This window comes from Dama dama, chromosome 11 (assembly GCF_033118175.1).
Source record: "Dama dama isolate Ldn47 chromosome 11, ASM3311817v1, whole genome shotgun sequence".
Classification (NCBI taxonomy): Eukaryota; Metazoa; Chordata; class Mammalia; order Artiodactyla; family Cervidae; genus Dama; species Dama dama.
In genome coordinates, this window is record NC_083691.1 from 90100212 (window position 1) to 90172300 (window position 72089).

The window sequence follows — 72089 nt, forward strand, 5'->3', positions numbered from 1 at the left end:
AAGACTCTTGAGAGTCCCCTGGACTGAAAGGAGATCAAATCAGTCAATCTTAAAGGAAATCAGCCCTGAATATTCATTGGAAGGACTGATGCTGAAGCTGAAACTCCAATACTTTGGACACCTGTTGTGAAGAACTGACTCAATGGAAAAGACCCTGATGCTGGGAAAGATTGAAGGCGGGAGGAGAAGGGGACAACAGAGGATGAGATGGTTGGATGGCATTACTGACTCGATGGACATGAGTTTGAGAAAGCTCTGGGAGTTGGTGATGGACAGTGAGGCCTGGTGTGCTGCGATTCATGGGGTCTCAAGGAGTCGGACACGATCAAGCGACTGAACTGAACTAATACATTTAAATATATATATGCACTCTGGTGGCTCAGACATCTGGTAAAGAATCTGCCTGCAATGTGGGAGACTCACGTTTTATCCCTGGGTCGGGAAGATCCCCTGGAGAAGGCAATGGCTACCCACTTCTTGGAGAATTCCATGGACAGAGGAGAGACTAGCAGGCTTACAGTCCATGGCATGGCAAAGAGTCGGACATAACTGAATGACTAACACTTTTCACTTTCTCACACACACACACATATATATTTGTATCCACACTAAAGCAGGTGAGGAGCAGAACTGACACTATGGAAAACTGTAATAGTGATGTGGAAAACAAGCTTGAGTATTTCTCCCCAAAAGTATGAATGTATGTAGAGATGAAAATGATGAGTGAGAAGAGAGAGGATAGGCAAACAAGGCCCTAGTGGAACTTCCTTTCTCTGCTTGTGAAATTTCTCATGTTAGGTGTCTTTACTGTCTGACACATAGAATCAGAAAAGGCCAGAATACCATTTTCTCAGACTGCTTGCTAGGGTACCAACATGTGACCTGTGCCAGCCAGTCACACACATGCAGATGGAACTCTGAAAAGGGGGCTTGTAGCACAATGATGAAAGGATTGAAGAGATGTCATTCTGAGGGTGGCAGTACTGGTCCAGGACGGTGGAAGCCACGGCACAAACTGCAGTGTCTGGGGTCCAGTGCTAGAGCAGTAATGCTGTAAGCAGCTCCTAGGGTTCAGTGGTAGCATCGCTGGAGTCCTCACTGGTTGATATTTTGGTTAGATTCTCAATATCTGTTTAATAAATTATTTCATGACTAAAGCAGCAAGAGTTAGTATGGGTTGCTTGCAATTAAGATCTTTGACTTGCACAGGATATGAACAAAGAGCAATAGGTGTTGCGGTGGGAGGTAAACCAGAATAACTGTAGGAGGCAATGATCAGTCAAAATAAAAAAAAAAGTTTTTTTGATTTCTTAGAAGCCAAAAGGGAAACCAAGTATGTGTCCATATTTTACTATATTTTAGGCATGATAGTAAAAAGAAATCTCATCTAGACATATCATGGAAGTAATTATATTTAATAAGAAAAAGATATTATTCAAGAATCAAAAACTTAAAAAAAAACATTATCCACAAGTTAGGATGACTTCAGACTTCCCATCTGCAACATTGACTGCCAAAAGAAAGCATGGAAATGTTTCCATTTTTCAGTTTTGTGGGTAAGAGTGTATGATCCACATTCTTCCTTTAAAAAGAATTATTTGAAGATGTTTAGCCCAGAACAGAGTGAGTGATTCTCACACTTCTTTCTTCTTTCTCAAGGTTGTTTTAGCTGTTCTAGGGTCTATGTCTTCCACACAAACTTTAGAATAAGCTTGTTTATGTCTACAGAAAATCTTGTTGGGATTTCAGTAGGAATTGCATTAAATCTAAAAATCAGCTTGAATAGAGCTGACATCTTTATTGGGTTGAATCATTTAATTCTTGAATATAGTATGTCTTTAAATTGATTCAGATTTTCTTTTTTTAAATTTCATTTTAATTTTTTAACACCAAAAACATTTTGTATTGCTGTATAGCTGTTTAACAATGTTGTGATAGTTTCAGGGGAACAGTGAAGGGATTCAGCCATACCTAAACATGTATCCATTCTCCCTCAAAACTTCATCCCACCCAGGCTGGCACATAATATTGAGCAGAGTTCCATGTGTTATATAATACATTTTGTTGGTTATCCGTTTTAAATACAGAAGTGTGCACATGACCTTCTAAAAGTCCTTAACTATCCCTCCCCACATCTGCCCCCGCCAGCAACCTTGGGTTTGTCTTCTAAGTCTGTGAGTCTCTTTCTGTTTTGTAAGTTCATTTGTATCATTTCTTTTTAGATTCCACATATAAGGGATGTCATATGATATTTCTCCTTCTCTGTCTGACTTACTTCGCTCAGTATGACACTGTCTAGGTCCATCCATATTGCTGCAAAGGGCCTGATTTCATTCTTTTTAATGGCTGAGTATTATTCCATTGTATATATACCACATCTTCTTTATCCTTCTCTGCTGATGGACATGTAGGTTGTTTCCATGTCTTGGCTATTGGAAACAGGGCTGCACTGAACTTTCAGGGGCATGGATCTTTTGTGGCCATGTTTTTCTCGGATTCTTAACCACTGAGCCAGCGGGTAAGCCCCTGGTAAATGCACACCTAAGTATTTAACTTTATTTGGAATCATTGTAAATGCTACTATGCTTTTAATTTCATTTCCCATAGGTTCATTATTAGTACATAGATAAGCAATCGGTTTTTTTGTGTGTGTGTGTTGAATTTGTATCCAACAAAAACAGAGAGAAAAACAGAGAGAAAGTAAGAACGGGAAGAAAAAATATATCTTACTCCTGAATATATGCCCAGGAGTAAGACTGCAGAATCACATGGTAGCTCTATTTTTAGTTTTTTTAAGGAACCTCCTTACCGTTCTCCATAGTGGGTGTAACAATTTACATTCCCACCAACATTCTCTGTACACCGTCTCCAGCACTTTTTCTTTGTGGATTTTTTGATATCCACTCTGGTTGGTGTGAGGCTATTTTCTTTGATTTAGTTCAATAGCATTTTTTAATATTTAGCATACAGATCCTGTACATGTTTTGGTAAATGTATGCATGTGGGCTCAGTCACTCAGTTACGTCTGACTTTTTGAGACTCCTGTAGCCCACCAAACTCCTCTGTCCATTGGATTTTTCAGGCAAGAATATTAGAATGGGTTTCCATTTCCTACTCCAGAGGATCTCCCTGACCCAGGATTTGAACCTGCGTCTCTTGTACCTCCTGAATTGACAGGAGGATTCTTTACCACTTTACCACCTGGGAAGCCCTGGTAAATGTATGTGCTATGCTGTACTCAGTTGCTTCTGTCGTTTCTGACTCTTTGTGACCCTATGGACTGTAGTTGGCCAGGCTCCTCTGTCCATGGGGTTCTCCAGGCAAGAATACTGGAGTGGGTGCCAGGCCCTCCTCCAGGGGATCTTCCCACCCAAGGATCGAACCTGTGTCTCTTGCATTGCAGGTGGATTCTTTACCACTGAGCCAGCGGGTAAGCCCCTGGTAAATGCATATCTAAGTATTTAGCTTTATTTGGAATCATTGTAAATGCTACTATGCTTTTAATTTCATTTCCCATAGGTTCATTATTAGTACATAGATAAACAATTGATTTTTTGTGTCTTGAATTTGTATCCAGAAACATTACTTAACTCATATATTATCAGTTTTTTGGTAGATTCCATGTAATTTTCTATATAGACAATCATATCATCTTCAAATAAAGACAATTTTATTTCTAAACTATATGCCTTATATTCATTTATTTTGCCTTATTGCAGGGGCCAGGACTTCTAGCACCACACTGAACAAAAGCAGTGAGTGCAGACATACTTGCCTTGTTTCTGATCCTAGGCAAAAATCATTCAGTCTTTCACCATTAAGTACATTAGCTGTAGTTTTCTTTCTTTTTTTTTTTTTTTTGTAGATGCTCTTTATCAATCTGAGGTAATTCCCTCTGTTCCTAATTTACTGATTTTAATAATGAATGAGTGTTGGGCTTTGACAAATACTTTATCATGGACTTAAGTATAAAACAAACTATAAAATGTTTAGAAAAAATAGAAGATCTTGGGATTTGGGTCTAGATGAAGGGTTCTTAAATTTGACATGAGGCCATTATCTATACCAGAAAGCCATAATAAATTGGACCTCATCAAAATTAAAAGCTTTTTATCCATGGGAGCTATTTGAAGGGAATAAGAAGAGCCACAAAGAGAAAATATTTGCAAATCATGTCTTTGACAATGACTAGCACCAAGAATATATAAAAGTCACTCAAAACTCAATAGTAAAAAAATCCAATTAGAAAAAGACATGTACAGGTATTTCGTAATAAACAGAACATACAGATAGCAAATAAGTTCATGAAAAGATGTTCAACATATATATTCATAATACCCCGAGCTGGAAACAATACAGATGTCCTTCAGTGAGTGAATGGTGAAACCAATTGTGGTACATCCTTACTGTGGAATACACTCAGCAAAACGAAAACAAAAACAACTATTGATGCACACAATGACTTGGATGAGTTGCCAGGGGATTATGGTGAAACTGTTAAAGCCAATCTCAAAAGATTACATACTGTATATAACTTTATTTCAAGAAAGTATAGAGAATGGTGAACAAATGAAGAAATGAGAAAAGTAGAGGAATGGAGAACAAATAAGTGATTTTCAGGAGTCAGGGATGGGGTGTGGGGGTTGGTAAGGGGGCAGAGGCTATTGCGGCTCTCAAGGAGCAATACAAGGGATCCTTGTGACGGCCGAGCTGTCCTGTGTCTTGACTGTGCTAGTGGTCACAAGGACATGATAAAATTCCTCAGAGTTAAAACACATACACATGCACACACAGAAATACAAGCAGAACTGGGAAAATCTGAATAAGATGGGTAAATTGAATTAATATTAATATCCTGGTTGTGATTATACTTTTGCAAGCTATAACTTTATGGGAAGCTGGGTAAAGGATACATGAGGTCTCTTTGTGACTTACGACTGCATGTGAATCTATAATTATCTCAAAACAAATAGTGTACTGAAAAAATGAAACATTTTCTTTAAAGTCAGAATCAGCACAAATATGCTAACAATTATCATTATTAGTTGACATTGTTCTCGAAGTTTGAGCTAATGCAATTGTTCAAGAAACTGAAAGAAGAAACTAAGAAGTAGAAAATGAAATTATCTTAATTTCATATAATAATTTTTTTTCTTCCTTGAAAATCCTAGGGAAGCTATAGAAGAGAATTTACAGGGGAACCAGCTACAATTAAGTTAACAAAGTCAAGAGCTTTCTAATAAAATAGCAATAGCTAATTATGAAGGAAAAAAATTTCCCTGGCATGAGCTATTGAAAGCTGTGCAGAACCCATAGGAATAAAACTCTGGAACAGTACTGAAATTCACAAAAGAAGACTTGAATAAATGGAAGGACATGCTTCTTGTTTAGAAGATTCAATATGTAAAAATGTTGTTTCACCACATATTAATTTATACCTTTAATAAAATTCTGATAAACATTCTCATAGTAGTTTTTCAGAACTTTAAGAGAATGCAAAGTTCAGTTGGAAAAATGAATAGGCAAGAATGCTTCATTATTAAATAAAAACATTAACATTCAGCTCATGAAACTCAAAAAAGAACAAAATATACCAAAGGAAATAGGGGGGAAAGTTATAAAGAAACGATGAATTACAAAAAGAAAAATAGAATTGATAAATATATTCAATAACACTTTCTATGAAAAATGTAATACAATAAACAAGTTCTCCCTTATACTGTTTATCATAATAAATCATGTAAGAAATAAAGTGAAACAAAAAATAAATCTGTAATTATTTTCTTATGTTAGGAATAAGATAGGTATATGTATTTCTTCCTATTAATTTGTTCAATTGAGCCCTCTTTCTGTACCAGGTTGTTTAAATTACTCTAAGCTTTGTAAGATATTTAGTCAGTATAGTAGTTAAACTTTTAAGCTCTGAAGTAATGAGTTTTGGGTTCAAATAAAACTCCTGACATTTATAATAGTGCCTCTGTGTTACTGGCAAACTTTTTAAACATCTCTAAGTTGCAGGTAATTGTACTTCGAGTTTCGAGGAGGAGAAAATAGAATCCATAATGCATGTGACACTTAATTCAGTACAATGTAAGCACTCAATAGATGTAAAGGTTTTAGTATGTGGTACACACACACACACACACACACACACACACACACACACACAGAGGCAATATCCCAAGATTTTCCTGGCTTTTATTAAGCATTCCACCTCAATTTTAGAATTGTATTGTTAAATTCTGAAAACAACACCATTGGGATTGAACTGAATTTATAGATTTATTTAAGGCAGTTGGACATTTTTACAACATGCATCTTCTTACCCATGAACATGCCTCTACTTTTACCAAATTTCCTTTTTATATCCTCACATAAAATATTTTACATTTCTTCAATATTTGTACATAACTAGCATCACCCTTCTAGGTTTGTTATGGTTTTTTGTTGATATTGTTGTTGTTTAGTCACTCAGTCATGTCTGACTCTTTGTAACCCCATGGACTGCAGCACACCAGGCTTCCCTGTCCTTCTCTATCTCCTGGAGTTTGCTCAAACTCATGTCCATTGAATCGGTGATGCCATCCAACCATCTCATCCAATATCGAGCCCTTCTCCTACTACATTCAGTGTTTCCCAGCATCAGGGTCTTTTCAATGAGTCGGCTCTTCTTATCAGGTGGCCAAAGTATCAGAGCTTCAACTTCAGCATCAGTCCTTCCAATGAATATTCAGGGTTGCTTTCCTTTAGGATTGACTGGTCTGATGCTGTCCAAGGAACTCTGAAGAGTCTTCTCCAGCACCACAGTTCAAAAGCATCAATTTTTTGGCACTCAGCTTTTTTTTATGGTCCAACTCTCACATCCATATAAGACTACTGGAAAAACCATAGCTTTGACTATGTGGACCTTTGTCAGCAAAGTGATGTCTCTGCTTTTTAATATGCTGTCTAGGTTTGTCATAGCTCTTCTTCCAAGGAGCAAGCTTCTTTTAATTTCATGGCTGCAGTCACCATTGGCAGTCACTTTGGGGCCCAAGAAAATAAAGTCACTGTTTCTATTTTCCTCCCATCTATCTGCCATGAAGTGATGGGACCAGGTGCCATGATCTTAGTTTTTTTGAATGTTGAGCTTTAAGCCAGCTTTTTCACTCTCCTCTTTCACTTTCAGCAGGAGGCTCTTTAGTTCTTCACTTTCTGCCATAACAGTGGTGTCACCTGCATATCTGAGGTTATTGATATTTCTCCTGGCAATCTTGATTCCAGCTTGTGCTTCATCCAGCCCAGCATTTCACATGATGTACTCTGCATGTAAGTTAACAGGGTGACAATATACAGCCTTGATGTACTCCTTTCCCAATTTGGAACCAGTCCATTGTTCCAAGTCTGGTTCTAACTGTTGCTTCTTGTCCTGCATATAGGTTTCTCAGGAGGTAGGTAAGGTGGTCTGGTATTCCCATCTCTTGAAGAATTTTCCGCAGTTTGTTGTGATCCACACAGTCAAAGGCTTTAGCTTAGTCAATGAAGCAGAAGTAGACACTTTTTTGGAATTCTCTTGCTTTTTCTATGATCCAATGGATGTTGGCAATTTGATCTCTGGTTCTGGAATTTTTCCCCATTGGTTTTTTGAGCTAGCTGTTATTGATTTATAAGAAAATTATTGATTCTAGAATATTTATTCTTAATGGACAGATATAAAAGACAACTTTTGCCTTTTACTCTCCAGCAATCATTCTTTTCGGTTCTGATTTGTTGCCTTTCATGAGATAGATCTATGTGTGCAAACGTGACTTGGATTCTGTTACCTGCAACCAAATTGACTTGACTTTCTAGAAAAGAATCTTAATTAAAGAAAAATTAATTCATTTATTTAACTGTGTCCAGGTCTTTGCTGTGGCATGTGGGTTCTTTGTAGTGGCTCATGGACTTCTCTCTAGCCGTGGCTCATGGGCTCAGCAGTTGCCATGTGTGGGCTTAGCTGCCCTGTGGCATGTGGAATCTTAGTTCCACGACTAGAGATTGAACCCATGTCCCCTGAATTTCAAGGCAGATTCTTTTTTTTTAATTCAGCAGTAAATTTATTTCTCTTTTCCAAATGAGAACAGTCTTTTCATGTGGATCATGTTTAAAAAATGCTTCATAATTTATATATTAAGAGCTTAAGTACATTTTAGTTTGGTCTTTAGTATGTCATTCCAACTAATGATTGCTTTCTTGGGTTAGAGAGATTTTTTAAAAAAATTAATTTATGCAGCACCAGCCCCTCCCCGCAGCGCGACAGAACTAGCTACCTGAATAAGAGTCTACCTCCGCCCGCCTGTGTCAGGGCGGAAATGAGGCTCTGAAGAGACCAGCAAACAGAAGCCAAATAAACAAAGGGAACCGCTTCAGAAGGGACCGGTGCAACAGATTAAAATCCCTGTAGAAAACACCGACTATACCGGAAGGGGCCTGTAGATATCGAGAAGCGTAAGCTGGAACGAGGAGATATCTGAAACTGAGCCGAACCCACACTGACCGCAACAGCTCCAGAGAAATTCCTAGACATATTTTTACTTTTTTTTTTTTTAAGTAAGAAGAAAAAAAAATTTTTTTTATTTTTTATTTTTTCTCTTTTATTTTCCTTTAAAATTCCCTATTACTCCCCCATTACTCCTTAACTTCTATTTTCATAGATTTTTACGATTTTTTTAATTAGGGAAAATTTTTTTTTCTTTCTTTTTTTTCCTTTTTCTCTTCTATTTTCTATTTTTCTTTTTCTCTTATTTCTTTTAAAGTCCTCTAGTACTCCTCTACTACTCCTTAATTTTCATTTTCAATACACTATAACCTTACCAAAAAAAAAAAAAAAAAAAAAAAGAAGAGAAGCCCTATTTTTAAACTGAACTTCATATATATTTCTAAAATTTTTTTTGTGTTTTGGTTTTTGTTTTTAATATAGTATTTTTAAGAGTCTAACCTCTACTCTAGATTTTTAATCTTTGTTTTTCAGTATATGATATAAATTGTGGACATTTAAGAATCCAATATTCAGTTCCCATTTTTATTCAGGAGTGTGTTGATTATTCTCTCCCAATCTTGACTCTCTGTTTTCTACCTCAGAACACCTCTATTTCCTCCTTTCCCCTTCTCTTCCCAATCCAATTCTGTGAATCTTGGTGGGTGTCTGGGCTACGGAGAACACTCTGGGAACAGACAACTGCGTAGATCTGTCTCTCTCCTCTTGAGTCCCCTTTTTTCTCCTCCTGCTCATCTCTATCTCCCTCCTCCCTCTCCTCTTCTTCATGTAACTCTGTGAACCTCTCTGAGTGTCCCTAACGGGGGAGAATCTTTTCGCCATTAACCTAGAAGTTTTATTATCAGTGCTGTATAGTTGGAGAAGTCCTGAGACTACAGGAAGAATAAAACTGAAATCCAGAGGCAGGAGACTTAAGCCCAAAACCTGAGAACACCAGAAAACTCCTGACTACATGGAACTTTAAGTAATAAGTGACTGTCCAAAAGCCTCCATACCTACACTGAAACCAATCACCACCCAAGAGCCAATAAGTTTTAGAGCAAGACATACCACGCAAATTCTTCAACAACGCAGGAACATAGCCCTAAACTTCAACATACAGGCTGCCCAAGGTCACACCTAACACATAGACCCATCTCAAAACTCATTACTGGGCACTCCATTGCTCTCCAAAGAGAAGAAATCAAGTTCCACGCACCAGAACACCGATGCAAACTCCCCTAACCAGGAAACCTTGACAAGCCAATCGTCTAACCCCACCCACTGGGTAAAACCTCCAAAATAAAAAGGAACCACAGACCTCCAGAATACAGAAAGACCACTGCAGACACAGCAATCTAAACAAGATGAAAAGGCACAGAAATACCCAACAGGTAAAGGAACATGAAAAATGCCCACCAAGTCAAAAGAGGAGGAGATAGGGAATCTACCTGAAAAAGAATTTAGAAAAATGATAATAAAAATGATCCAAAATCTTGAAAACAAAATGGAGTTACAGATAAATAGCCTGGAGACAAAGATTGAAAAGATGCAAGAAATGTTTAATAAAGACCTAGAAGAAATAAAAAGGAGTCAATTAAAAATGAATAATGCAATAAATGGGATCAAAAACACTGTGGAGGGAATCAAGAGTAGAATAATGGAGACAGAATATAGGATAAGTGAGGTAGAAGATAAAATGGGGGAAATAAATGAAGCAGAGAGGAAAAAAGAAAAAAGAATCAAAAGAAATGAGGACAACCTCAGGGACCTCTGGGACAATGTGAAATGCCCCAACATTCGAATCATAGGAGTCCCAGAAGAAGAAGACAAAAAGAAAGTCCATGAGAAAATACTCGAGGAGATAATAGCTGAAAACTTCCCTAAAATGGGGAAGGAAATAGCCACCCAAGTCCAAGAAACCCAGAGTCCCAAACAGGATAAACCCAAGGCGAAACACCCCAAGACACATATTAATCAAATTAACAAAGATCAAACACAAAGAACAAATACTAAAAGCAGCAAGGGAGAAACAACAAATAACACACAAAGGGATTCCCATAAGGATAACAGCTGATCTATCAATAGAAACCCTCCAGGCCAGAAGGGAATGGCAGGACGTACTGAAAGTAATGAAAGAGAATAACCTACAACCTAGATTACTGTATCCAGCAAGGATCTCATTCAGATATGAAGGAGAATTCAAAAGCTTTACAGACAAGCAAAAGCTGAGAGAATTCAGCACCACCAAACCAGCTCTTCAATAAATGCTAAAGGATCTTCTCTAGACAGGAAATGCAGAAAGGTTGTGTAAACGTGAACCCAAAACAACAAAGTAAATGGCAACGGGACCACACCTATCAATAATTACCTTAAATGTAAATGGGTTGAATGCCCCAACCAAAAGACAAAGATTGGCTGAATGGATACAAAAACAAGACCCCTATATATGCTGTCTACAAGAGACCCACCTCAAAACAAGAGACACAAACAGACTAAAAGTGAAGGGCTGGAAAAAAATATTTCACGCAAACGGAGACCAAAAGAAAGCAGGAGTCGCAATACTCATATCAGATAAAATAGACTTTCAAATAAAGGATGTGAAAAGAGACAAAGAAGGACACTACATAATGATCAAAGGATTAATCCAAGAAGAAGATATAACAATTATAAATATATATGCACCCAACATAGGAGCACCGCAATATGTACGGCAAACGCTAACGAGTATGAAAGAGGAAATTAATAGTAACACAATAATAGTGGGAGACTTTAATACCCCACTCACAACTATGGATAGATCAACTAAACAGAAAATTAACAAGGAAACACAAACCTTAAATGACACAATGGACCAGCTAGACCTAATTGATATCTATAGGACATTTCACCCCAAAACAATCAACTTCACCTTTTTCTCAAGTGCACATGGACCCTTCTCCAGAATAGATCACATCCTGGGCCATAAATCTGGTCTTGGAAAATTCAAAAAAATTGAAATCATTCCAGTCATCTTTTCTGACCACAGTGCAGTAAGATTAGATCTCAATTACAGGAAAAAAATTGTTAAAAATTCAAACATATGGAGGTTAAATAACATGCTTCTGAATAACCAACAAATCATAGAAGAAATCAAAAAAGAAATCAAAATATGTATAGAAATGAATGAAAATGAAAACACAACAACCCAAAACCTATGGGACACTGTAAAAGCAGTGCTAAGGGGAAGGTTCATAGCATTACAGGCTTACATCAAGAAACAAGAAAAAAGCCAAATAAATAACCTAACTCTACACCTAAAGCAATTAGAGAAGGAAGAAATGAAGAACCCCAGAGTTAGCAGAAGGAAAGAAATCTTAAAAATTAGGGCAGAAATAAATGCAAAAGAAACTAAAGAGACCATAGCAAAAATCAACAAAGCTAAAAGCTGGTTTTTTGAAAAAATAAACAAAATTGACAAACCATTAGCAAGACTCATTAAGAAACAAAGAGAGAAGAACCAAATTAACAAAATTAGAAATGAAAATGGAGAGATCACAACAGACAACACTGAAATACAAAGGATCATAAGAGACTACTACCAGCAGCTCTATGCCAATAAAATGGACAACTTGGATGAAATGGACAAATTCTTAGAAAAGTATAACTTTCCAAAACTGAACCAGGAAGAAATAGAAGATCTTAACAGACCCATCACAAGCAAGGAAATCGAAACTGTAATCAAAAATCTTCCAGCAAACAAAAGCCCAGGACCAGATGGCTTCACACCTGAATTCTACCAAAAATTTAGAGAAGAGCTAACACCTATCTTACTCAAACTCTTCCAGAAAATTGCAGAGGAAGGTAAACTTCCAAACTCATTCTATGAGGCCACCATCACCCTAATTCCAAAACCAGACAAAGATGCCACAAAAAAAGAAAACTACAGGCCAATATCACTGATGAACATAGATGCAAAAATCCTTAACAAAATTCTAGCAAACAGAATCCAACAACATATTAAAAAAATCATACATCATGAGCAAGTGGGCTTTATCCCAGGAATGCAAGGATTCTTTAATATCTGCAAATCAATCAATGTAATACACCACATTAACAAATTGAAAAATAAAAACCACATGATTATCTCAATAGATGCAGAGAAAGCCTTTGACAAAATTCAACACCCATTTATGATTAAAACTCTCCAGAAAGCAGGAATAGAAGGAACACACCTCAACATAATAAAAGTTATATATGACAAACCCACAGCAAGCATCACCCTCAATGGTGAAAAATTGAAAGCATTTCCCCTGAAATCAGGAACAGGACAAGGGTGCCGACTCTCACCACTACTATTCAACATAGTGTTGGAAGTTTTGGCCACAGCAATCAGAGCAGAAAAAGAAGTAAAAGGAATCCAGATAGGAAAAGAAGAAGTGAAACTCTCGCTGTTTGCAGATGACATGATCCTCTACATAGAAAACCCTAAAGACTCTTCCAGAAAATTACTAGAGCTAATCAATGAATATAGTAAAGTTGCAGGGTATAGAATTAACACACAGAAATCCCTTGCATTCCTATATACTAACAATGAGAAAACAGAAAGAGAAATTAAGGAAACAATACCATTCACCATTGCAACAAAAAGAATAAGATACTTAGGAGTATATCTACCTAAAGAAACGAAAGACCTATACATAGAAAACTATAAAACACTGATGAAAGAAATCAAAAAGAGGACACAAACAGATGGAGAAACATACCGTGTTCATGGATTGGAAGAATCAATATTGTCAAAATGGCTATTCTACCCAAAGCAATCTATAGACTCAATGCAATCCCTATCAAGCTACCAACGGTATTTTTCACAGAACTATAACAAATAATTTCACAATTTGTATGGAAATACAAAAAACCTCGAAGAGTCAAAGTAATCTTGAGAAAGAAGAATGGAACTGGAGGAATCAATCTGCCTGACTTCAGACTATACTACAAAGCCACAGTCATCAAGACAGTATGGTACTGGCACAAAGACAGAAATATAGATCAATGGAACAGAATAGAAAGCCCAGAGATAAATCCATGAACCTATGGACACCTTATCTTTGACAAAGGAGGCAAGGATATACAATGGAAAAAAGACAACCTCTTTAACAAGTGGTGCTGGGAAAACTAGTCAACCACTTGTAAAAGAATGAAACTAGAACACTTTCTAACACCATACACAAAAATAAACTCAAAATGGATTAAAGATTTAAATGTAAGACCAGAAACTATAAAACTCCTAGAGGAGAACATAGGCAAAACACTCTCCGACATAAACCACAGCAAGATCCTCTATGACCCACCTCCCAGAATATTGGAAATAAAAGCAAAACTAAATAAATGGGACCTAATGAAACTTAAAAGCTTTTGCACAACAAAGGAAACTATAAGTAAGGTGAAAAGACAGCCCTCAGATTGGGAGAAAATAATAGCAAATGAAGAAACAGACAAAGGATTAATCTCAAAAATATACAAGCAACTCTTGAAGCTCAATTCCAGAAAAATAAATGACCCAATCAAAAAATGGGCCAAAGAACTAAACAGACATTTCTCCAAAGAAGACATACAAATGGCTAACAAACACATGAAAAGATGCTCAACATCACTCATTATCAGGGAAATGCAAATCAAAACCACAATGAGGTACCCTTACACGCCAGTCAGGATGGCTGCTATCCAAAAGTCTACAAGCAATAAATGCTGGAGAGGGTGTGGAGAAAAGGGAACCCTCTTACACTGTTGGTGGGAATGCAAACTAGTACAGCCGCTATGGAAAACAGTGTGGAGATTTCTTAAAAAACTGGACATAGAACTGCCATATGACCCAGCAATCCCACCTCTGGGCATACACACTGAGGAAACCAGATCTGAAAGAGACACGTGCACCCCAATGTTCATCGCAGCACTGTTTATAATAGCCAGGACATGGAAGCAACCTAGATGCCCATCAGCAGATGAATGGATAAGGAAGCTGTGGTACATATACACCATAGAATATTACTCAGCCGTTAAAAAGAATTCATTTGAACCAGTTCTAATGAGATGGATGAAACTGGAGCCCATTATACAGAGTGAAGTAAGCCAGAAAGATAAAGAACATTACAGCATACTAACACATATATATGGAATTTAGAAAGATGGTAATGACAACCCTATATGCAAAACAGAAAAAGAGACACAGAAATACAGAACAGACTTTTGAACTCTGTGGGAGAAGGTGAGGGTGGGATGTTTCAAAAGAACAGCATGTATACTATCTATGGTGAAACAGATCACCAGCCCAGGTGGGATGCATGAGACAAGTGCTCGGGCCTGGTGCACTGGGAAGACCCAGAGGGATGGGATGGAGAGGGAGATGGGAGGGGGGATCGGGATGGGGAATATGTGTAAATCTATGGCTGATTCATATCAATGTATGACAAAACCCACTGAAAAAATAAATAAATAAAGGGAAAAAAAATTAATTTATTTTTTTATTATTTTTTCTGTCAAACCTCAACATGAATCAGTCATAGGTATACATATGTCCCTCCCTTTTGAAACTCGCTCCCATCTCCCTCCTCATCCCCCTCCTCTAGGTTGATACAGAACCCCTGTTTGAGTTTCCTGAGCCACACAGCACATTCCCGTTGGCTGTCTAGTTTACATGTGGTAGTGCAAGTTTCCATGTTACTCTTTCCATACATCTCACCCTCCCCTCTTCTCTCCCCATGTCTATAACCACTGGACCACCAGGGAAGTCCCAGTAATCTGAATCTTTAAAAAATCCACTTGATGTCAACTGGTATCTCCATATAGTTCCTTTTTCCTATTAGAGTGAAGAGATTTCCTAGCATTGACCCATCCCTGGATTTCTGGAGTTAAATCTAGATGCTTATACACTACTTTAAAAATGTATTGCTGAATTCAGTCTATTATTATTTATGTGATGTTTTAATTTATTTAATCAGATTTGATATCAGAGTTTTACTGGGTTAGTAAAGTGATTTGAGACACTACCTAATTTTTTCTCTGGTCTTGGAACAGTTTCTATAGCACAGGAATGATCTACTCCTTGAGAGCTGGAAATAGTAACACTTCTGGGCCTAACATCTTTAGGTGGGTAAGGCCTTAATAGTTTTTCAGGTTTTTTGAAGCTTATTTCTCTATTAAAAAAATATATATATTTTTTGATATTCTATATTGCTTGCTTTCTAGTCTGTCTCTTTCCCTTTCTCCTTTCTTGAACAAATCTTTCAGACGTCATTGGGGGACGGCTGGACAAGGTTGGGATCCAAACAAAGAAGGTGGTGTCCATAACTCTAAGTTGGGATGTTGGGGTCTGAGTGGGTAGAAAAAGCCTACACTGGGTGGCAAGGGCAGTGAGAGGAAATTGGTTATAAACGGAGGGTGGGGAATTGACCTAACAAATAAATATATATTAAAGAATACTGTGAGTCAGTTTCTCACTGTCTGAGAAGGAAGTCACATTTATGGGAAGGAAGAAAACTAGAATTAATCCCATGGTGTTGAATTGGAATTTGAAGTGTGGTGTGAATTCATGGTTTTCAATATATAGACTAGATACAGAAATAAGTGTATGTATGTAGTTTTCTTTTGTTGTGTAATAAATTATCCCAAGCCTTAGTGACTTAAAACAATAGGTCATATTTATTATCTCATAATTTCTGTGCATAAGGAATCCAGGAGTGACTTAGCTGAGTGCTTCTGCCTCAAGTTTGCACAAGGCTACCAGGATTGTAGTCTCATCTGAAGTTTCTGTCAGCAGAAGATCTGCTTCCACGTTCAGTCACGTGGTTGTTGGAAGGGTTCTCTTCCTCATTGGCAGATGGCCAGAAACACCCTCAGTACCTTGTCCTGTGGGCCTCTCAATTAGGGAAGCCCATAGCATGGCAACTGGCTTCCTCCAGAAAGAGTGAATGAGAGAGAATGCCCAAGATACAAGTCACAGTCTTTTTGTAATGTCAAGTTGAACTTCTGCCATATTCTGTTGGTTATAAATGAGTTGCTAGGTCCAGTCTATGTTTGAAAGGAGGGGATTTCATAAGGACTTGAATACCTGGGGACAATCTTGGAACTACTGACCACAGAGAGATAGATGGCAGATAGATAGACATAGAGATAGGTAGAGATGTCAGAGGATTTCTCAACTCTATTATCATTGTGCCCTAATAGTAATGAACACACCTCATACCTAGATCTTTGTTCTTAAGTACCTTTTTGCACAAAAGGAAACAAGGATTTTGGAAGAAATGGCGGATTCCTGGACTGGGGCAGGAAAATTACAAGATGAGCCTGGAACATCCTGTTGTGCCAGAAAAGAAGTACTCAGAGAATGATGAATACAGGTCAAAAGGACATAGAAAGTAGTCTGAAGGGACTCCCACTAGATCTGGAATAATTTGAAAAAAATATAAGGGAATAGTAACAGAATTTTAGATTTCCCAGGTGGCACTGCTGATCAAGAACCCATCTGCCAGTGCAGGAAAAGTAAGAGACACGAGTTCGATCCCTGGGTCTGGAAAAACCCCTGGAGGAGGGCATGGCGACCCACTCCACTATTCTTGCCTAGAGAAACCTATGGACAGAGGAGCCTGGTGGGCTACAGTCCATAGGGTCACACAGTGTCAGTCACGACTGAAGCAACTCAGCACACACAACAGATGTTTACCATTGAATAAAATAGGAATCCAAAAGTCCACACTGATATAAATAACTAAATGAATATGTAAGAAAAGAAAAAAACCTTTCCTTAAGAGTAGAATGTCAACTAATTTATAGTAGAAGGAATGGTGGGGGTTCAAAATTACCATTTGATAAAACTAATGTCCTACTGTATAGAACAATGAACCACAATCAGTATCCTGTGATAAGCCATAAGAGGAAAAATATGAAAAAGTGTATATAAATATATGTACATGCATATATATATATATAATTGAATCACTTTGCTATATAGCAGAAATTAACACATTATAAATCAACTGTTGAACAACAACAAAATCAACTATACTCCAATAAAATTTTTAAAAACACAAAAATTACAATTTGAAAATCATCAAGGTAATGATTGATTCATCCAAGAAACATCACTGTATATTTGGATGTGGATGAGGAACTTGTTAGTTATATAATCTCAAAGTACTTCCCCAGAAAGTACCTATTGATTACAAAGGGTAGAAGGGTCCCTTGACCGTGGAAGATATTTCCTTAATTCAGTGATCGAGGTCAAACTGAAATCATGTGACTCCTGAAAGGATGCAATGGGGAGTCAGCATGTGATGTTCCTATTCAAAACATGAAACACGAGGAAACATCACACAAGTCCAAATTGAGAGACTTTCAACAAAACAGCTGGCCTTTATCTTCAAAAGTGTTAAGGTCAAGAGAGTCAAGAAAAAAATTGAAGAATTGTTTCAGACTGAAGGAAACTAAAGAGAAATGACAAGTAAAATGCAACACATGATCCTGAATTGAATCTACTTGCCTATGGACATTAAGACAGTTGGCAAAGCTTGAAAGATGTCTGTGGATTAGGTGGTAATAAGATAGTGATATTATTCTCCTGGTTCCAATGGGAATATCTATACTTTCTACCTCATGGTTGATTGTGAGATGAATGTGTGGGGTGTTTAAAGTGCTCAGTGTGATACTTGGCCATTAGCTGAACATCCAGTAAAGATTCACTATTCTTCTTGTTGTTGTTCAGTTGCTAAGTCGCATCTGACTCTTTGCAGCCCCACACACTGCAGCACACCAGGATTCCTTGTCTTTCACTATCTTCTGGAGTTTGCTCTAACTCATGTCCATTGAGTCAGTGATGCCATCCAACCATCTCATCCTCTGTTGCCCCCTTCTCCTCCTGCCCTCATTTCTTTCCCAGCATCAGTCTTTTCCAATGAGTTGGCTCTTCCCATCAGGTAGCCAAAGTGTTGGAACTTTAGCATCAGTCCTTCCAATGAATATTCAGGGTTGATTTCCTTTAGGATTGACAGGTTTGATCTCCTTGCTGTCCAAGGAACTCTCAAGAGTCTTCTCCAGCACTATAATTCAAAAACATCAACTCTTTGGCTCTCAGCCTTCTTTATGGTCCAACTCTCATTTTTCTGGAATTCCCTTGCTTTTTCTATGATCCAACAGATGTTGGCAATTTGATCTCTGGTCACTCTACTTCTTCTAAATCCAGCTTGTACATCTGGAAGTTCTCGGTTCACATACTGTTGAAGGCTAGCTTGAAGGATTTTGAGCATTATCTTGCTCGCATGTGAAACGAGTGCAATTGTATGTTAGTTTGAACATTCTTTGGCATTGCCTTTCTTTTGGATTGTAGTGAAAACTGACCTTTTCCAGTCCTGTGGCCTTTGCTGGGTTTTCCAAATTTGCTGCCATATTGAATGCAGCACTTTCACAGCATCATTGTTTAGGATTTGAAATAGCTCACCTAGAATTCCATCACCTCCACTAGCTTTGCTCACACTGATGCTTCCTAAGGCCCACTTGACTCCACACTCTGGGATGTCTGGCTCAGTGAGTGACAACACCATTGTGGTTATCTGGGTCATTAGGACCTTTTCTGTATAGTTCTTCTGTGTATTCTTGCCACCTCTTCTTAATCTCTTCTGCTTCTGTTAGGTTTTTGCTGTTTCTATCTTTAATTGTTCCCATCTTTGCATGAAATGTTCCCTTGTCTGTTTAGTTGCTCAGTTGTGTCTGACTCTTTGCGACCCTGTGGACTGTAGCCTGCCAGGCTCTTCTGTCCATGGGCTTCTCCAGGCAAGAATATTGGAGTGGGTTGCCATTTCCTTCTCCAGGGGACCTTCCTGACTGAGGGGTTGAACTCATGTCTTCTGCATTGTAGGCGGACTGTTTTTTTTTTTCCTTCTTACCACTGAACCATCAGGGAAGTCCAAACATTCCCTTGATATCTCCAGTTTTCTTGAAGAGATCTTTTCTTGAAGGGTCTTTCCCATTCTATTGTTTTCCTCTTTTGCATTGTTCAGTTAGGAACATTTTCTTATCTCTCCATGCTATTCTTTGGAACTCTGCATTCAGTTGGGTATATTTTCCCCATTCTCTTTTGTCTTTCACTTCTCTTCTTTTCTCAGGTATTTGTAAGGGCTTCTCAGACGATCATTTTGCCTTCTTGCATTTCTTTTTCTTTATGGTGATTTTGGTCACTGCCTCCTGTACAATGTTACAAACCTCTGTCCATAGTTCTTCAGGCACTCTGTCTACCAGATCTAATTCATTATCTTTAAATTTTTCTCTAGCATTTCATAGGTTTGCTTTCTTGCTCTTTCGCTTGCATTTTGAGTTGAATACATTGTTCAGTAAATTTCTTTCTTCTGTTTAATGAGAAAAATATAAAACTATATGCATTCTGTTCTTTGGAGTTTTGTGTTTCTTCTTTGCTCCATTGTTTCTGAAACAAACATTAATTGTAATTTTGATTTCTTCTTTGACTTTAGGGCTCTTAACAAGTTTTACCCCCTCCAGAGGAACTTCATATTTCTTTGTTTTTTTCTGTTGCTATTAACTTCTAGTTTTGTTACATTGTGGTTCGAGTTTATGTATTGTACTATTTCTGCTCTTGAGACTTTAATGAGATTTTCCTTGTGGCCTAAGTTACGATCAAATTTGTAACTATTCCTTAGCCATTTGAAATGAATGTGTGTTTTCTGTTTCTAGGAACATCAGTTCAGTTCAGTTCAGTTCAGTTGCTCAGTCGTGTCCAACTCTTTGTGACCCCATGAATTGCAGCACGCCAGGCGTCCCTGTCCATCACCAACTCCCGGAGTTTACTCAAACTCACGTCCATTGAGTCGGTGATGCCATCCAGCCATCTCATCCTCTGTCGCCCCAATTCTCCTCCTGCCCCCAGTCCCTCCCAGGATCAGAGTCTTTTTCAATGTGTCAGCTCTTCACATGAGGTGGCCAAAGTATTGGAGTTTCAGCTTCAGCATCAGTCCTTCCAATGAACACCCAGGACTGATCTCCTTTAGGATGGACTGGTTGGATCTCCTTGCAGTCCAGGGGACTCTCAAGAGTCTTCTCCAACACCACAGTTCAAAAGCATCAATTTTTTGGTGCTCAGCTTTCTTTATAGTCCAACTCTCACATCCACACATGACCACTGGAAAAACCATAGCCTTGACTAGATGGACCTTTGTTGACAAAGTAATGTCTCTGCTTTTTAATATGCTATCTAGGTTGGTCATAACTTTGCTTCCAATGAGTAAGCATCTTTTAATTTCATGACTGCAATCACCATCTGCAGTGATTTGGGGGCCCCAAAAATAAAGTCTGACACTGTTTCCACTGTTTCCCCATCCATTTCTCATGAAGTGATGGGACCAGATGCCATGATCGTAGTTTTCTGAATGTTGAGCTTTAAGCCAACTTTTTCAGTCTCCTCTTTCACTTTCATCAAGAGGTTTTTTAGTTCCTCTTCACCTTCTGCCATAAGGGTGGTATCATCTGCATATCTGAGGTTATTGACATTTCTCCCAGCAATCTTAATTTCAGCTTGTGCTTCTTTCAGCCCAGCGTTTCTCATGATGTACTCTGCATATAAGTTAAATAAGCAGGGTGACAATATACAGCCTTGAAGTACTCCTTTTGCTATTTGGAACCAGTTTGTTGTTCCATGTCCAGTTCTAACTGTTGCTTCCTGACCTGCATACAGGTGTCTCAAGAGGCAGGTGAGGTGGCCTGGTATTCCCATCTCTTTCAAAATTTTCCACAGTTTGTTGTGATCCACACAGTCAAAGACTTTGGCATAGTCAATAAAGCAGAAATAGATGTTTTTCTGGAACTCTCTTGCCTTTTCGATGATATAGCAGATGTTGGCAATTTTGATATAAATCTATTAAATTAAATTTTTAATAATGTTTAACTCTTCTATTAATATATTCTTGTTAATTTCTGTCTACTTGATCTCACAGAAATGGTGAAGAATATTAAGCCTTCTAACTATGACTGTGATTTTTTTCAATTTCTCCTTAATTTCTAAACTTTTTGACTATGTATATTTGATACTATATTCAGTACACACAGATTCCTGGTTCTTATATTCTCATTTTGTTGTTCAGTGGCCAAGTCATGTTTGGCTCTTTGCAACTCCACGGACCACAGCTCTCCAGGCTTCCTGTCTTTCACTATCTCCCAGAGTTTTCTCACACTCATGTCTGTTTGAGTCAGTGATTCCATCCAACCATCTCATCCTCTGTTGCCCCCTTCTCCTCCTGCCCTCATTCTTTCCCAGCATCAGGGTCTTTTCCAATGAATCAGTTCCTTGCATCAGGTGGCCAAAGTATTGGAGCTTCAGCTTCAGCGTCAGTCCTTCCAAAGATTATTCAGGGTTGATTTCCTTTAGGATTGACTGGTTTGATCTCCTTGCTGTCCAAGGGATTCTCAAGAGTCTTTTATAGAACCACAGTTCAAAAGCATCAATTCTTTGGCACTCAGCCTTCTTTATGATCCAACTCACATCCATACACAACTACTGGAAAAACCATAGCTTTGACTATATAGACCTTTGTTGGCAAAGACATGTCTCTGCCTTTTAATATGCTGTCTAGGTTTGTCATAGCTCTTCTTCCAAGAAGCAATCCTCTTTTAATTTCGTAGCTGCAGTCACCATCTGCAGTGATTTTGGAGCCCAAGGAAATAAAATCTGTCACTGGTTCCATTTGACCCCTATCTCTTCACCATGAAGTGAGGGGACCAGAAGCCATGATCTTAGTTGTCTGAATGTTGAGTTTTAAGCCAGCTTTTTCACTCTATTTCACCTTCATCAAGAGGTTCTTTTTTTTTTTTTTTTTTTTTTGGGTTTTGTCATACATTGATTTGAATCAGCCATGGATTTACATGTATTCCCCATCCCGATCCCCGTTCCCACCTCCCTCTCCACCCGATTCCCCCGGGTCCTCCCAGTGCACATCAAGAGGTTCTTTAGTTCCTCTTTACTCTCTGCCATTAGGGTGGCATCATCTGCATATCTGAGGTTGTTGATATTTCTCCTGATAATCTTGATTTTAGTTTTTGCTCCATCCAGCCCAGCATTTTGCATGATGTGCTCTGCATATAAGTTAAATAAGCATGGTGACAATATATAGCCTTGATGTACTCCTTTCCCAATTTTGAAACAGTCCATTGCTCCATGTCCCTTTCTAACTGTTGCTTCTTAACATGCATACAGGTTTCTCAGGAGGTAGGTGGGGTAGGTGGTCTGGTATTCCCATTTCTTTAAGAATTTCCCAGAGTTTGTTATTAGCACATAATCATAGGCTTTAGCTTAGTCCATGAAGCAGAAGTAGATGCTTTTTTTTTTTTTTTTCCTGGAATTCCCTTGCTTTTTGTGTGATCCAACGAATATTGGCCATTTGATCTCTGGTTCCTCTGTGTTTTCTAAATCCATCTTGTACATTTGGAAGTTCTCGGTTCACGTACTATTGAAGCCTAGATTGTAGGATTTTGAACATCACCTTGCTAGTATGTGAAATAGTGCAATGTTACTGTTTGAATGTTCCTTGTCATTGGCCTTCTTTGGGATATTCTCATTTAGTTTGTATAATTTACCAATATAGGATAACATTTTCCTCTACTTTAGTGTTTTTTGTTTTTGTTTTTCTGTTAGTTCTACATTTTCTAATATGAATATTGCTATCTTTTTGTTTGTCCTTGAGTAGTGTACACCCAGCAGATTTTCTACCATTCTCCTGGAAGGTGGTCCACTTTGCGTGGGGCTCTATAAGACCCTGTCTCTGGCTACACTTGTTTGCTTGCTCTAAGTGGGCATCTGATCTGTGCTGGGCCAAGAGTATTCACTCAGCTTTGCCACTGTGAAGATCAAAGGGGACATATACACTGGACTTGCTGTCCTTGCAACAGCTATCTTCCTACAGGTACTCTGAGAAACAGAAGGCATGGATTATTGCAAATGGGGAAATTAAAGTAGACCTAGACTCTCCCCAGTATGAAGTTCCCAGTGTCAATTTAGTCCTGAGTCATTGGAGACAGGATATTTGACCATTTATCTTGCATGATTTAATACTTTCTACTTTTCATGCTTCCTTATATATATATGTATTTTTTCTTTTTCCCATTTACTTAAGCCTGCTTTGCAAGGGTCTTTATATTTAGAGATTAGAAAGTCATGTTTTCCATTTTGAGTCCATCTCTAGCTCCTTTAACAGGGAGGGACAGGGAAGCCTGGAGTGCTGTAGTCCATGGGGTCACAAAGAGTCACACGACGTAGTGACTGAACTGACTGAACTGCACTCCTTTAATCTCACACACACACACACACACACACTATATATATATATAAACTGTTTTCCAACCTCAAAAAGAACATAGTATATGTTTATTTGTGTAAGATGATTTCATGCTTTTCAAGCTTCTGCCTCCTATTTTTCTTGATACAATGACATTTTAGATTAATGTCATTATTATTATGACTTTATTTCTTATACTTATGTACCTTCTTTTTCAGTGATTATTTTGAACATTTATTATTTTAAAAATTATGTTAATATTGATTTTAACTTAACCCTAAATTTTACTAATTGTCCTTTTTGTTTCTTCCTTAGCTGAACCATTATTTTGAACAAATTTTTCTTGATGATTGAGTGTGTGGTATACATTTGAATGCTTACATGTTTGAAAAATATTCTTTTAATTGATCTCACAAATGAGTTATAACTTTCTTGTCTTAGATTGCAGGTTTTTCCCCCCTTGGAACTTTGTAGATATTATTATATTTATAATATTTCTTTTTATTTTTAGATTTATAGAGGAGAAGTCTGATTCCAGTTCAGTCCTCTCCACACTTACATGTAAACTTATTTCCCTCAAATACTTCAAGGATTTTGAACTTTCTCCCTGACATCTAAAATATCACCAGGAGATATTTAAGTGTGATTCCTCTTTTATTAATAATGCTTGGTCCTCCATGAAGCCTTTTGTTTCTAAGGTTAGAGAGATTGTTCACATCTTACATTTCCCACTTTATCTATTTCCTTCTCTTTCTCCTTCTGGATTAGTGGTGAGGAAATTGGTTTACAGTGTAAGTTTTATTGTTATGCAGGTTAGTAAAGTCCAGATATGGAGATGATTGTCACTGAAAAGGTAGTTTGGTCCTCACAGTTCCCAAGAGGAGGGAAAATGCTGCACCATCAGGCCCACATGGGGAACACCAGGGTCAGTCAGGAGGCAGTATGGGTAAGGGGGAAATATGAGCAAGAGACTTTTTTGTGGTGACGGAATGGATAAGAATGGATTAAGATTTGCTAGTTTGAGTAACTTCAGCAGGCTCTGGGACATACCTAGCTGTCTGGTACCTGCCCTGAGATGATTAGGGCAGGGGGCAGGTGGATAAAAGAAGAAGATGGAGTATGGGCACTGGATTGGTTGGTTTGCATATGAAGGGTGCCTGCAGGTGAGTCCTTCACTGTATCTAGGAATTCTGAGGGGGTCACCATGGCTTCAGATATTAAAGCATCAGGAAATATTAAAAAAAAGAAATTATTATTATACAGAGTAGCTACTGGAAGCCCCCCAAATAACTCTACTGCATCTATAACTATGTTTGCTTGATTGTAAGAATATTGCAATATTGAGATAATATTATTACTATTTTAACATATTATATTTTTAAAACTTACTAGAGGTTTTCTTTTTTCTCAAACAACCACATTTTATTTCATTGATTCTATTTTTTACTTTTATTTTATTATTTTAGCTTTCATCTTTACTATTCTCTTTTTTCTGCCTTTTGGTTTGCCCCATTATCCTAGTTTCAACCTCTTGATGTCACTCCTCAATCTATTTATTTTAAATCTTTCCTGATTTCTGATAAATACAGATTGATCTAGACATCTCTCTCTAGGGGAAGCTTCACAAATTTTGATATGCTATGCTCTTGTTATTATTGTTCATTTCTAAAATTGTCACAATTTTTATTATGAGTTCCTCTTTAACCTATAAATTATTCGGCAGTGGGATTGTTTTGCTTGTTTATTCCTAAATATATGGGCTTTTGGGGTGCCCTCTTTTAATGGCTATTTTGAGCTTTATTATGTGGCAGTCAGAACATGTGTTCTCTATCATGCTGAGTCTTTGGAATTTGGTGAGACTAGCTTTGACATGCAGTTTCAGATCAAATATCACAAACGAACCATGTGTACTTGAGAGATATATGTGTTTTCTATTTATTGGGTGCAAAGTACTACATGGTTTTATTATATCAAATCTACAATCTTATTATTCAGATCTTTAATAATCTTAGCAATTTTTGACTGTATGAGCTATTCATTTCTAAGAAAGTGGTCTATTCTGATTGTGGATTTGTCAGCTTCTTTTAATACTGTCAAATTACATATTTTGAGTGTGCACTGCTAGTTGTATACAAGCATTATAGTTATATCATTTTAATGAATAATACTTTTTAAGACTATAAAATGTTTTGGAATGTTCTTTTTTATTTCCATAAAGTTAATGTTTTCTTTTATTAATTAATATTTTACCAGTTCCCTTTTGGATAGCATTTTATGTGTAGGTGTTTTGCCTATCTTCATTTCCAACCCTCCTGTCTCAATTTTATATAATTCTTTCATAAATAGCATATAATGAATTAAAGTGAAAAACACTGTGGAATTTGCCTTTTAATAAAGGTTTAACCCATTTAGGTTTATTTATTATGAATATCAAATATAATTATTTCTGCAATATCATTTTTATTTCATTTAGCATGATTTGTCTTTGCCTTCTTACCTCCCCTTCATTTATACTTTCTGTTGAATCAATTTTTGTTCATTTTTTTCTCTTCATGTTTGAAAATTACACTTTCAAATTCTATTCTTTGGGTGAATAATCTTTTTTGGGAATTGGTATTTCATGGGCGTGTTCTCCCAAATGACCTTCCCTATAGGGCAACTTTGTGGTTATTGTTCAGTTGCCCAGTCATGTCTGACTCTTTGTGACTCCATGGACTGCAGGACGCCAGGCCTCTCTGTCCCTCACCATCTCCCAAAGTTTGCCCAAAGTTTGCATCAGTGATGCCATTCAGCCATCTCATCCTCTGACACCCGCTTCTCCTTCAGCCCTCAATCTTTCCCAGCATCAGGGACTTTTTCAATAAGTCAGCTGTTCACATCAGATGACCAAAACACTGGAGTTTCAGCTTCAGCATCAGTCCTTCCAACAAGTATTCAGGGTTGATTTCCCTTAAGATTGACTGATTTGATCTCTTTGCTGTCCAAGGTACTCTTGGGAGTCTTCTCCAGCACCATAGTTTGAAGACATCAGTTCTTTGGTGCTCTGCCTTCTTTACAGCCCAGCTCTCACAACCATACATGACCACTGGGAAGACCATAGCCTTGACTATACGGACCTTTGCTGGCAGAGTAATGTCTCTGCTTTTCAATACACAGTCTAGGTTTGTCATTGCTTTCCTGCCAAGAAGCAATTGCCTTCTGATTTCATGGCTGCAGTCGCCATCCCCAGTGATTTTAGAGACCAAGAAGAGGAAAACTGTCACTACTTCCACCTTTTCCCTTTCTATTTGCCTTGAAGTAATGGGGCCGGATGCCATGATATTCATTTTTTCAATACTTAGTTTTAAGCCAGTTCTTTCACTCTCCTCCTTCACCTTCATCCAGAGGCTCTTCAGTTCCTCTTCACTTTCAGCCATTAGAGTGGTATCACCTGCATATCTGAGGTTGTTGATGTTTCTCCCGCCTATCTTGATACCAGCTCATAACTCATCCAGCCGGGCATTTCTCATGATGAGATCAGCATATTGGTTAAACAAACAGGGTGACATCAGATGACCCTGTCATACTCCTTTCTCAATCTTGAACCAGTCAGTAGTTCCATACAGGGTTCTCACTGTTGCTTATTGACCTGCATACAGGTTTCTCAGGAGACAGGTAAGATGGTCTAGTATTCCCATATCTTTTAGAGCTTTCCACAGTTTGTCATGATCCACACACTCAAAGGCTTTGGTGTAGTCGATGAAACAGAGATAGATGTTTTTTTTTGGAGTTTCCTATCTTTCTCTATGATCCATAGAATGTTGGCAATTTGATCTCTGGTTCTTGTTCCTTTTCTAAACCCAACTTGGACATCTGGAAATTCTTGATTCGATAATGCTGATGTCTAGCATGCAAGATTTTAAGCGTGACCTTACTAGCATGGGTGTGTGTTAGTCACTCAGTCATGTCTGACCCTTTGCAACCCACGGACTATAGCCTGCCAGGCTTCTCTGTCCATGAGATTTTCCAGGCAAGAATACTGGAGTGGGTTGCCATTTCCTTCTCCAGGGGTTCTTCCCAACTGATGGATCCAACCTGTCTTTCCTGTGTCTCCTGCATTGCAGGCAGATTCTTTACCCACTATTGGGTATTTAGCCATTGGGAAAGCCAAAAGCTAGCACAAGGAGCTGGGCGTGAGTGGCCTGGGGCACAGGGCAACAGGCAGTGGGGGAAATCCACGAAATGAGGAAGGGGGGAGGCGATCACCTGGCCAGACTACCCGCCCCGCCCTGCCTGTGGCAAGGACGGGCAGATTGCCCATTCTGGGTCCATGAGGGCCACACTGCTCCACCTTGGCAGTGTGGAGAAGGAGAGAGGTCCCCCAGTTGCCGGCCACTTTGGGGACGGCCTATGCGTCCGCACGGGAGATGAGTGCAATTGTCCAATGGTTAGCACATTCTTTAATACTACCCTTCTTGGGAACTAGAATGAGGATTGGACTTTTCCAGTCCTGTGGCCATTGCTGGGTCTTCCAGATTTGCTGACATACTGAATGCAAAACCTTGATGGCATCATCCTTTAGGGTTTTGAATAATTCTATTGGAATTCCATTGCCTCCACTAGCTTTATTAACAGCAGTGTTTCGTAAGGCCCACTTGACTTCACTCTCCAGAATATCTGGTTCTGGGTGGCGGACCACACCATTCTAGTCATCCATTCATCTGGATCTTTTATATACAGTTCTTCTGTATATTCTTTCCATCTCTTCTTGAGTTCTTCAGTGTGTACTAGGTCTCTATTGTTTCTGTCCTTTATTGTGCCCATCTTTGGGCAAATTGTTCCCTTCATAACTTCGATTTTCCTGAAGAGATCTCTAGTCTTCCCCCTCTCTGTTGTTTTCTTCTAGTTTTATGCACTGTTCATTGAAGAAGACCTTCTTGTCCCTCCATGCTGTTCTTTGGAAATCTGCATTTAGTTGGATATACCTTTCCTTCTCTCCCTTACTTTTTGCTTCTGTTCTTTCTTTAGCTATTTGTAGATGGTGATAGCAGCCATGAAGTTAAAAGACGCTTACTCCTTGGAAGGAAAGTTATTACCAACCTAGGTAGCATATTAAAAAGCAGAGACATTACTTTGCCAACAAAGGTCAGTCTGGTCAAGGCTATGGTTTTTCCAGTGGTCATGTGTGGATGTGAGAGTTGGACTGTGAAGAAAGCTGAGTGCCGAAAAATTGATGCTTTTGAACTATGGTGTTGGAGAAGACTCTTGAGAGTCCCCTGGACTGCAAGGAGATCCAACCAGTCCATCCTAAAGGAGATCAGTCATGGGTGTTCATTGGAAGGACTGATGCTGAGGCTGAAAATCCAGTACTTTGGCCACCTCATGCGAAGAGTTGACTCATTGGAAAAGACCCTGATGCTGGGAGGGATTGGGGGCAGGAGGAGAAGGGGATGACAGAGGATGAGATGGCTGGATGGCATCACAAACTCAATGGACATGAGTTTGAGTAAACTCCAGGAGCTGGTGATGGACAGGGAGGCCTGGCGTGCTGCAATTCATGGGGTCGCAAAGAGTCGGACATAACTGAGTGACTGAACTGAACTGAACTGAATTGGAGGCCTCCTCAGATAACCATTTTGCCTCCTTGCTTTTCTTTTTCTTTAGGATGGTTTTGTTCTCTGCCTCCTGTATGATACTACAGGCCTCCATCTACAGTTCTTCAGGCACACTGTTTACAAGTTCTAATCCCTTGAATCTATCCATTACCTTCACTGCATATTCATAGGAAATTTGGTTTAAGTAATACCTGGCTGACCTAGTGTTCTTCCAACCCCAACTTTTTTTAGTTTAAGCCTGAATTTTCATATGAGAAGCTGATGATCTGAGACACAGTCAGCTCCAGGTCTTGTTTTTGCTGACAGTTATAGCTTCTCCATCTTCAGCTACAAAGAATGTAATAAATTTGATTTTTGATATTGGCCATTTGGTAATGTCCATATATAAAGTCAGCTCTTGTGTTGTTGAAAAAGGGTATTTGCTATAATCAATGCATTCTCTTAGCAGCATTCAGTTAGCCTCTGCCCTGCTTCAGTTTGTTCTCCAAGGCCAAATTTGCCTGTTACTCCTGGTATCTCTTGACTTTCTACTTTTGTATTCCAATCCCTAATGATGAATAGAATATCTTTTTTGAGTGTTAGTTCTAGGAGGTGTTCTAGGTCTTCATAGAACTGATCAACTTCAGCTTCTTTGGCACTGGTAGTAGGGGCATAGACTTGGAGTATTGTGATGTTGAATGACTTGCCTTGGAAATGAACCAAGATCATTCAGTCATTTTTGAGGTTGCACCCAAGTACTGCATTTCAGACTCTTTTGTTGATTATGAGGGTTACTCCATTTCTTCTATGGAATTCTTGTCCACAGTAGTAAATACAATGGTCATCTGAATTAAATTTGCCCATTCCAGTCCATTTTAGTTCACTGATTCTAAGATGTCGATGTTTATTCTTACCATCTCCTGCTTGACCACATCCAATTTACCTTGACTGATGGACCTAACATTCCATGTTCCTGTGCAATACTGTTCTTTGCAGTATCAGATTTTACTTTCATCACCAGACATATCCATAACTGAGTGTCATTTCCACTTTGGCCCAGCTGCTTCATTCTTTCTGGGGCTATTAGTAGTTCTCCTCCACTCTTCCCTAGTAGCATATTGGACACCTTCAGACCTGGGGGACTCATTTTTTGGTGTCATATCTTTTTGTTCTTTTATACGGTTCATGAGGTTCAATATTTGTTCATTTCTTTCTCTTCATGTTTGAAAATTACAGTCTCCACTTCTATTCTTTGGGTGAATAATCTTTTTGAGAGTTGCTATTTCATGAGGGTGTTCTCCCAAATGCCCTTCCCTAAAGGGCAACTTTCTGGTTATCTTATCCCTACCTCTGAACCATGGGATTCAGAGTTGTGAATAAGAGGTTATGTGAACAACTCTATCTAGGAGTCTTCTCCATGTGGATGGGGTAGTTCTGAACTTCATATCTACATAGGGAACACAGAAGAGCTCAGTTTTGTTATTATGCTGCATCTCTATGTCTGGCCTTGGATAGACAGCATGTTTCCAGACCCCTGCCCAAGGCTGATCAGAGTCAGTCCACCTCCCCAGTGGGTGGGCTGTATGTTCATGGCTCCTTCCATGGGCTTCAAGGAGGAGCCCAGTCCTGGCATAGCAACCCAATCCCCAGTGACTGGTCTTTGTACCCAATTTTCAGCTGCACTTCAGCTCCTGTTCACCACTTTGGTTTCCTTCTCCATCATTTGCCTGTGAAGATTTTCCTTTTTATATTGTTTTTAACATATACATATATTGTAAATTAACAAACATATCTGTTCTTCCTATATATTGAGATGAAGGTAGACGGTTTGACGTCTTGACCCAGGTTCGATCCCTGGGTCAGGAACATCCCCTTGAGGTGTGCACAACAACCCACTCCAGTATCCTTGCCTGGAGAATCCCCATGGACAGAAGAGCCTGGTGGGCTACAGTCCACGGGGTCACAAAGAGTAGGACATGACTGAAGCACCCGAGCACACACAGCCCTGCAATAGAACATATTCCATCCTGAATGAAACTCTCCTCTTCCTGGGGGATGAATCAGTGAATCCTTTTAGATGTAGGCAGTAGTCCAGCAAAGGGAAAGGACAGGGGCACACTTCCCCCCACCACACCATCATGTTTCAGAGACATCAAGGCCCAGGAGAAACAAGCCTTAGGGAGGACAAGGATTCTAACAGCCCTGAGCCACAGAGGTTTCAGACTAGGGGAGGGTCATCTGGCCCACTTGAGGTTAGGAGGGCTGGATCAGGGAAGTCTTATTTCACATGGCCCTTGTCCGTGCTGTCCAGGCCTCCTGAAAGAGGAGTCAGGATTTGGCCTTGGGAGGAACTGGCTCACTGCCAGGCCAAGCACCAGCAGGGCCTCTCACAGTGGCAGATGGGCAATGGGCATTACTGCAGATGCTTACCTTGGCAGACAGGCGCTGGGCACTGGGGCCCCACCAACTGAGTGCAGTCTCCCCTGCCCAGGCAGACCTTGCAGACATTCGACAGGGTCCTCCATGGGCATTAGTTGTGGAACAGTAACTGTCGCAGTGGGACTGGGCTACAGGATACCAGAGGATCTCCTGGAAGTGGGGAGACCCTGTGGAGGGGTGTAGCTCTAACCTTCTGTCAGATTATTTCTTCCCCTCCTCTAGCGCAAACAGAGCAACCCCATCCCACAGTTTCAAGAGACAGCTGAAGGGAAAGTGGCTAGACTGCAGAATAGGCCCTTCTGGATCAGGTGGTTCTGAAACTGGGCTTGATCTGGGAGAGATCCTAGAACTGGAACTGGGTGCTCAAATGGAATGCCTGTAGAAGCAGGGAGGGAGTTAGAAAGAATTTCCCTTAAGTGGCAACTCTTGGGTTAGGCTGAGTAGAGGGATGCTACTCACTAGGCATGTGTGACACCCAAGTATCTTCTCACTACTTTTCCCTTTCCCTCCAGTCACGGCCAGCCTTTGCCCATTCTTCCCCTGACATCTACCTACTCACAGCTGTCCAGAACCTCCCCCACCTGGCCAGAGTGGCTTGAAAGAGCTCATCATCCTTTAGAATGTGTTGAGTTCCTTCCAGAAGACCCTGGAAGGGCTGTGTCATTTCCTAGAGAAGCAGTCAATTGGGGAACCCCTCTAGCTCTTCCCCCAGCCAAGACTGGCCATTTGAAAGCTGCCTCGGAAGTTATCCTGGAAGCAAATCTTGATGTCATTTCTGACTCCTATTGTATGGGTCAGCATAAAAGTATGGAGGAAACAGCCCAGCTTTTGAAATCAGATCTGGGTTTCGTCCCCAACTCTGCCATGTGCAAGGTGTATGAACTTGGGCATGGGCTTAAATTCTATAATCCTCAATTTCATGTAAAAGAGTTTACAATGATGATAACATTAGTCCCCACATCATGAGAGCATATAAGATTCCACCAAGAGTGAAAGAAGACACAGCCCTCAGCACAGGGTCTGTCTGATGTGAAGCACATGTAAGTGCTCAGTAAATGATATTTAGCATTAATGTGCTACGCTGACGGGGTGAGACTACAGAGGCTCTCGCCAGCCTCATCAAGCAGTCAGTGAGTTTGTTTGACTCAAAAAGGCAGGAAGAAGTGTTGGGGAACCGGGTAAGAGGTTGACCAGGAGCCTGGTCAACAGCAGCTCCCATGACCTGGGCACTCTGATGCCAGTGCCCACAGATGAGGGAGAGGTTCCAGGGCCAGATCCTCCCAGGCAGCAGCTCTGGAGCCAGCCCAGCACCACCGCAGGCAAACATCTGAACACAGTTGTTTAGCATTCAGAACAGTTCAGAAAATGTTCCTTAGCTCCACCTTCATCCATTTCTGTCAGCACGCTTTGTCTCTGCTATTGCATTGTTGAGTTACCTTCTTTGACCTTCAAGTTGCTTGTGGGTATTTCAGGAGACATTGTCAAGTTTCACTGTCTTGGCCAGTGAGAATAGGAGCGAGGCAGTAAGGACCACCATGTCCCACGAAGAGCCCAGAGAGACCAAAGAAGGCTACAGGATAAACTACAATGAAGATGTGGCCTTTAGGGCTGCTTGAAGAGGACAGGGGCCTGCTTCCCAGATGATGGCTGCCCAGAGGGTAATTTCACCCTAACACGTTCCAAAATGTGTCAGTCATTTAGCACATTTAGTCATTCATTCTAATTTATATATAAATAATTAATATGAGACTTTTGGGTCAAGACATCAAACCATCTACCTCCACCTCTCTATATAAGAAGAGCAGATATGTTTGTAATTTAGAATATATGTATATGTTAAAAACAATATAAAAAGGAAAATCTTCACAGGCAAATGATGGAGAAGGAAACCAAAGTGGTGAATAGGAGCTGAAGTGCAGCTGAAAATTGGGTACAAAGACCAGTCACTGGGGATTGGGTTGCTATGCCAGGACTGGGCTCCTCCTTGAAGCCCATGGAAGGAGCCATGAACATACAGCCCACCCACTGGGGAGGTGGACTGACTCTGATCAGCCTTGGGCAGGGGTCTGGAAACATGCTGTCTATCCAAGGCCAGACATAGAGATGCAGCATAATAACAAAACTGAGCTCTTCTGTGTTCCCTATGTAGATATGAAGTTCAGAACTACCCCATCCACATGGAGAAGACTCCTAGATAGAGTTGTTCACATAACCTCTTATTCACAACTCTGAATCCCATGGTTCAGAGGTAGGGATAAGATAACCAGAAAGTTGCCCTTTAGGGAAGGGCATTTGGGAGAACACCCTCATGAAATAGCAACTCTCAAAAAGATTATTCACCCAAAGAATAGAAGTGGAGACTGTAATTTTCAAACATGAAGAGAAAGAAATGAACAAATATTGAACCTCATGAACCGTATAAAAGAACAAAAAGATATGACACCAAAAAATGAGTCCCCCAGGTCTGAAGGTGTCCAATATGCTACTAGGGAAGAGTGGAGGAGAACTACTAATAGCCCCAGAAAGAATGAAGCAGCTGGGCCAAAGTGGAAATGACACTCAGTTATGGATATGTCTGGTGATGAAAGTAAAATCTGATACTGCAAAGAACAGTATTGCACAGGAACATGGAATGTTAGGTCCATCAGTCAAGGTAAATTGGATGTGGTCAAGCAGGAGATGGTAAGAATAAACATCGACATCTTAGAATCAGTGAACTAAAATGGACTGGAATGGGCAAATTTAATTCAGATGACCATTGTATTTACTACTGTGGACAAGAATTCCATAGAAGAAATGGAGTAACCCTCATAATCAACAAAAGAGTCTGAAATGCAGTACTTGGGTGCAACCTCAAAAATGACTGAATGATCTTGGTTCATTTCCAAGGCAAGTCATTCAACATCACAGTAATTCAAGTCTATGTGTTTCCTGAGTTGGCAGGCATGTTCTTTACCACTAGTGCCACCTGGGAAGCCCCAAGCAAACCTCCAGTCTCAGTGGTTTAAAGAGTGCATGCATGCTTGGTCATTCAGTAATGTCTGATTCTGCAATCCCATGGACTGTAGCCCACCAGGCTTCTCTGTCCATGGGATCTCCAGGCAAGAATACTGGAGTGGATAGCCATTCCCGTTTCCAGGGTATCTTCTCGACTGAGGAATTAAACCCAGGTCTCCTGCATTGTAGGCAGATTCTTTACCATCTGAGCCCCCAGGGAAGCCCAGGTTTAAAGCAGTGAAGTTTTATTTCTCACTCATGCTTCATTGTTCACCGTGGGTTCAGAGGAGGCCCATCCACATGGTCCTAATGTAGGATGCAGGCTGATGGAGCAGCCTCTTTGGAACAGTGCTGGTTGCTATGACAGAGTGCAAGGGCTCTGAAGGGCTTCGTACTGATAATGAAATGCTCCAGCCTGGAAGTGACACATGGTCCACTAACCACAAGGAGACTGGGAAGTGTGTTCAGAAAGCAGAGGGGTGAAAGTATAAACCATAGGACGTGCAGTGTGGCAAAACAAGGACATATTTCTGGAAGGGTAAGGGCTGGTGTTTCACAGATCAGTAGGCACCTGGGGAGACTGATTTCCCCAAGTGCTTCTTTATTCAACACTATTGGCTTTGGAGCTAGACCGTCCTGGTTGAAGTTTGGATACTGCCATGAACAAGATGTGTGACTTTGGGCAAATTGCTTAGCCAATCTAAGCCTCAGTTTCTTCATCCATAAAATGGTGCAATACCACCCAAGATGCCACAGCCAGTAAATGATAGGGCTGTGATTCCCAACCGCCTGGATCTGGGTCCACAGCCAGTTCTTTCAAAATCCAGAGTCTTCACTGGTTGAACAACGACAACAACAAAAACAAAGTCCAGGAGGCTTAATAATACTCAAGTGGCACAAGATGGGAGTGTAACCTCTTCCTTGTTCTACCCGCCCATTCTTCTCCCCCTTGCCCTTCTTTCTCCCAGTTTTCTCCCCAGTAATCCTGGGTGCTCCTGAGTCTCCCTCCAGCCTTGGCTCCAGTCTGCCTGAGGGTAGAGCTTGTTCCCAGCTACTTGAGAGTTGTTAGCTGGGGACTGATGATGGATCTGCTTCAGACCCACAAAGTCCAGGTTCTCACTTGGCCCTGCCTCTCATTGCACATGGAGTGACCCCCACCTAGCCAGAGGCCCTGACCTCAGCCTTCCTTAGCCCTGGGAGCACTTGGGAGGGATGTGGGGGGTCCCCTTTGCAGAAGGGAGGGAAAGGTTACAGAATCACTCTAAACAAAGCAAAACAAAGCCATTTATCTTGGGACATTAGTCACTGAGCTGCTGACGCAGGAAAACATGCTGTACTCTTGGCAATTGCCATTTACATTAGAACAGGATGATTTGTGGACTTGGAGGCCTGAGACCCTTCCAGATTCCCCCACACACTTCTGTCTGTCCCTGCAAGTGCCCGTAGCTTCTCCTTGGGGAAGAGGGGCTGGCCTGGGCCTAGGCCTAACAGGTGCCAAAGTCCCAGCCCCATTCTCTTCCATGTAGACACGGGCCGTGGGCTTGCAGGAGGTGCCCCAGGCTCCCACAGCTGCACTCGCTGCCTTCAGTGTCAGCATCACATTGTATGTGTGGTCTTTCTTGGCTATAACTGTTTAGTGTTTGGGAGGAAGGGTTTTCGATCTCCACATCTGCCTATATTCTAAAAGATGACATCACCACACACACACACACACACACACACACACACACAGATTGTCCCAAAGAGGAACAGAAGTTGCACTGCTCAGAGATAATGCTCTCTTGTACCAGCTTAGGTGATGAAAGTGTTAGTGATGAGAGTGTTAGTCACTCAGTTGTGTCCGACTCTTTGTGAGTCCTTGGATTGCAGCCCACCAGGCTGCTCTGTCCATGCAATTCTCCAGGCAAGAATACTAATGTGGGTTGCCATTTCCTTCTCCAGGAGCTTAGGTGATATGAAAAAGTAAATCAGGGGAAAGGAACTTGAAGGAAGTTGGGGGCCCAATATTTCATCCAGAGTCTTCCTTTTCAAGGTGACCTGATATTTGGTTTGAAGTAAATCCCAGGTGACCCTCTTGCCCACTTTCATGTACAGGACAGGTACCTTCTCCAGCCTTAGGTCCATCCTCTGTGCTCCTGGTCATGGTATCTTTCATGTCCACTGTATACCTATATGCTTGAGGGTGGAGCATAGGACCTGGCCTAAGCCAATAGGATGATCATATTCTCCCAGTCTCAGCAATTGATTCACAGATGGATATTTAACCCAGTCAGAGTCAATGAGTTTCAAGAAAACATTCGCTGTATTTCTGAGAGAGTGAATCTCTAGCAAGGAAGGAAGGGAGAGTGAAGGTGAGTGTGTCATTGGCATAGGATTTCTTCTCTTGCGCAAGGTGAAGTGTGGGGGTCTGGTACTGCTCTCCGGGATGGGTAGCTGGTAGGTGCTGGAGGGCTACCTCGTGGAGCTGAGGATGAAGTAAAGACACAGAGAGAAACTGAGTCTTTGGTGATGTCCTTTAAGCAACTGGGTTGAACTTCTCTGGCTCAATCTGTTGAGTTTAAGGTGAAAACCAACACATTCTTTTTGTTGTTGAGGTCAGTCTGAGGTGTCCTTTGGTAAGAGCCCTTGACCTGTGTAATAAGTAAGTGTGATCAGGGCACAGAAGACTGTGAAATCTGGCCTCAAATCCTTTGCCCGGGCCATCCCACCACTGAGAACACCACTGTTGCCTAGAGGGGCTCTTACCCTCTTTGTGTACCCACCCTCCTTAGAAGCACTCCATGACCCTGGGACCCAGCCCACACCTGGGGCAGACTCTGTGCTGCAACAGGACTCTGCCACACGGATTGGGTCTTGTCCATCTTCTCCAGTGGAGGACATGCCTGTTCTTGCCTCCAGTTCCGTGGCCCCGGCACATAGCAGGTGGGCCTTCAGTAAGTGACTGTTCTCCTGAGCAGCTATGCTGGTGGGAAGGCAGGGTTAGGGGAGCTGGGGGCATAGGCAGACCTCAGGGGTAGGACTGCAGGAGTCCAGATCAGAAGCTGTGATGACCTCAGCTGGGCAGTGGAAGTGAGGAGATCTGGGACAAGGAGAGAAGATGCTTTTAAAATATGGAGGGAGTGGGGAATCCTTGCAAGCTGGAGCCAAGAACAGTCCATGTTTGACATGGGGGGTGTGGTGAGTGGTATGGTAGTCCTAGGACAGAATCACAGAGAATAGCTTCAGAATGGACTTGGTAGGGAGGTGTGTTCCTCTGTGCTCTCCTAGCAGGACAGACAAATTAGCAGGTGACCCCTATCCCTGCTCACACCCTGTGCTGACCTAAGTCATCGGAATGAGGGGTGGTAGAAAGTAAATATTCCTGACTAACTTTGGAACACATTTTATACTTCAAATGACAAAGAGGTTCCTGAAGTCCAGACTGTAACTTCGAACTGATGATGAAAATTGGGCTGGGAGAGGGGAATCAGTGTGTCTCCCCCACTTCAGGTCTCCCTCCACTCCCAGGCTCTTCTTTGTGGCTAATACCCTTTTGAGGATGCATGGAACTAGCTCAAGTGGCCATGTTTTTTCTCTTTGAACTATGGATGTCCTGGCCTTCCATCCTGGCTGCTGCCCAGTGGGGATAAAGAGCAGCCAGGGTGGAGTCCTAGGGGTGAGGGCAAGGGCTGGGGTAGTAACCTGCCGCAGAAAGTTTGAGGCTCTAGTCCCGGCAGGGAGCAGAAATGAAAGTAGGAAACAAGAGGCACAGGCAGAAGGTGGCAGGGTGAGGAGGGGGCTACCTCCAGATGTCCTTGAGGGTACCTTGGCTCTGCCCACCCAAGGCTGCCAGACCAGGCTGTGCAGATTTTGGTTGCCAGAAGCGGAAAGGGTTACCGTGTCTCCCTGGGCCAGTCCTCTGATTCAGAGAACAGGGGAAGGGAAAGCATGGCACGGATAAAGGCATGGATAAAGCTGAGGCTCACAGACAAGTACTGCTTTTCATGACCAGTGTAGGCACAAAAGTCATGGTGGTGGAGTGTAGCCTAGCCAGGAACGGAGTCGATCCTAGCCTGGCCTCACCCAGCAGCAGCTTGCTGAAACTTTTGGCCTATATGTCACCATCCCTGGGGAAAATCCAGCCAGACTGGGTCATTTACCCCCCGTCTGGAGCCCTACAGAAGCATCTCAAGTGCAAGTGCTGAAGCTTTGAGCACTCACAGAGCTGCCGTGCTGTGGGCCTCTGGCCCACTTCATGGGCTTCTGACCTCTGTGCTCAGCTGGCCTTAGTTCTGCTGTCTGCCCAGTGCTTGGCCGTACTGCTCTTCATCTGGGCCAGGGCCACCCCCCCACTCCCCTGTCCTTGCCTCCCAGCCCAGCCAGCCCAGCCCAGCTCTTCCCACCAGCGGGGGCCCTGCTTCACACCCATGGAAAGGTCAGAGTTGGGACTCAGTCACTAGCAGGCCCTCTGAGCACTGTCCAGAGCCCTGTGATCTCCCCCTCCTGCCAGTTTCTCCCCACGAGGTTGGCATGGAGCTCCTGAGAGCTTTTGACTTGAATGAAGAAGCAAGAGAGCACAGTGAGGCACCCCGGGGGTGGCCAAGCTCTCCAACCCATCCTGACTCTGCTTTCCCTTCCCTTGTTCTCTGCCCAGTCCCATTCATGCAAGAGTCTTTATATAGAAACATTATTTCATTTCTCTTGGGCATATGTCTAGGAGTGGAACCGCTGAATCATACAGTAGGTGAATATTAAATTTGGAATAATAAACTCTGTGAGTTTAAATGTGACACTCATTCAAAGTAATTGTCCCACTCCATGTTCCCTCCAGCAATGTGGCAAGTACTGGATGTTCTACCTGTTTGCCAACTCTTGGTATGTTAGTCGTCCTAGATGAGGGCTGAGGTTATGTGGGTTATAACAGCAGAAAGAAAGGGAGAGTACAAGTGGAGAGTAAACCAAGAAGAGAAATCGGACTTGAGGATGCTGGTTGCAACTTGCCTTCATTGGTTATCTGCCCTGTGACCTTGGGCAAGTACTTGAACTTGGCTATGCTTTCATTTTCTCACCTGGAAAACAAGAAAAACACACCTACCTATGCTGAGATTAAATGAGGTAATGGATGTAAATGTATTTTCACACGGCCAGAGTTGACTGTTTGCAGCAGAGAGATGCTGAGGAGTAGAGACAAAGTTGAAGGATCCCAGCCTTACTTGGAAGGTTTCTGAGTTTCTGAGGTGAAGCATTGGTCAGGAAAGCACCCCCTCAGAAAGCAGGCATTGCTGCTGCTCTCTCTGGCCCAAACACACAGAAGCCTAGGACTATTTGCCTAACATGAACTCAAGGGAGGCAGGCTACGCTTAGAACACAGAGCTCAGTAGATGAACAACTCAACTGAAGCAGGCTTTTTGATTTACGTGTTTATATCCTCGAAAGGAGCCCTTCTTTACCTGAGGGACTTGGGGCTGGCCTCCTTTAATTATGAGAACGGGACACAGTAAACTTACGGACAGGCTGTGGGGGAAGGGGAGGCGGAGGCCCTCAGAGCTGGGGGCTGGGCGGCCCTGATGACCATCCCATGGAGAATTTTGCCTCTGAGCCTTCTCTGTTCTCCAGCCTCACACCGGCACACAGTAGGACTTCCTGGCGGAGTGACACATGAGTCATTTCTGAGACACTCTGGTGAGTCACTGGAGAGGTAGTGTTGCCACACCGTAATTTACCAGTGACAGGGGATTTCAGGGGGCTGCAGTGTGGGCGGGCCGGCAGTTTCCTGTGTCCCACCCCCACCCCAGGGTGTCCACCTGCTTGCTGGCCAGGAGGAGGTTGGAAGGGAGAGGGACAAAGCAAGCACCTTCCAGCCAGGTGAAGAGAAGAGAGAGAACTTTCTCTTTAGGGTCTCCCCAAATAGATCACAATGTGACCTTCTTTCACTTCCCAGCATAAGAGATGGTTAGACTTTAGGCCAGCTCTGATGAGGGCAGGAAATGCAATGGAACCCACTTTCCTCCTCTTCCTGGGCAGAACGTTTCCACGCTTAGAAGAGTTGGCCAGACACAGGTGGACCCCAGGGAAGAAGGTGACAGTTGGGGTTAGGTGGCTCCGGTGAAGGGAGTCAAGTTTAGCGTGAACAGGCCGCCTAGAAGAGACCACATAGGAAGGCCTGGGCAGGGGTCGGGCTGGTAACGCCCCCTCCGACTTCCCCTCTTCTGTGCATCGTGGATGGACACCAGGCTGCTCTGCCCCATACTGCAGCTTCTGAAGGTGAAAGTCACCTTCCGCTGTTCTCCCCACTGCCTGCCGCTGGGCTGGGGAAGCAGGCGACATAAATCCTTCCTCGTCCCTGTCCCGTGGCTCTTGCCTGCGTGGCCGCGGGGAGGAGACTCTCGCGGCTGTAAATCAGCGTCCCCTCTGCGCGCCGCCTGCCCTTCATCACGGTGCTTTACGGCGCTGACACCCGCCAGGATTTAGTGGGCCAGCCGGGCTGAGGCCGCCTCATTGAAATGCCCCCTCTACCCTCCCTCCTCCTCCCTCAGAACGGAGGCCGCCCATAAATCCTGGAGATGGCTATTTGCATATCCATCTGCATACATTTGCCCCTCAAATTGCCTGCATCAGAACGCACGGCATCACCAGAGGAGCCAGAAAGTTTCTGTTGTCCCAACTCTTGTAGAGGAAGGGGAAGCTGAGGCCAGGGAGGGAAGGGGCCCTCTGAGGCAGGGACAGAGTTGGGGTTTGGGCAGAAGGGATTTAGCAGAGGCTTTTGTGTTGTCATTCAGTCGCTCAGTTATGTCCGACTCTTTGCGACCCCATGGACTGCAGCACGCCTGGCTTTCCTGTCCTTCACCATCTCCTGAAGCTTGCTCAAACTCATGTCCATTGAGTCAGTGATGCCTTCCAAACATCTCGTCCTCTATCATCCCCTTCTCCCCCTGCCTTCAATCTTACCCAGAATCAAAGGCTGGGGACGTATAAACCAGGGCCTCCTCTGGCTCCTTCTGCCTCAAACTGGGCTCAGCCAAGACCAGGCCCCAGTCTGGACATGAGTAACCTGTTGGGAAGGGTGAGGGCCTGGTGCAGCCGGATTCTTCTATCTGCATGAGCCCCCTTGCCCTGCACCTTAACACCAATCTAGTGACCCCTGTGCCCGAGAGCATCACTCATTGGTTCAAGGATGGCATCCCTGGGCTCCTTTGCCTGGGCCTCTTCAACAGTAGGTGAGCCCTGAGCCCTCCCTCAAGCTCCCTTCTGCTCAGGAAGGCTAGAACTTTCTGGGCTCTCCGGGAGACGAAGGGCCAAGGCAGGGTCAGCCCGCCTATCTTCTCTCGATCCCAGGCCCCACTCTGTCTTCCAAGTAGAAGCCCCACGGGTGGGGCCCAGCACCCCCAGCTGGGCCCAGGGCTGGCTGGAGACCAGGTCAGGGATGTTTCCTCTGGTGGCATATGTCCGCCCCCTCCCCTGTCCCTGCTCCTCTGTTGCTCACCCCTGTGGTGTGTGCTTCATGTGTTTCTGATTGACTCATAAAAAATGCCTTCTCATCAGAGGCCTGTATTGCAACAGTCTGAGGAGGCGCAGGCTTTGGGGGAAACCTGCTGCTCCTTCTGAGACCCAGAGTCCTGACAGGACTGATGTGGGCTCTTCCTTGACCTAGGCTGAGGGGCTCCCTCCCTCCCTCCCTCAGGATAGCACCCAGGGGGGCAGTTGTCCTGGGCCCCAGATGTGGTGCCCTTTACTCAGAGTCTCCTTTCACTGCCCCGGCTCCCCTCTCCACCCCACCTGCCCCCTCCCACCACCTGGAGGCTGGTGAGGAAACCCCAGGACAGGACAGAGCTGTAGGTGGGAGACCCTGCGGGGCTGGGCGCGGCCACCCTTATCTCTTTGCAGATCCTGCCTGGATCTCTGTGCTGGGAGCCCAGATGAGGCCAGGGTGGGGCTGCGCGTCCACATTGCCCCTGCTCAAGGAGGGGATAAGTGAGCGTTGGAGCCTGGATGCTCAGAGTGGGGAGAGGCAGGAAGGGGATGTCCCTGAGCATGGGCAGCACCTGGCTTCCCTGAGAAATAACCCCAGGAGAAGCACGGGAGCCCAGCCCCGGCAGCCCTGGCTGTGTGCTGGGGGAGAGGTGGACCCTAATCCCACTTCCTTTCTGTTCTCTTTCTCCCCAGTCTCTGCCTCTCCTCTCCACAGAGGTCCTGGGTTGTTCCGTTTTCTCTTCTCTGTTGAACACCCAACGGCCTCCCCTGGTTAGGGGAGAGTCAGGTCCTTCCCTCCAACCCCTGTCTTCAGGGCAGACTGGCCCAGGTGAGGTGGACAGACAGTGTGTCGGGATGCTGAGACCCTGGACAAGGAGGAGGGTGACAAAGATGAGCCCAAACTCTTTGTCTCTGCAGCTTTTTAATAAAAATAAATAAATAAATGAAAACAAAGAATAATAGTAAAGAATGTAATATGGCCTCCTATTGGGTCCAGGATAGTGGGGAGCACAGAGTCAGGGGGATGGCTTGGAAGACCTCCCCAGAGCCACCCTGGCTAACATTTGCTGGGATTCTTAGAAAGCACTGCATAGACTTTGTGGCGGCATGGCAGCAGAAGGGCCCCCCATCTGGAAGCCTTTAAAGTCTCCCTCCCCCTCTTCTCCAAATAGCTTGTTCCCAGAAAACAGGAGGAGAAGTTACCCAACAACAAGCTGGGGCTTCCTGTAGGGCTGGTGGCCCCCTCCCTGCCTCTGTCGTAGCACACCAGGCCCTCACCCGCCCCCCAGGCTCTGCTCAGCGGGGCCCCTGCCTGTTCCACATCGTGGAGTTGGTTCCTGTCACCTCCTTGACGACCTGGGTGCACAGCTCACTTCCCCCAGGAAGCCCTCCGGAACCACCTCTTGGCATTCTGGTAACTGCTCCAACTCCCCTGTGAATACTCACATACCCAGCCTTTGTGTGTGCCCTTGTTCTGGTTCAGGCCTGCCAGCCTATTTGCTACGTTGTCTCTTTTCATCCTGTCTGGGCTGGAAGAGTATTTAGGGCTTGGTGAGCCCTCCCTTTTTATTTTACATAATGGAAAATTGAGGCCCAGAGAGGCCAAATGATTTGTCCCAACGCAAACAGAGCCAGCTACAGACCTCAGCTCTCTTTCTCCTGGTCCAGGGGTCCATTGCCCGCCCAACATGTCCATTTGGTTGTGGGATGACAGTATGGCTCCAAAGAGAGCCCGTAAGTTCTGACCTGATGTGCGGTTGGGCACAGCCGAGCTGTAGAAGCTGCCAGAAACTGAGGGGCAGAGACCTCGGAGAGGTGGCAGGACTGGCCAGTGACTGGGGAGGTGAGGTCTTCAGAAGAAAGAGTTCTGGCCCACCGATGCTCACCCATGCCCAGAGGGCCTGGCAGCCTGGCCTGCATGCTGACTGGCCGATCTGGCTCCTGACCTGCTCACTTGGCATTTGAAGGAATCACCTTGAAATGAAAAATCTCCAACCAAAAGAGGTTTTTAACCTTTAGGTAAGCAGAGAGTTGAGTCTTAGATGAGACTCTGGTCCTTGTAAAGTCTTTCCAGAAATACAGTGACTGCTGGGTCTCAGTTTCCTTATTTTTAAAATGGGGGCAAAAACACTGAGTCGTCAGGAGGAAGATGGAAATGGGCTTTGAAGGATGGGAATAGGCAGAAGAAACTTCTAGAGCAGAGCATGAGCACAGACTCAGAGGGTGAGTGAGCACCAACTGACCTTAGTCACTCTGACCAGGTGTGTGGCCTGGGACAAGCTCCCTAATTAGTCTCTGCCCCGGTTTCTCACCTGGATGAAGAGGATTACAGTGGCACCTCCCTGAGGTAGCTGAGGCCATATTTGTAAACGTGAGGTAATATTTGTAAAATTCTTCACATAGTAAGTGTGCCCTCTGAGAGGCACATTTATTTACTCATTTACTTAACAACATTGCTTTCCTGGTACTATCCATTTTAATTCCTATAAGCAACACAAGAGGATATTTACTGGAGCTTGTGACTCATGGATACTGGGCCTGGGGGCCTTTCAGGAAGAGAGATCCTGGGACTTATATACTCCGGCCTCCTCACACAAGACGTTGTCCACTTCTGGGCCACTCTCTCTCAGGACGCACCAACCTGTGCCAAGGACCAGAAACCCCACAAGCCCTGACTCTGGGGGCAGCCTGGGGAGAGGGGGAGATGGTGTGGGGAGGGGGCATGTGTGACCATGGATTGCAGTTCCAACTGAGAAATAAGCAGGAGCAGATGGAGCCCAGAGCAGGAAGTTCCTGTTCTCATGCAAATGTCTGGGACAATAAAAGTCAGGGGGTGGCCATAGTGGGGGCAGGGAGGAGATGGAGGGAAATGGAGACAGGGTAGGGGTTGCAGAAGGAAGATGCCATGCTGGCAGAATTAGCTCTTATTCAGAGTTGCCGTTGAATTGCTTGGGCATGGGGGTGGCCTTTCCAATCTGCTGCCCAGGGCCCTTGGCCAGCCTACTAGGGCCCAGGCGGGCCCTGGGAGAGTGGGGAGGGGTCTGGGCCTGTGCCTGCTGGGGACGGCTTGACAGCAAGTGCTCTCCAGAGCTGATTGCATTTCCTGGCCTTTGATGCCCGAGATCAGAGCAGTGCCAACTTCTCCCCGCCTCCCAGCTCCTGGCAGCTCCTCCCTTCCCTCGGGGTCCAGGCTGTGTGGGCGACATAGTGGCTGGAGGGGGCAGGTCAGCCTGGCATTAGTGGCAGGCCCCAAGTGACTTAGAGCAACTGACATGTGAGTTCTTTCCCACTCTGGGGGTGCCAGGAGCTCCAGCTGTGGGTGGGTGCGGCCCACATCCACGCTCTGTGCTTGTCACGCTGGCTCTGTGTCCGCAGACACCCAGGGGTTAGACATGCAGGTCACCAAAAGCCAGGTCATGGGGGTTGGGTTTGGGGGTGAGGTCCACGTGGCCAGGATCAACCACAAGAGCCAAGACTGGAAACCAAGATTGGAAACCACAGCCTATGGAGATGGCACAAGGTCTGTTTTGCTGTAGCAAGAAAGGATTGTACCATCGGTCACGCAAACTGACCTTTCATGGGATCCTGGCTGGGAGAGGCTTGGTGCTGATTTAGAGGAGGACCCCTACACAGACCTTCCTTCCTCTGATGGATCCTCTAGCCTCCTACTGACCATTTGGGCTCCATCCTGGAGGATCTTCCACTCCCTTGTTTCTACCTGACCTGAGCACCCCATGGGGAACTGGCCCCGGGGGCATTGGCTGCTGGGATCCTACCCTGAATGCCCAGGGATGCACTGTGTAGATTTGTAAGGGTCCCGCACCCCACTGGGAAGCCCTCCTAGGCCTTTTTGCCTGTAGTACCCTTGGGAGGGCTTCAAGTTCAAGTAGCTGCATAGGGCAAACCACTTCTTGCCTGACTCCTTCCGCCCAGGTGTCTATCAGCCTCAGTTTCCCTTTGGCAGAAGTATGCAAGGCATGCTAGGCAGAGGACAGGCTGAGAGTGTAGAAGGTGGTCTGTGTGGAAGCTCTGGAAGGAAGGCAGAAGCTTCTGTGGTTACAAGTCTGCAGGTCCTAGGGGAGGGGTCTTTGGCCAGAATGATGGTGGGACTCTGGTGGTCTGCATGCCTGCAGTGGGGCCCTGGCTCTCCATGGTGCCCACCCATGTGGAGAGGATTAGGGCCTGGAAAGACATGTTTTCCTGCTTTCCTTCTTGGAAGGAGGATCAAGGGGACCTGGTGACAGCCCAGAGATTCTGGGCATGTGGACAGGCCCACTTTCCTTCCGTCTCCCAGGCAGCCTGAGAGATGCACCATCTGCTGGCAGCCCTGAGCCTCGAGCCCCCAGCCAGCCTGGAGAAGAGCCCCACCCCACCGAGAGGAAGCGTTGGGCTGGGACCTGATGGAAATAAGACAGCAGGTATTATGCACAATGATTATCGGGCTTAGTGGACCTGAGCAAAGTTGGTCAGGGGTTGCAAAGATGTAGGGACCCCTATCACCCTGACTTCCCTCTGCTCATTAGATCCAGGAGGCAAAACTGCTTCAGGAGAAGGAATTACAGGACCCTGGAGGGTGGGCTTGGGGTTGGGGCTGGGACTGAGGGTGATTGTGGCATCCTGTGCTTGTCTGGGTGTGTGTGTGTGGCACGTGGTGGGGCAACTCTTAAACCCAGATGCATGCACTCACATGTACACACATGCACATACACACACTCACACTTCTATGAAGACAGTATCCAGCATTGCAGTGCTTGCATTTGGTGAATGAATGAAAGTCGCTCAGTCATGTTCGGCTCTTTGCGACCCCATGGACAATGCATTTGGTAGGTACACAACAAATATTTGATGAATGGATGGCTAAACTAGAGAATGATGCTGGGCTTCTTTTCCTCTACTCAGAACCTTAGTTTTTGAGGCTTTTTCATTCTTTATTCCCGGCTGGTGACTCGGCTATCTGGAGTGGTCACTTCTCACTGGCTGGTTGTTCTCTAGTTCTTAGCATAAGAATTAAATTGTGGCTTTCTGGAATAAGAACTTGGATCTCACCCCCCCCCCCCCCCAAAATTCCCTTACACTGGGTTTGGTCTTCATCAGTCCCTGTTACTGACTTCTTGGGGCATCTGTAGGGTTGTGCAAGGTTCGGAGTTGGGCCCAAGATGGCAATTGCCATTCTAATCTGAGCTGTGCCCCTGGAGCATGATTTAGATGACCAGGAAAGGTCTGGGACTCAGGGGCCAGTCAGAATTAAGACTGGAACAGGAATTTCTAACCTGCGATTATGTGGGGCCAGGCACCCCACCCCTTACCCCCCAAGCTCTCATTGCCACATGTGATGTGTGTGAATGTGCTCAAGAGTACATTCTAGAATGAAATTAAAGATATTTAACTTTGTCTCCACAGGGATGGAGCAGTCTGAATGGACACCAAACAGAAATAGCTGCAGGTCAGCCCTGGAGCATCCGTTTGCCTCTCCTGTCCCCTCCCAGTCTCTCCCTTCCGTACCCCTCCCCGCCCTTCCTCTTCCCTCCCTTGACTCTCTCTCCTTCCTTCTCCCTCATTGCTACCACGGATTGGGTGGTACTTCGTCTGTGTTCTGTGTTGAAATGGCCCTCTTAGAGCCATGCCTGTCACTGAGGGACTAGAAGCTTCCATGCTGGCCCTGGTCCCGACCTCATGGGATGACCGTGTCTCCTCCTCTCTGAGACCTAAGCACAGGTGGACATGGTAGGATTGATCACGTGGGGCAGGAGGGGATGGAGACCTTGGTCACTGGTGAGCTGTGGGGTTGGGGACTTTCAACTTGGCTTTTGTTTTGTGACTCTGTAGGAACCCTCTTTGGAAGTGACTCAGTGTGACTGAAGCCACTTTGCCACCCCCCCCCCGACCCCCAGGACTCTGAAGGGTCCCTCTTCCCAAGCTGCGAGCCCCTGGGTCGGTGAGCAGCAGGCGGCAGGGAAGGGGTGGGACCTGCCCCCTGGCAGGCTGGCACCTCATCTGAGCCCCTCTGTGCTCCCTATGTGTCTGGCTGTGTACGAACATTTGTGTGCACGCGAGTCAGCCTGTGTGGGCCTGTGTGTGCCTGTGCACACGTGCCCAGAGTGAGCACGGGCACAGTGTGCTGTGTGTGCACATGTGCATGGGTACACGCTCGCATGTGAATCTGTGTGGGGATGACATGCCAGTGTGTGCACGCTCACAAACGGAAGATTGGCTGGGAAACCCGAGTCTCCCTGTCCCAGGCCTCAACCCCTGCTCCCTGGGGCCCTGGTGGAGGAGAACAGAGAGTCCTCAAACCCCGCGATCTGGGACGGTGGCTTCTGTCGGATCCCGCCCCCTCCCTCTCTCTTGACACAAATAGCCTGTGGAACAAAGGGAGCTGGGGATTTGGATTATTTATACAGTCAACATTAAGCAACTTGTGGTCTATTTAAATTCTTCTCTATTAGGCTGGGAAATTCCATGGCAAACACTCAGGCAGTAAGGAAACCTCCAACAAGGCAGCTCCCAGCTCCACATTGCCGTTTGCTTCCTCATCATCTTTCCTGCTCCCGACCTCTGACCCCTGCTTCTTCCATCCAGGCTCCCCAAGGCCATGCCCAGCCCTGTCTTCCCCACCTGCACGCCCTCCAGATTCTCCCTCTGTCCTTCAGCCTCCATCTCTCAAACCTCCACCCCAGGCCCCCACCCAATACTTTCTGTGACTTGGGAGGGTCGGCCAGACACCAAGCCTTGCACTTCAGAGACAGCTCTGCGGGAACAGCATGGGGCCACAGGGAGGGGGAGTCAGGCTTGGGAGAAGGTGGGGAGGGGCAGGCTGTGGGCCTGTGCTCACCATCAATGTGCTCCGGAGGCTCAGGGGACCTCTGCTCCCAGAGGTGCCTCTAGTAGACAGCTTGGGCAGCAAAAGAAGGGAGCTTACCAACAGAACACACCACCAGCCTCTCCCCACCCCTGGCTGCGGGGGGTGTACGAGGGGCTGAGCAGGGTCTGGGGCTGGGGAGGGGCTGAGGGTGGCAGAGCTCAGGGACTGCAGGATCTCTTCAGAGGGGACAGCCTCTGGGCTGAGGATCTGCAGGGCAGGCCTCTTCTCCCAACAGAGGGCCCTCTCTCTTCTCTCCCTAGGCTGTGGCCCTGAGGGCTCACCGCGAGACAGACATCGCTGAGGGCAGAAGGACAGCTTGGGAAATGGGAGGGCAGTGGGGAGGAGAACCAGAGGAGCATCCTGGGGTCTGGAGGATCTACTGTTTCTGGGCAGGGGTGGGTGCCCCCTCCTAGCCCTTGGATCCCAAGGGCCCTCCTGGCCCTGCTCATACTTTGAGTGAAAGCTCCTCTCTCCCTCTTTCTCTCTCCAGCTAGACTGTGAGCCCCTGAGGACAGAGAATGCAGACATTCACCTTGGAGCCCAGGGCCTGGCAGGTAATAGCAGGAGCTTCATGGATGTTCCTTGAACTCAAAGAAATGGCACTTTGAGGGGTTGTGGCCCAGCCCAGTCCTCCATGTTCTCCCCTAACATAACCTCTGCCCAGAATCCTCTCCCATTCCTGCCTTTCCCAGGGGACAGGGCCTTGCCCAGATGGAGAGGAGCTCAGTGAGGGCTCAAGGCTCATTTTGAACCTGTCCTGATGGCAGGCTGTGCTGGGAGAAGGGGGACAGGCTGTGCTTCCCGGCCTTAGGGAGGGGGCATCACCAGGTAAGGAAAGAGGTGAAGGTCCCATGCCGACTCCATTCTCTGAAGATCTGACAAGGCTCAGCTATTGTTTGAGCTGATGTTTGGGCTATGGGTAAGCAATGCGTCCCCCTCCAGGCAGACGGGGCAGGGGTGGAGAAGCTGCCCCTTCCAGATGGGGCGGAGAAGCTGCCCCTTCCAGATCACAGTGTGACAACCTCTGTCTCTAAACGGCAGCCGACAGAGAGGGTGGGGAGACCGACCTAGAACTTGCTGCCGATTATCACCTCGCTGTCAGCCCTACCCTCTGGGCCTGTCCCTGCTGCCACCTCTGGGCCCGTGTTTCTGATTAGTGGGCCCCAGCTGTGTAGCATTAGTTGCATTTTTCCAGGATGAATCTTGGTTGTGACTTCCTGCCACGGGTCTGAACCAGCTGCCTGCCTTTGCCGCCTGCTTCTCATCCCCATTCCCTAGGCTGCCCCAAATGCCCTCACTCCCAGGGGGCTCCTCCTCGAGGGGATAGTGAGGCCGCCCCTGGCTCAGGGTTTTTTTTCTCCTGGGTTGGGGGAGATGTCCCTTTGCCTGCCTGGGGCTGCTCAGGGCACAGCCGCTGCTCACAAGCAGAATCCAGGCAGCTTCTTAGATGTGTGGCCTTCAGTGGGTGACAGAGCCCCAGACCTTCACAGATGGGCAGATGCCACCGGACAAGGGCTGAGCAGGTCAAGACCAGGGAGGTGTTTGTACAAGGCTGAGCAAGTTGCTCAGGGAAGTCTCCAAAGGCCAGGAGCATCACCTTCTGGCTTTCTGGGGTCCATCTTCTGTGCAGTCGTGGTCTTGATGTGGTCGAGTCAGTCTCCAACTGAAGCTTTGAGGTGCATTAGCCCTTTCCCCCCTGGATTTGCAGTGTGCTTCCTGTGAGTTACTCAGTGAAGACACCAGCTCAACAGAGCATCCGCCTGAGAGGTAGTGAGTTCCCTGTCCTGTAGGTGTGTAAGTATGAGCTGGAGAATAAAATCTTTTATGTTCACAGTGGCCTTTATATTGCATGTGATCTTCACTGCATCCCTGTAAGGGGGCAAGGCAGGGGTGGGAGTGATCCTTACAATCTTCAGAGAAAGAAACAGGCTGGAAGGAGGGAGTGAGTGTTGAAGCCTGCATTAGAACCCAGAAGTGAGACCCACCTTAGCTCAGCGTGAGTTTGATCAACATGCCTCTTCTCTGAGCCCAACCTGACTCCCAGAGACGACAAGCCCAGAGCCCAGCCTGGCCGTTGGTGTGTCCCCTTCCATCTCTCCCTGCCTCCCAGTTTCCTGGTGGATACCCTCAAACAGTCTGACAGCCCTGTCCCAGGCATGCCTGCCTGATTCTGACTGTCCCACCTTGTCCCAATAGCCTGTCCGCAGCCATAGCTGCTAGTCTTTGCCAGGATCATGACCTGAGTCTAGCCTCTGGAAAGCAAAGCTCTAGAGGATTCTTGATGCTGTCAGCATCCGTGGAGGGCAGGCTTGCTCCTGTGTCCCCAGGGCCCAGAGGAGGCCTGACACACGAGATGACTCAGGCTGGACAGTGGGTCCAGCAGGTCTGAGATGTGGAGCTGAGAGTGACCTAGAGGAGTGGCTACAGCTGGCGCTGGGGACCCTGGGGAGTCAGGGAGACCTGCTCACTCTGGGAAGGAGGCAGAGGCTGGAAGCAGGAGGTGTGAGCTGTCCTTAGGGAGAGGGGACTTGTGTTCCAGGAGCATATGGCTCTTGAAAACGATGATCAGAGAAGGGCCGAGAACAGCACTGGGTGCCAGACACTCTGGGTGGGATGATGTTCTCTTGTGGCCTTGGGCAGGGCTGCTGAGAGGGGACCAGATGCTGCTGGGAGCTGGGGGTTGCCAATGGGCTGCTTCTCTTCTGCACCACTGCAGGGGTGCTGCGTTTCCACCCAGAACCCATTCCAGGAGCCCCAGTTGGCAGCAAGGCTCCTGAGAGATGGGCCCATCAGTTCTTTCAAACACCCTTAGAGAGTTTTCTGGACTAATGTGTTGGGTGGTGTCCGGCAGGGGACAGTGGCTCTGCCCTGGGGAAGCCTCTGTCCCAACCAGGGAGATGCTGCCTCTGCCCTCAGGCTTCTCTTCGGTTTATTATGTGTTGACATATCATAACCCCCAGGTTTCCTTTGCCCTGGAACTAAAGGTTTTATTCCTTCAATTCTTTAGTTATTTTAGGCAAATGTGAACTGTCTCTCTAATTATTGCGAGGAACTGCCAACAGCTACATTTGGCTAGATTGAGACTATGAATGAAACTTGTGTTTGTCTCTCACGGGCTTGGTTGGCTTTAGCCTCCCCTGTCTCCTGGATGGCTGGTGGCAGAGTGCTGTGTGCCGATCAGCTAATGGGAACACAGTGTCGGTTTGCCTGGGCCATGTCAACAGGATCTTGGAGCAGGGTGGACCCGTGTCAAACTTTTGCATCAGAAACAAATTCCCCTGTTGAAAGATGACTCCCGTAGCCTCCATCACATACCTGCGGAGACAGGGAGCGCTCTCTCTACTAGCTGATTTTAGGTTCTGTCACTTGCTCTAGCGCTCCAGGCCAGGCAGGGGGTCACTGAAGGTTCTCCTCCAGAAGTAGCTCTTGCGGGGTCCCCCAGAGCCCCCTGGTGGTCACTATGAAGCTGTGCTGCTCTCCCCAGGGGTTCTCTTACAGCCTCAAGTGGACAAAGGGAGCCTCTTCCTTTGGCAAGTGCTCCCTGTGCTGGCCCTGTGACTGGCAAAAAGCCCTGAGTTAGAGTTTCCTTGCTGTTTGCCAGGCATGAGGTCAAGGCCCATCCCCCGCTCCATGCAGTGACCCTCTTTGGGTACCTCTTCCTGGACATTCTTACCCCATCCAGCCAAGTCCTGGCACACCCAGAACCAGGCTGCGTGGTGCTCAGGGTAGACCTGGGCTTCCCTGTGCGGAACGGCCCCCACCTTCGAAGAGAGGCTCAGCCATCGTTACAGGGAAGAAGGGACCATGGACTGGGGAAAGACAGAGCAAAAGCAGGCAGCAAGGCAAGTTCATCCTCGCCTGCCGTCAGGCCAGGGCCCCTTTCACTGTCTCACTAGATAGCTCTGCCTAGAAGCCAACCTCTCCTGGGCTGAAGTGTCCTGGTCCTTGTGGGTTCAAAAGAGAAGAGGGCTTTATCATACCTAAGAGACCAGGGGAAAAGGTATAATTCTCCTGATGTCTTGATTTGGAACATGGCTGCCTGCAGCTCCAGTGATGCGGGTTCTGAAGAAGGACCCTCCATCTTCCCCCTCACCCACCATATCACCATGGCCGTATCCATCTTTCCAGTCTAAGCCTTTGAAAGCCATGTCTTGATAGGAAGAGCAGGAGGTGGCTCTTCCATAACAGTAGAGTCTAGGCTGTGATTTTGGACTCATTGAACAGTTGAGGATAATGGAAGTGAAGCAAGGGGCCAGTGGGGCTCCAGTCAGCCCTTTGGCCAATTCCATTAGACCAGGGTGATCTAGCCCAGCAGCAGACCTGGGAGCACAGGAATGGTCTCCAGACTTCCCTCATATGCTATGTTCTGACCCACCGTAGACAACAGGCAGTGTGGGCTTGTCCCATGGCCCTTGCATGGCAAGAGGGCATCACAAAGCACCATAGCAGGAAGTTGTGGCCTGTCCAGTTACTATATACAGCCTCCCCTAGCCTGAGCTGAAACCCATGCCTGCAAGTCTTTCCTGCAGCCCTTGGGGTTTCCTCTTCAGCCTTCTGGCAAAAAACCATTCCAACAAAAACCTCCATAGTCCCTCAAGAACTTGCTATAATTTATAGGCATAAGGCAGCCCAAATCCATGCAGAGAAATGTAACATTCCTCCCCAAGAAGCAACTCAGCCAGTTAAGAGAGAGGGAGGAAGAGGGAGCAAGGAGAGAGAGAGAGAGAGAGATTTTGCTAAAAGATTAACTCACAAAATAAATTGGTGAAAGACAAATAGGAAAACCGAAAGTGAGCATATCTCATCCTCACAGCATTCAGTCTAAGGGTGACCAGTTGTCTCCAAGGACAGAGGGTGCCTTAGGACAACGAATGGCTACTAGTTTTTATTTGCCAAATGGTGTTTTTTTTGCCTAGAACAAAGGGACACTTTTTCTCAAAGGTAATCAGCCACTTCCTTTAGAGAAGCCCAGAAAGATTTGCAACTTTTTAACGACTTTTTTCCAGCATTTACGCCATCATACAATTTAACTTTTACAATAAACTGGGGAGATTTGGTTTTATCATCCTCATTTTATGAATGAAGAAACTAGGGTTCAGGAGGTTATGTGGCTTCTACTCTGATGAGGTAACAAAAGGAGGCAGAAGGCAGAGCTAGGTCTGCAGCCTCCAGAGCCCACACTGGGGAGCAAGGGGTAAGAACAGGGGGATGCCAGAACTTAGAGGACGTCACGTCAAGAGAAAAGGCCATGTAGGGCTGCACAGGGATGGGAGGGGTTAAGTGCCATACTGTGGAGGTAGTCTTTTCAACACCACCCCCCTCCCCCTTTTCTCTCTTCCTTTTCCACTGAGTTGACCTTTAAATTATGGCATCAGCTGCCGTGCCAGACAGGCTGCGATTTCCCCTCTCTCCATCTGCCTAGGCTTCCTCCTGGCACGGTCTCTCCTCTTGCTGCGTTCCCCTCCCTCTTTCCTGCTCAATCCTTCTCTCTCCTCTGCCAGTCCCATTCACAAAATCCCAGGATCACAGGAGCCCCGCTGCAGGTAGGCAATACCGCACCTCCGACTTCCTGCCCCCTGGCCCTGCTCAGGGGTCACCATCAAGAATTTCTCCTCTGCACAGACCTGTTTCCACCTCCCCTGCTCTGGCCCCCAAACCGTCATGACAGCCCCTCCCCACTGTTTCCCATCCCCAGCTCTTTCTGCTCCCCCATCTGCCCCAGCCTAACCCCTCCAAAAAGCCTCACTGCAGGGATGTACCCTCTGCTTAATGTTCATTTGCATTTGGCCCAAGGCCTGAGCGATATTTTTTACCATGACTGTAGAATATAGCAGACATTAAATCTTATCGGTTTAATTTTCTTCCAGATAATAGTACAGCCTTTGATTTTTTCCCCCAAACTATGGAAAAAGTGTCAAAGAGAAGTGGAACATTAATCAAGGGACTTTGATGAAAAGAATGAACGTGTTTTCCTAAGAGCCCAACATGTGGTGCAGCTGCTGGTGGATATTTAAATGACATTTTTCATATGTTGCTGTAAAAAAAAAAATCTCTTTGAGTCGATTCTGGAAATATATTCCAATTTGCTACAAGGCCAGTGGTTTTAAAATTATTTAGAAATAAAACGTGTTTATGATTTCTGCTCTACTTTGTATATTTGTCTGCTGCAGGCCTCTTTCCTTTGAGGAGGGCCTTGCCTGTTTCTCCCAGAAGCTGCGGGTCTCTTAAAGGCAGCAACATTCAGCTTTGGCCTAGCACGTCGCTCAGTCTCAGAGGCTTAAACTGTGATGGGAGGGATTTAGGTGAGCAAGAAAAAGAAGGTGATGGGGGAATGTCATTATGATTTGAAAGGTCTGGGGAAACTTATATAAAAGGCATGATTTCACCTATAAAAGAGAAAATTATTAACTCATTCAACTCCTAGTTTCCCTTACAACCTAAACACCTGAGTGAGGGAAAGCCAGAGGCTTTCACAGAGGCCTCACAGGGAGGCCTCCAGCCTCTCATGTGTGGAGGGAGCCCCAGTCTCACCTGGGCTGGGGAGACCTGAGTTTTCACTTTATTTTTGTGCCCACTGGGCTGGGAAATCCTTGGGATGATGCTCCCCTCCCATGCTGTTGGGATTCCTCCCTCGGAAGGTCCTTTAGAACTTTTCAGACTCCTGATCGCTGAAGGACCAGTTTCTTCTCTCTGAACCGAGCCATCTTTGGGAACTTTGCCAACTCTGATATCAGGGGAGGGAGAGAAACCTCTGAGAGACCCTCTTTGGAGTGGGACAAGGTGATTCTGTCCCCAGTGCTCTGATCACAAAGGCAAGGCCTGGCCAGCAGCAGAGGGAGAACATAAATGAAGTTCCAGACAGGGAGTAGCCCACAGACCCTCCCCAGGGCCAGGAAGACACATGAGTGGGAGGTTTGCTGACCTTCCTGAGGCAGGGTGGCTCCTGGGTGAAATGAAGAAAGGACCAAGACTTTCCCTGGCCTGGCCTGGGTCCTGCACTCCCAGTGGCCCTGTCCTGGCTGGCCAGTGGGGGGCATACTCTCCCTAGTTTTCCTGTCTCCATGGAAGTTATGATGGACCCGAAGGAATGTGCAGGGGTGCTGGGGCTCTCCCTCGCTGGAAGCCTCCTGGGGGCGGGGGTGTTCACTGTCTTCTGGGCCATCTCCACACTCCCAGCTGCCTTGTCCTCCTGCACTAGCCTTTGGCTTCCCTGCCCTGTCCTCACAGGGTCTTATCTGAAGAAAACCTTTTCTGGGATATCTGTGGTTTGGGCAAGGGAACATGTCTGCCCAGACCCAGGGCCGAGAGGGCAGTGACTGAGTTTCTTCAACTCTGAGCTCAAACCCAAGCTCAAGCCTCCTCTCCTTTCAGATCTGCTCCTCCTTCCCTCCTAATCTTTTGTCCTCCTCTTCCTACCCCACTTGCTCAGTTCCATAAGGTCCCTTGTGTCCAGTCCAATCCCATTGCTGGGTCTCGGCCCATCGCAAGGCCTCTGGCAGGCCCAGCAGAGGCCCACCTTCTCTTTAGGGCCTCTATGTCCAGCCCCTAAGAACTCACTGAGTGAAGCTGGGAAGGAAGAATCGGAGTTGGGCTAGGCCACTTACCCATCTGTGTTGTCTCATCTTGCATTCTTGTTGGACATGAACTCCCGAGGCAGGACCATGGGGGCCCTTCCTTTGTCTTCCCAGACACTGTTAGGTGTGGACTGAGGCTTGGAGGAGCTGTTCTAGGAGGGTTTGGAGGCACCTCTTACAAAGAGCCTACAGTATCAAAGAGCCCAATTCCAGCTGTTGCTCTAACTTAGCCGTCACGCTAGTTCCATTATGTAAGAATGGGTTATGAGGGATGTCTGTTGGGGGCTTCTAGGACATGATTCCTCACTCTCAAGACAAAGGAACAGGAAGATAGGTCCTTTGCCTTCCTCTGGGCATAGCCATACCTGGATGGGGTGCCAGGAATTTCCACAGCATCTGGGCATGACCCTGAGACATGGAAGGGAGATCAAAAGCATCACATAAACAGGGAGCAGGAGCCCTGGTGAACCTTCTTAGAATAAGAGACAATCAATTTCTCTCTCTGCTTGGAGGCGGGATGCCATGTTATTTACAGCTATAAGGCAGTCTGCTGGGTAGGCCGAGCGTTGGGGTGGTGTCTGGGGAAACCCCTACTGCTGCCACTGAACTGGGACTCCTTGATACCAAAGGTTTCCCCTCTCTCCCTCCCTCCTCCTTTGTAGAAGGAGAGAAGAGATCTGATCTTTGTCAAAGACCACCCCTGAGTCTTAATGGGAATGGCCAACCTGCCTCATCAGGCCATTCTGAATATTCTCTAGGATAACATACTTACCGAAGGCTCATTAGGTGGTCCTTTCCTTCCCCTTTCCCCTGCTGTCTTACCTGCAGAGACAAAGGTCTTCACTTGTCTTCCTTGCTGCTTGCTAAAGGTGGTCATTAGACTGGAAAGGGGAACTGAGGGCTCTAGTGGAAGAATCCTGGTGTTTGTGCTTGAGCCCAAACCAATCAGATCCAAGTATTTTCAATAGGGACAGGGCATTGCAGAACCCCACCTTGCCCTGAGCACTGTATTTTATAACTTAATACCACTGGGCAATGGGCTGCATTTAACAAAGGACCTGAGAACACAAGAGTTGCTTCTTGTGCTGCATGACCTTGATTGGTCCCAAGGAGCCCATACCCTGCTGGTCTCATCAGCCTATGCCATACCCTAGCAGTTGCCCTTGAGGATACTGGCAACCAAAGACCTGGCCGAGAGCATGCCAAGCAGGAGAAAGGGTAGAACCTGGCCTCTTCTGGCCAGTGCTCTTGGACTTTTGAGTGTTAAGTAAAACTCAGTGTTAACCAGAGCTACAAGGAGTCAGCTAAATCCTGAGTCCCTGCAAACCAGAGCCAATGAATGAAGTATGGTAGTAGAGCGCCAAGTTTCACTATGAATTGGCAGGTAGAAACAGGCTTGAAATGCAGCCAGAAGGGTGTGGGTGAGCTGCAAGGAGAACTCCTGAAAAAGTGGCTGGGCCATGGGTAGAAATAGGCAAGGAGTGATATTTACACCCTTTTCTGTTTTAGACCCAGGTGTCTTCAAAGACAGGAGAGTTGCTCAGGAGACAGGTGTGGAGTTTATGCTGCCCTAATTTAGAGACCAGGGCCGAGTGACCACCCACCCGTCTCCACGCACGGGCTCAGTCTCAGTCCTGCAACACAAGGATTGAAGCCTTGCACGGCCTGTCTCTGGTTTGCCAGAACTTTAGGAAAACCCAAATTCAAAGTAGTGAGTTTGGTTGAGGGGAAGGTTAAATGTCTTCAAACAAATAACATATTTTCCCACTAGTTCCCCCTTTGTGGGATTACTCGCTAACACTGTGTTGTCTCCAACCTTGTTGAAAACTCATTCATCCAGTTTCATGAACACACAGAGAGAAGGACGAAGTGGGCCATAATTCCATGTACATGACTAAATCTCAGACCACGAAGACTGAGGAGAGGTTGGTGGTGAGCTCTCTAATAAGAGCTGGACCCTGGGAAGGAGAGAGGAGGCCAGGACACAGTTGGGGGAAGTGAGATGATCAGAGGAGAGAGGAGCAGACAGTGTCCACCTCAGCTTCATAGTTGGGTTCTGTTCTTGTGACCAGTTGAGTCATCTTGGGCTGGATTTCAGGAGATCCACATATTTCCTGCCTTTGAGAAACCCTAGACTGATGAGGAAGTCGAGGTCCTGGTGTGCAAGGAGCTGCCAGGTGATCTCTGGATGTGGAAAGCTTCATGTTCAGTGGGAAGCTTCATGCTCATTGGCTCAGACAGAAAGCAGAGGCTAGTCTTAATACTTAGTACAACTAAGCATCTTTGAACCTGATTCTGAATACTTATGGAAGGGCAAAGGGAAAAAAAGGAAACCCTTTCCCCAGGGAACTGGGACAATAGGGACTTGAATTCCTAGACCCTCATCCCCAAGCTCTAGCTTCCTAGAAATGAATGGGCTACTATTTATTTTTTTTTTGAGAAGGGGGCACAGATGTCCCACTACTCCCACTGTCTAGCACCACAAAAAAATCTGTCAATTTTACAGTCTTCTTTTGCTAGAAGGCATAACTTCTTAGCCCCCTGATGTCCTTGGCTTTCTCCTAAGATATCCTGGTTATGAACTCCTTTAAGATGATGTCTTTGTTTGGGTTCCCTAGAAAGCAGAGCCTGAGGCAAGGCTTAAGTGCTACTCTTTTATTTGGGAGGTGCAAACTCAGCAGCAAGAGTGAGGCAAAATGGAAGTGAAGCATAACAACTGGGAACCAATGCAAGACGACAGTTATCACATTGACCCTTGCTTCCTGATGAGTTACAAAGAGACACAGCTCATCAAGATGTAAGTGCATCAACCAGGCAGGACATCTTTGGACAGACTGTACAGAAAATACGTGTCTTATAACAATTCATTAGCAAGGAAAAGCAGACCGTTATCTGAAGTTCTCTCCCATCTTCTCTCTGCCAAAATCCATTTCATAGGGAGTTGTCTAACCTGAGCTTCCTGCCACTCAGCTCCTTCAGTAACTGCTTATGAATTCAGAGCCCAGACTCTGCACACTGATGTTTCTTCTAAGACTGAAAGCACAGCAGGAGCCTGAAACTGGCAGGGCAACTGGTCAACCTCAGATGGCAGAACTGTGCAAGCATGTGTGGAATCAGCGGACTATTTCCCAGGTGGTGCTACCCACCTGCCAGCACAGGAGACATAAGAGACTCGGGTTTGATCCCTGGGTTGGGGAGATCCCCAGGCAGAGGGCATGACAACCCACTCCAGTGTTCTTGCCTGGAGAATCCTATAGAGAGAGGAGCCTGGCAGGCTACAGTCCACAGGGTCACCAAGAGTCGGACACAACTGAAGCGACTTAGCAGGCATGCACAAGCGTAATGGAGAATAAGTGGCTGAGGGTCTGATGGAATCAGAAGTTTCATAAGGCATGTCCAGCAGAAATCAAGAGAATCCCTGGAAAAGGAGGATAAAAGGGGGTCCACGAGGACCATCAGACCAGTTTACAGTACGGTAAACTGTAAAATGGCTATAAATTCTTCCCTTCCTTGAGTTCATGACCTTGCAAAGTGATTTTGTAGATTCTCCCATCAGGAGGTGGTCTCTTTCTCCATCTCTAGAGTCTGTGCCAACCTTGTGAGTTACTTTAGACAATGGGATATTAGCAAACATGATACACGTAGTGGATTGGAAGCCACGCTTGTGCACTGGGGCTTGCCTTTTTGCTAAACCTAGAATCCCGAGACCACTGTGTGTATGAGCCTGAGCCAGTCCATTGGAGAATGAAAGGACACGTGAGTGAGAGCTAAGGGGTCCCATCAGATGTGAGTGAGACCACCCTTCATCTGGCTGCTACCTGACCTATAAGCTGATTAGGGACACGTAAGGAAGCCTAGTGGCTTCCATCCCACACTGGAAGGACTGCCCAACCGACGCATGACTCACACACTAAGTAATTAAATATTTGTTGTTTCAAACCACTTGTTTTGGGGTTGCTGGTTATACCACAAAAGCCAACTAATTCAACCTGAATAACCCATTGTGTGTTAAACTCACAAGTTGTATTTAGTATAGATTTTTAGAATAGAGATGAATTTCATAGAATCTATTACAGAGAAAATCATCTGAATAAAGAAGATAAATGAGGACGAGGACAGTGATGCTTGGTGGTGATAATGGATGTTGATACTAGCAATGGTATTGATGTTTGTGGGGGTGATAATAGTGGTGATGGAGGTGATGGCAGTGGGTAATGATGTTTATGAAGCTAAGAGTGATGAGATGCTGGTGATGCTTGATGATAGCAGCGGTGAAGGTCTGTGAAGGAGATGGTGAGTGTGTAATTGTTGTGGTGTTATGCTAAAACCGATGAGGATGATAACGTAGAAGTTGATGAGGTTGTTTGTGAAAGTGGTGCAGTGATGTTAAGTGGGATGATTGTGCTGGTGGTGGAGGTGGTAATGGGTGTTGGTGATGGTGATAATAATCATGGTGAAAATAATGGAGAAGGTGATAACGATCAGGGTGATGATGAGAGTGGCAATGTTCACTGGATGGTGGTAATGATGTAATGGTCGTCATGACTATATTCATGGTGGTGATGATCACAGTGTTGAAGATGATGGCTTTGATGGCAGTAAGCTGATGTTGCTAGCTAAGATATGTCCAGATCTCTATGGTGAGCAGGTCTCTTGGCCTGGATTTCTCTTGCCTGTTATAACTCAACACCAAAACCTAGCTCTCAAGGGAAAAGGGATTTTCTGAGCGAATTATTCTCAGAGCTGGGAAGATTAGAACCCCTGGCTTCACTTCCTTTCTTGACAAGAACTGATGAACTTGAACCAGGATAAAGTGGAAGAAGATTACGAGACCTCTGCTGTTAGCACCGGCTGCCTCTGTAAAGGCAGAATGAGAGAAAAGGCCCAGGAAAGGCTGGGTCGCCGGTGGAGGGAAGAGGAGAAGGCAGTTATCACACCACCTCAGGCCAGAAGCCATAGATCTGGGTCTCCAGGACCTCCAGGAACATGCTCCTTCAGTCCTGGAGAGAGCCAGCAGCCAGGGAGCGGGACACAGACAGGGAGATGTCTACAGCCTCATTTGGCCAGAGTGATTACCTGTGGCAATGTGTGGGAAAGGCCTCCGGGGATCAAAGGCTCAGTTCTGTTGGGGCTTGGAGTGCTTATCATCTGCCACCTGAGTTGGGAGGAGCCCATGGTGCCTTTGCTGCGTCCCAGACACCCTGGGATCATGAGCTGTGGAGTACACGCTGTGGAGGGTGGGGAGGCCGTGAATAAGATGCTGATGACAGGCTCCTGGCTTGCGGGGCAGTGTGAACCTCGGGGCCATGCAGAAGTCAGAGGTGGGGAGGACAAGGAGGGCCAGAGTTGTCCCAGCTGCAGTGCAGCTGCTCACTGACCGGTCATCCAGGCCTTGCCGAGGGCTGGGAATGCTGCAGTGGTTTTATCAGCCAACGTGGGCTCTCCTGGTGGTCAGCTGGATGTAGTACTGGCTTCTCTACCACCTCCCAGAGCCCTGCTCTCAGAATTCATACCTATGTTTGTTTTCCCCCTAGCTGAATAGAGACCACCCTTTACCCGTGCCACCTGCCATCACTAATCACAGAAGCATAGCTGGGAGCTCAGTGGAGTTTCGTGATGATAAGGGTGATGATGAGAGCAGACAGCAGAGCACTGACTTCACCTGAAGGCCAGGTAAGATGTTCCTTTCTGAAGAAGTGCCACTTACAGTGAAATGTGAATGTTGGCAAGAAGTAGAGAGTGAGGGTGAGGACAAGTGTGGTGGGCTGGGAAGGGCATGTGTGTAAGTTGTGAGGGAGGCATGTACAAGCTGACACATAGCTGGTCTCAAAGAAAGCCACTGTGTCTGTAGCAAGCAAGAGGATACCCAAACTTAAGATGGGATGAGGGGGACATCGAGGTCCAGGTCAGGCAGAAATTTGTAAACCTTGAAGGATGCAATCTGAGTTGTGTTCTGGACACTCTCCCTGGCTTCTGAACAGAAATGGATTGGGGGCAGGGGGTGGTGGCTGCTGCTTGATGATAGCTTCTTCAGTGAGCCATGGAGAGGCAGGTGCCCCTGGGATCCTCACTCAAAAGGGATTCTTGGAATTTACTCTCTGCTCTGCACACGAAGCCCTGTGCCCCACTCAGTCCTGGGATGGACCACCTATATCCCTGTTTAGACTTTATCTTGGCCTGGGGTCCCTGGCTCTACTTCATAAATGATTTTTTTTAAATGGGAAAAGAAGAAAGAAGACAGAAAGTGCCCAGCACTTTATATATTGCAGAGTCTTGATCAATATTTGGCAAATGAAGGACCAGTGAGAGAAACATAAAGAGGAGCTGGTGAAAAACAGCAGTAGAGACACCCCATCTCCGTGCAGTTTAATCAAGTTCTGTGAAGGTTAGAGGGCAGAAATGTGAGGTCAATGTAAGGAAGGGAAGGAAGAACCTAGACTTTGCAGAAGAGCTTGCATTTTAAAAAGAAAATGATTATTCAAGCAAATCCGTAAGAGGCACATTTTTTTTAGGCAGTTGGGAAAAGGGAAGGTAAAGAATTGAGGCAAGAAATGAGGTATTTTGGACTCTGGCCAACTCTGGGATCACCTTCTATAATGTTTTTGCCATGCAGGACCCATCAAAGACCCAGATATATCCAGAAGGACAGGCCATGATAGCACGTGGTGTTTCAGGAGCAACATGGGCTCCAGGGATGAAATGAGTATGAAAGAAGAAGGGACATCCACACTTACGAGAGACTCGGCATGCTGGTAGGGATCTAGGCGAGGGTCAGGAGAGCTCATGAAGACCTCAGGAGCACCAAGCGTGAGCAGAGGCCTGAGAGAAGCGCACAGCTGGAGAAGGGATACTGCTTGAAGACACCCAGTGGTTAGGCTGGGGAATAACTGGGGACATGGTAAATAAATCACCCTCCAAACATTGACACTGTTAGGCTACCATCTTGGGCTTCTAGCTTCATGCTTGGAGCCAGTGGGACACAGAGAAATGGACAAAGGATGAGAGTAAGCCTCAAAGGGCTCAGGGCCAGAGAGCTCTTCCTGATGGCAGAAGAGTATCTGTGAAGCAGTGAACTGTGGGTGACCAGCCCCTCCCCACCCAAGGTGGGCTGTCAGGAGGGTCTCCAAAAGCCTCTAACATTGGCTCCCTCAAGTGCTTCATGTCCCATTCTTGAGAGTTGGCTGGAGGGGCCTGGGGTCACTGTGAAGGGACAGATGAGGTCAAATGAGGACCAGAGTTAGAGACCTATCTGTGTCTAGGGCAGGACAGTCTGAGGCTAAGGAGACAGCCCGAGGGAGAGTCTTTCACTAGAGCATGGTCTCCACACTGGCTTACGGTCTGTGATGGGATGAAGGGAACAGTGCCGGCTTGATATCCCTCATATGGCAGGGATGGTATAGAGCTCCAGCTTCATTAGAAATTTTCTATGATCTCTCGGCCAGCAGGATACTTTGCAGGGACAAAAGAAAGGGATGGTAGGTTCATGGGGAGCCTGCTGGGTTAGTGAGGCCCTCAGGGAGAGGACGAGGCGACCTTGGAGGAGGTGAAAGGAGAGGTTGTGAAGCTTTGAGCCAAGATTCCTTCAGGCAACTTAGAGCCAGAAAGCTTGAGAGGTGATGGGAAGGCAGGGTGGAGTGGGAGGGAAGAAGCCGGGCTGTTCCCAGGAGCTCAGACCACCTTGGTGTCCTCCCTGTCCCTCCCACCAGAGTCTTGCCTGGAATGTAGCAGAGGAACACAAGGTCCTGGGGTCTGGAGGCCCAGGAAGGAGAGATAGTGGCCTTCCTGTGGTCCGGGTGCTGGCAGTGGGACGTGGCCTTGAGTTTGGACCCCTGGGAAGCCAGCAAGTGGAAGAAGATGCTAAGAACATGGAAAAAGAGGCAGGGGCGTGGAGCTGGGGATGCATATGTGAGGGGGGATGAAGAAACTTGCTTTGTCGATGATCCAACAGGTTTGGGGAGCTGGGTCCAGCCAGGACTCCCACCCTAGACAACCTCCAAGACAGGGGTGAGCTCTGAGCACTCACACCCGAGGCTGGGAGGATGGACCAGCCAGATGGAACCTGGTGAGCTCCATATGCGTGCTGAGCTGGCAACCTGATGGATTAGGGACTGTCCTGGGGCTGCGGTGACACTGAGCATCCGGGAAGAAAGGAGAAGGCTGCAAGAGTCCTCCAGGCAATGCAGAGCTATAGGACCTAGGCTGACGGAGGGAGGTGGTCCTCTGTGGATGGACTGATACATTTTGAGAGGTGGCAAGCAGTGGTGGGGCTTCCCTGGTGGCCCAGGTGTTAAAGAATCCACCTGCAATTCAGGAGACCTGGGTTCAATCCCTGCGTAGGCATGGCAACCCACTCCAGGATTCTTGCCTGGAGAATCCCCATGGACAGAGGAGCCTGATGGGCTACAGTCTATGGGGGTGCAAAGAGTCAGACGTGATGGAGTGACTGAGCCCAGCACACAAACTGTGGTGAGGGGCAAGTGAGGTGAGATGCATGTGGCCACCCCAGAGTGTCTTTCCTGATGGGTTTCCCTTTAATCTGTGGGCTACATTTCCCCGCCAATTCTTTTATAGTAGGTTCAGGCCTCTGCACATTCAACAAACACTGGTGTCTCCATTGTGCTATGTTCTGGGAGCTTTGGATTCATCAGTGAGCAGGAGACCCAAGGTCCCTGCCCACAGAGTGTTTACATCCTAGTGAGAGCCCAGCTAACCAGGAGGTGGGAGGTGTCGGGGTCTGGGAGCAGTGCTAGGGCACTGGCTCTGGGGCTGGGGATGCAGAGGGAACTTGAGCCTCTGGGAGGAGAAGCAAAGCAAGCCCCAGGTCTAGGCTTCCAAACGGTGCTAGGAGCATCTCAGGATGGAGGTTCAGAAACGGGGAAAGGGTGGAGGTGGCTCCTGGGTCTCAGGTACAAGGTAGAACCCATCTATCAGAACCCAGGCCCAAGGTCAGGGCTGCCAGGGGATGGGGCTGCCTCTCCCCGTGCTCGCCTTCCTCTGGCCTGCCTGAGGGGTCTGTGAGCCAGGTGGGCCTCTGTCCTCCCGCTGGCACAGAGACGCTGGGGCAGATGCTCTGACGGCTACATTTCAGGCTGTGGACGGAGTCAGTATCTTCAGCAGAAAATTTCCAAAGAGATTGTTCAAGGTCAACTGTGATTCCAAGTTCAGTAACTCAACATTCAGTGTTACTACATAATATATGCCATCTTACTTGATTCTGTTTTTCAGACTTCCTTCTAGAGAACATTGTTGAAAGTGTCTCGGAGATAATGTGTGCTTTAAACACTCATTACCAAAATTCAGAAAAAAATATAAGACTTGTTTTTGCCCAGGTGTTTGTGAATGTAAGTTAAAAATTATATTTGATTTAGACTCAAATATTTATAGATTTACACTATATCTATTTTGTCAGAATATATTGTGTGATATTTAATAAAATCAAATACATAAAATGAAGTTTTCAATACTATCTATACAAACCCCTAAACAAAAAGAAAAGTCCCAAAGAGAGACCTCTCTTCTGGAATATTTTAAATGTGTTAGTTTGCCTCCTGGGTGCTCTGGCCACTCTGGTTTCTTGTTAACCCTCAACTGTGAGTGAGGTGAGGTGAGGGGAGGTCAGGATATACCTCCATTTTTCAGAATGGGGATATTGAGTCCTGACCATTTACAGTGATCCCAATGCTACAAGGGAGCTGCTGGGAGAACTGGAGCTGGCTGGCGTAGCCCAGCTTTCCCACACGGCTGGGAGCCAGAGCAGAGTGCATCTCAGACTCTGTCAGACACACAGGGAAAGGAGGAGCCCATGGGCTGCCCCTGCAGTCTTAGGGTCATGGTGGTGGCTTGGAGGAGGAAACCCCACACCTTCCCCTCAACCCCTCCCCTGTTTCCAGGGACTGTGGTAAGCTGAGAACCAGCACTGCCTGCTGGCTCCTGCCCCGGGATGGAGAGGCGAGACTGGGACACGCCATCGATTCCTGGTTGGGGTTCTCAGAACAGCAGCAGTATGGGGTCAGCCTCAGTCCATCAGAGGCCTCCTGGGGAGCCAGAGGGCTGGACAACCTCAGTCTAACCTGGACTCTCGTCCACGGGGTCTCACTTGGCCACTCCCTCAGCCTGGGGCCGGTCCCCTCCCTGGTACTTTGTCTCCTTCTCAGGAACCGTTTTTCCTTTCTGTGTATCTACTTCTAATCTTATTCTTCCCTGTAATGATCTCCATGCCAATCAGCGGCCAATCCCTGTGATTATTGCCACATCTATGCCACCAAAACTGGCTTCTGGAGAATATGGGCTGGATCTTTTGTAGGCAAGCTGAGATACATGTCTTTCTGTACAGTCGGGCCCTCCCAGCCTTGGGGTACATCTCTCCCCGTGGGCTCTTTGCCCACCCCCAGCCCTGGGGATATGACGGCCTTGGACCCCCCATGTCTGGCCCCTTCCCCTGCTCTGTGCCTCTGATCCTCGCCCAGCTGCCTGCCTCCCTCCCTCTGCAGGCAGCCTCCTGGCTGACTTCACTCCTTGTCACATTCCTGGCTGTGAAAGGGACCTCTTCCAGGACCCTGGGGAGATGACATGAGTTTGTTTGTTTTCCTCCTGTCTCCACTTCAAGGGCTCCACTGGCAAAAACAACACCCTGATGACTTCCAGCTCTTCCCCTCCTTTGCCCCGAACATGGGAAAGACGGCCTCCACTCTCAGCCATGGCAGCTGGGGAGAGATGAGCCCAGGCGCTGGCTTTGGGATGGCCACTTCCCCCCCACTGCCCTTTGGAGGAGTAGTCAGAGAGTCACCTGGCGTCCACAAAGCTTTCCCATGGGACCAGTCCCAACAGCTCCTCAAGGGAGGGAGGAAGGACACTGTTTAAAAAGAAGGGTCTGTTTAAAAGGAGGGCAAGTTTCAACCCAAAAGAATGAGTCTAGTGGGAAACACTGCCTCAGATTTGAGGCTTGGAATATCTTTCCTGACATCTCTCACCAAAGTTGTGTGCCATCAAGCCTCCTTGTAGCAGACGTGTGTTCCTATACCAATGAACTGTGCTGAAGCTTTCAAATCATGACTCTAAGAGACTTTCCTCTGGTGGAAAGGGTGTCACACACAGAACAGTGAGAAGGGATCATCCATGGGGCACAAGGTGTGCCCACCTGCCAACTTTCAAAGGTACGTTACTGAGGACCAGGTTCTCTTTCAGGGGACAAAGGGAACAGCTGCTGTTTCCTTTAAAGGATAGTGGTTTGGGTCAAAGAAGCTGGTATTAAGAGCCCAGGAGAAGGATGAGGTGAATGATTGAAGACATTGTAAGTACTCCATCACCCTCTACAACCTTGGTATTGGTAAGGCCGCCATCTTGGGATTTGGGCCTGTTGTTGAGAATGGCCTAGTTTTTAGCAGGAAAAGGAATGGAACTGTCTTCAAGGGCAGAGCCAAACTGTATTACCACCAGCTTTGCACATAAACTCCAGGGGACCACAGAGAAATGGCCCAGGGTGAGAGCAGGACTATAAGGGCCCAGGGCCAGAGAGCACTTCCTGTTGGCAGGAGGGTCTCTGTGAAGTCATGGATTTAGGGAGAGCTCTTGGGTCAAGGAGGAACCCACAGAGAGCCAAGTCAGAGCTACAGAACTGCTCAGTCTATCTTTCCTGAATTCTCAGAAAGCAAAGGAAGATGATGAGTCTCAAGGTGTTGAAATAGGAGCTGATACAGGAAAACACAGGGGGATTCAACTTCCTCAGATCCTTAAGGTTCAGGCATTGTCCCTCACTTCTCCCAGAGTCTAGCCACTGCCCTGAAGAGAAGCTGTTGCATAAAGTCCACTTGAGATTGTACAGGAGAAGTAGCATCATCTTGAAGTCCTTCAAGGCCCTGCTCTGTGTCTGCCACAGTGGGCAGGACTCTGGGTAAATAGTTTCCATGAGATCAGATCTCGGGTCCTTCCCCTAAGGGGCCTGCCTGATAGGAAAGAGCTTCTTGAGGAACTCTTACTCATCCTGATCAGTAAAATCTTACCCCTAGGGAGCCCAAGTCTTAGGGGGTCTCATCCCTGGGGATCTGTTGGTCGGTCAGCCTGAAGGACAGAGCAGAGTCATGGATATGAGACGTATGCACTGGGGCACAAAATGGACAGTGATCATAGCTGTCGAACAGAGTTCCTTCACATTGTACTTGGGGATGCTGGACAGAGTATGGAAAGTAGGACCAGCTGGGGTTGGTCAGGAGAGACTTCTCAGGGAATTTCAAGGACAATGAGGGGACAGGATTGACAGGAGGTAAAAAGAGGTGTCACAGAGGTGAGGCTGATAGGATGAGCAGTCCTATGCAGCTATGTGTGACTTAATGGTGCTATTGAAGGGCACTGGCAACAGCATTCTAGTGTCTCGGGGCACAGAAAGGCCACCTTGCCCACACTGAGCTGTCCTCTCTGTCTTTTCCCTAAATCATATCTTCTCTTGGTTCCTGTCTTTGGAGCATACTTCATGCAGGTCACCCATATTCTCCTTCATATGTGGTGTCCAGAACTTATTCTCTCATCTACTCATTCAGTCCACACATACTTAGCATCTTCTATGTTCTATATTCTGTAGTGGGTGCCAGGGGCACAAAGATGATAACACCCAGTTTGGTCCTCCGGGAGTTCTTAGTTTAACACAGTGCTGTTCTACAGATTGAGAACAGATTGAGGTGTTCTCAGTCTGTGATGTCTAACATGCAAGGCACTGGCCACACATGGCTACTGAGCACCTGATACGTGGTTAGACCAGTTGAGGAGATGAAATTTTATTTTGTTAAATTTTAATTGATTTAAATGTAAACAGCCACATATAACAGGTGGGCACCATGTTAAACAGCATAGATCTAATGGAAAGAGAGACATAACCAGACCGTTTCATTATCAGTATGGCAAGATCGGACCACCATTGTGGTCCGATTAAAGAATTGGAGGAGAGAGAGCGACTAGATGTGCTTGGGAATTCGGAAGCCTGTCCAGATGAGGTGGCCTTTGAGCTAAATCTGGGATGATGAATAGGACATGCGTGATGATGAGGAGAGGATGTGTGGGACAGAAGGCTCAAACTAGTGATTCCTGTGTTTTTCGTAGACTTCCTGGCTGGGTTTCTCCATAGATTAACCAGCAGAGCTGGGCTTGAGCAAAGAGATACAGATGTACTCTGCCCGCTGGCCTGGCTCTCTGCCCTCCTCAGTTCCCAGGGAGGTGGGTGATGACAGATGGACTCATGATTCTTCCTACACTGAAGGATTCAAGGAGCTGAGCTGACCCTCGGAATGATGATCACACCCCAGGGAGAGGGTGCGGGTTATCTGGACACCATCTGGGAAGCTGGGAAGCATTTAGGGGAAAAGGACTGACGCAGGGGGAGGAGGTTGCTGGGAGCCAGTTTCCCAGTAGAGGCCAAGAATCGCTCCCAGGGTCAAGTCCATCCTCCTGTCCAAATGGAGACATGGCGAAGGGGTACTTGGGGCCTCATGGGGCTGTTGGAGAACAGTCATTGTGGGGCTGGGGCAAAAAGTGAGTGATGAGATCTTCTAGGCTTCCCCTGTGCTTGAGTCCTTGGTGATTGACTAGTAGAGTACACACCAACCCATAAGACAAGGATCTCCCAGGGATAAGGCACAGTGTGTGAGCATAGACAAAAGAGAGTTTTAAAAGTAGATGTTTAATTTCTATATGCCTGAAATAGAACTCTTGATTTACCCATTCAAGACTCACCCCTCCCCTTTGTTTTCCCATCTCAAGGCAGCATCACCATCCAACAAATTGCTCTATTCAGAAACCTGGGAGTAATTATCGATTCTCCACGTTTCCTTACTTCCCACATTGTCTTCATCAGCAGGTTCTGTTGATTCTTCCTCAAACATACATCTCTAGTCCATTTGCTTATCTCCATTTCCACTGACACCATTCTGGCCCAAGCTTCTTTAATTTCTCATTTGGGAGCTTGCCTTTAACCAGTTTCTCTATTTCCTATGCTGCCCTTTCCTATCTGTTTTACACATAGAAGTTAGAGCAATTAAAAAAAAAAAAAAAGAAATCAGATTTTTCACATGCCTAAAAACATTTTTTTTTTAAGAAGAAAATCCACACTCTTCAACATGGTCCAAGAGAATCTGCATAATTTGACCCCAATACTTCTTCAAGGTCATCTCACTTGAGTCTCTCCCAGCGCATGGTGCTCCTGCTATACTAACCTTCCGGTTCCTTGAACAAAACAAGCTCTTTTCTTCTGTGAAGACTTCACCCATGCTGTGGCTTCCCTTCCTCCTCACTGAGATGGCCTCTTCTCACCCTTGACACCTCCGTGTGTGTACCCCATCTTCTCTTCCATAGCACACTCTTCATTTTCCTCTTAGCAGCATTTGAAATTTGTTCTCTTATTGACTGTCTTTTTTTGCTAGATTCAAAGCTCTGTCAAAGGAGGGGACATATTTACTGTGTTTACCACTGTGTTTGCAGCAACCAGTAGGCTGCCTTGCACACAGAAGGAACTGGGTAAATACTCATCAAAAATATGAATGAATGGTATTTCTCCTTATTCAGTCCCGTGAAATCAACACCATCCTCTGTTAGGAAGAGCTGGCTAACCCCAAGGGCTTCCAATGTTGTCTTCAGCTTTCACTTATGTTTGTCTTACATTTCCCACTCCCTTTGTCATAACTGAGACTAGTCACACTTTTAAGGGATTACCAAAGCCCTGTTGGCTTCCAAGGAACCTTGGTTCCATTAATTTTGATGTCCATAGCATTTTTGAGCATCAGAGCTGTTAGCTGTATGAACATTGTGATGGGGACAGGCCTTTCCCATCTGAATCTGGCTAGGATTTCCATAACTTTTCTTTTTCCTAAAAACTCTGTCTAGAAAACTGTGGGCTATGTGAGAATCAGAGGGCTTCATCTTTGAGAATCCATTTAGGCAGGAGGGTTAGAATGGACCAAGCATCTTATACTGGTGAAAAGGGTTCTGTGGCCCAGAAGAAGCCTCAGACCCACCCAGGAACAAGGATATTGGTTCCTCCCTTCCCCAAAATTTCTGTTCCAAGGAATTTAGAGCCCCTGTTCTGAGCAGTGCAGACCAACCTTTGGGATAGTATAGTGGTGAGGACAGGAACTCAGACTTTGGAGATTATTCCACATGGACTCAAAACCCATGGAACTGTAGGTAAGTCACAGGCTCTCTGCACTTTGTCCTTCCTTATCTGTCTTCTAAGTACTTCTTTCCCTCTATCAGATCTTGATCCTGCTTTTTACCCCCATTCAGTTCAGTTCAGTTGCTCAGTCATGGCTGACTCTTTGTGACCCCATGAAGTGCAGCACGCCAGGCCTCCCTGTCCATCACTAACTGCTGGAGTCTACCCAAAGCCATGTCCATTGAGTTAGTGATGCTATCCAA